Source organism: Triticum aestivum, chromosome 7B (assembly GCF_018294505.1).
Source record: "Triticum aestivum cultivar Chinese Spring chromosome 7B, IWGSC CS RefSeq v2.1, whole genome shotgun sequence".
Lineage (NCBI taxonomy): Eukaryota > Viridiplantae > Streptophyta > Magnoliopsida > Poales > Poaceae > Triticum > Triticum aestivum.
This window is the reverse complement of record NC_057813.1, coordinates 244,696,340-244,768,428: the sequence shown is the minus strand read 5'-3', so window position 1 is coordinate 244,768,428 and position 72,089 is coordinate 244,696,340.

Sequence of the window (72,089 nt, the reverse complement as noted above, 5' to 3'; positions counted from 1 at the left end):
CGCGGGGTGCTGCAACTGCCCGTGCACAAGTTCGGGATACTAGGGTACCCCTACTCTAGTACACCGACAGGTAAACTTTCTGTTTCCGAACAGCAACAAGTATACTTGCAAAATAAACATGGCAAAGGCTATCATTGCCACTTTTATTGAAATAAAAGATGCAAAACATTATTCTAAATAACATCAAGAAAATCCTAAAAAAATAAATTTACGCTCCAAGCAAAATACATATCATGTGACGAATGAAAACATAGCTCCGAGTGAGGTTACCGGTAATGTTGGAGACGAAAGAGGGGATGCCTTCCGGGGCATCCCCAAGCTTAGTTGCTTGGATATTCCTTGGATATTTACTTGGGGTGCCTTGGGCATCCCCAAGCTTAGGATCTTGTCACTCATTATTCTCCTCATATTGACATCTCATCCAAAACTTGAAGACTTCAATCACACAAAACTTAACAGAACTTTGTCAGATAGGTTAGTATGATAAAGAGCAAACCATTTCACTTTATTACTGTCAAAGACAAGATTTACAGTTGTTTCCACACAATGCATACTGTAGCATATAATTTCCACAATTTATATTGAGCAGTATAAGCCATAGAAACTAGGAAACAAGCAAAGTATGCATTGAAAACAGAATATGTCAAAAACAGAACAGTCTGTAGTAATCTGTACTCAAAACATACTTCTGCTACTATAAAAGTTATGAAAAAATTATGAAACAATTATGACCACGTGAGAAATTTGTATGTTAATCTTCTGAAAAAAGAATCAACTCAAAATCGCTCTTCTGTTAAAAATGAGAGTTATTTTCGTGAGCCTAAAAGTTTCTGTTTTTCAGCAAGATCAAATCAACTATAACCTAACATGATCCCAAAGGCTTTACTTGGCACTTTATTGAAACAAAAGCAATAAAACACGATTACTAAAGTAGCCTAATCATGTGAACACACAAAAACAGTAGGTAAAAGTGTTGGGTTGTCTCCCAACAAGTGCTTTTGTTTAATGCCTTTTAGCTAGGCATGATGAGTTCAATGATGCTCGCATAAAAGATAAGAATTGAAACATACAAGAGCATCATGAAGCATATGACAAGAACGTTTAAGGCTAACACTCTTCCTATGCATAGGGATTTTGTGAGCAAATAATTCATGGGAATAAGAATCATCTAGCATAGGAAGGCAAAACAAGTGCAACTTCAAAACCTTCAACACAAAGAGAGGGAACTTGATATTATTGCAATATGTAAAAGCATATGTTCCTCTCTCATAGTAATTTTCAGTAGCATCATGAATGAATTCAACAATATAACCATCACATAAAGCATTCTTTTCATGACACATAAGAAAATTTATTCTCATGAATAGTGGTGGGAGCAAACTCAACAAAATAACTATCATGAGATTGAAAATTGAAATCACGATGACAAGTTTCATGTGTATAATTATTCAATATAGCATACATGTCATCACCATAATCATCATAGATAGCGACCTTGTTCTCATAGTCTATTGAAGCCTCATCCAAAATGAAGGATTCATCATTAAATAAAGTCATGACCTCTCTGAATCTACTCTCATCATTATAATCATCATAAATAGGAGGCATGCAATCATCATAACAAATTTGCACATCAAATCTTGGGGGACTAAAAACATGATCTTCATCAAACATCCCAAGCTTGTGGCTTTGAATATCATTAGCATCATGGATATTCAAAGATTACATTGCAATCATGCTCACCATTCAAATAATTTGTGCCAAACATTTTATTCACTTCTTCTAGGACAGTAGCAGTTTTCCCTCAAGTCGATGACCTATGGTTTACCAATCCGTGGGAGGTGTAGGATGAAGATAGTCTCTCTCAAGCAACCCTGCAATCAAATACAAGAAATCTCTTGTGTCCCCAACACACCCAATACAATAGCAAATTGTATAGGTGCACTAGTTCGGTGAAGAGATGGTGATAGAAGTGTAGTATGGATAGTAGATATGAGTTTTTGTAGTGTGAACAATAAAAAACAGCAAGGTAGTAAATGATAAAACGGAGCACAAATGGTGTTGAAATAATGGAAAATGATACCTAGGGTGCATATTTTCACTAGTGCAATCTATCAACAATGCTAACATAGTTGGATCATATGATTATCCCTCAAAGTGCAATAAAGAATCACTCCCGAGTTCCTATTAGCGGAGAACAAAATATAGAAATTGTTTGTAGGGTACGAAACCACCTCAAAGCTATTCTTTCCGATCAATCTATCCTAGAGTTCATACTAAAATAACAACAAGGTATTCTTTCCGATCTATCTAATCAAGGGTTTGTACTAAAACAACACCATATGATACATATCAACCAACTCTAATGTCACCTAGATACGCCAATGTCACCGCGAGTACCCATGAGTTAATTATACGATATGTATCAAACAATTTCAGATTCATAATACTCAATCTATACAAAGAACTACAAGGGGACCCCAAAGTTTCTAACGGAGAAAAGATAATAGAAACATGCATCAACCCCTATGCATAGATTACCCCAAAGTCACCGCGGGAATCCGCAAGTTGAGTGCCATAACATATATTAAGTGAATCAAAATAATACCCCATTGTCACCACGAGTATTCATATGCAAGACATATATCATGTGTTCTCTTATCTGAACATTCAATCCAACAAGACAAAACTTCAAAGGGTAAAGACTCAATTCAACACAACAAGAGTATAGAGGGGAGAAACATCATATGATCCATCTAAGTTAAGAAAGCTCATGATACATCAAGATTGTGACATATCAAGATCGTGCGCGAGAGAGTTAAACACATAGCTACTGGTACGAACCCTCAACCCCAAGGGTGGACTACTCCCTCCTCATCGTGGTGTCCGCCGTGATGATGAATATGGCTACTGGAGATGATTTCCCCCTCCGGCAAGGTGCCGGAACGGGGTCCCGATTGGTTTTCGATGGCTACAAAGGCTTGCGGCGGCAGAAATTCTGATCTAGGGTCTCCCCGAGGGTTTTTGGAATATTTGCCCTTGGGAATTTATAGGGCGAAGAAGGGGTATGGTAGGCCACTAAGGTGGGCACAACCCATCAGGGCGCGCCTGGGGCCCCAGGCACGCCCTGGTGGGTTGTGCCCCCCTCGGGGCACCCCCCAGGTGCTGCTCTGGTCCATTGGTGGTCTTTTGGTCCATAAAAAATCCACCAAAAGTTTCACGATGTTTGGAGAACTTTGATTTCTACACAAAAAACAACACCACGGTAGTTCTGCTAAAACAGCGTCAGTCTGGGTTAGTTCCATGCAAATCATACCAAAACCATATAAAATTATTGTAAACATGGCATGAATACTTCATAAATTATAGATACATTAGAGACGTATCATGGTGCCTAGTGGGCACCTGGGTTGCCTTCCCGGTTGTTTCTTACTTTTTTTCTAATATTCCAAAACTGACAGAAAATATTTTTTCGGAATTTTTGGAGTCCGTTTACTTACCGTATCATGACCTCTTCCTTTTCAGGGTTCTAAAGTGTTCTGGAAGGTTTCTTTATGTGTTACTTCAGTGTATGGTTTGGATAATGTTAGTTTCAACATTAATAGGTGTACCTGAAATATAGTGCTTAATTCTTTGTCCATTGACCACCTTCGGATTAGTGCCTTCGGCATTATTGATCTTGATACCTCTAGAGCGGTAAACTTCTTCGATGATATATGGTCCTTCCCACTTAGAGAGAAGTTTTCTTGCAAAAAAACTAAAACGAGAATTGTATAATAGAACATGCTCACCTACTTTGGATTCTCTTATCATGCCATCTTTTAAATTTCTCGTTAAACAATTTGGCATTTTCATAGGCTTGGGTTATCCATTCATCTAAAGAGATAATATCAAACAACCTCTTTTCACTAGCAAGTTTAAAATCATGGTATAATTGGTTTTATGCCCCTAGTTGTGTCCCACTCGACAGGATTGCCCCTAATTTCCAAAAGCCAACGGTTCTGTCCAACCCACTTTGGTCGTCTTGTGCTTTTGCCCTTTGACCATTTGACCGTCACTTTTGTCATGAACGCAAGTGACATTGACATACATGTGATGTTTTGCTGAACATTTTGGTATCTTATTTGCATTTTTCTGATTTAGTATGAATTAGTTATGACGTTTTCAAAATGATGGTCAAATGGTCAAAGGGCAAAAGCACAAGACGACCAAAGTGGGTTGGACAGAACCGCTGGCTTTTGGAAATTAGGGGCAATCCTGTCGAGTGGGACACAACTAGGGGCATAAAACCAATTATCCCTAAAATCATAAATGAGTCCTTTAATTGCTCAATATGTTTCATGTTCTAACTCAATAGGCAAATGACAAGCTTTTCCATAAACCATTTTGTATGGAGACATACCCATAGGATTCTTATAAGCTGTTCTATATGCCCATGGTGCATCATCAAGTTATTAGACCAATTCTTTCGGGGCCTATTGACAGTTTTTTGTAATATCAACTTTATTTCTCTATTACTAAGTTCAATTAGACCACTAGATTGAGGATCATAAGGAGATGCAATTCTATGGTTGACATCATATTTAGCAAGCAATTCACGGAAAGCACCATGAATAAAATGTGAACCACTATCAGTCATTAAATATCTAGGGACTCCAAACCTCGGGAAGATAATCTCTTTAAGCAAGTTAATGGAGGTGTTATGACCATCCCTACTAGTTGGAATAGCTTCTACCCACTTAGCAACATAATCAACAACAACCAAAATGTGTGTATACCCATTAGAGAAAGGAAAAGGTCCCATATAATCAAAGCCCCGAACATCAAATGGTTCAATAACAAGTGAGTAATTCATAGGCATTTCCAGATGTTTACCAATTTACCAATTCTTTGACATTCGTGACAAGTTGAGGCAAACTTACGAGCATATTTGAAAAGAGTATGCCAATAAATACCAGATTGTAATGCCTTGTGCGCGGTTCTATCTCCCGCATGATGCCCTCCATAGGCTTCAGAGTGACATTTCTGTAGGATTTGTTCATGTTCATGCTCAGGTATACAACATCTGATAATACCCTCTACTCCTTTATAAAGATGCGGGTCATCGCAAAAGTAATGTCTTAAGTCATAGAAGATTTTTTTCTTTTGTTGGTAAGTGAAACTAGGTGGTATAAATTTAGCAACAATATAATTAGCATAGTCAGCATACCAAGGAGTATTATGAGAAGCGTTTATGTTAGCTAGTTGTTCATCAGGGAAGCTATCATCAATAGGTAGTGGGTCATCAAGAATATTTTCTAACCTAGACAAGTTATCAGCTAAAGGGTTCTCAGCTCCCTTCCTATCAGTAATATGCAAATCAAACTCTTGTAACTAAAGAACCCACATAATGAGTATAGGTTTAGCATCTTTCTTTTCCATAAAATATTTAATAGCAGCATGATCGATGTGAACAATTACTTTAGAATCAACAATGTAAGATCTGAATTTATCACAAGCGAACACAACTGCTAGAAATTATTTTTTAGTAGTAGCATAATTTCTTTGGGCACTATCTACAGTTTTACTATCATAATGGATAACATCTAGTTTCTTATCAACTCTTTGTCCTAGAACAGTACCAACAACATAATCACTAGCATCACACATAATTTCAAAAGGTAAGTTCCGATCAGGTGGTTCAATAATAGGTGCAGAAGTTAAGGCTTTCTTAAGTGTTTCAAAGGCTTCTACACAATCATCATCAAAAACAAATGGAACATCCTTTTGCAATAGATTAGTAAGAGGCCTAGAAATTTTAGAGAAGTCTTTAATAAACCTCCTACAGAAACCACCATGACCAAGGAAACTACGAATACCTTTAATGTCTTTAGGACATGGCATTTTCTCAATTACATCAACTTTAGCATCATCCACCTCAATACCTCGTTCAGAAATTTTGTTCCCCAAGACAATACCTTCATTTAGCATAAAGTGGCACTTCTCCCAATTCAAGACAAGATTAGTTTGCTGATTGATATGTCCATTTTGCATCATGATTTCCTACTATTATTTATAATATTTTTATGCATAATAATGCTTTATGGAGTAATTCTAATGCCTTTTCTCTCATAATATGCAAGGTCTGCACAAAGAGGGAGAATGTCGGCAGCTAGAATTCTGGACCTGAAAAGTGACATCGGAGTTACCTATTCTGCACATCTCCAAATGAGCTGAAAATTTATAGAGAATTATTTTATATAAAAAATACTAAAGCAAATAACTACCGGAGGGGGGCGACCTGGTGAGCACAAGACACGAGGGCGTGCCAGGCTCCCCAGGCGTGCCCTGGTGGGTTGTGCTCAGCCCAACCCACCTCCGGTGCCCATCTTCTGGTATAAAGGTCATTTTCACCTAGAAAAAATAAGGAGAGGACTTTCTGGATGGAGCGCCGCCGTCTCGAGGCGGAACTTGGGCAGGAGCACTTTTGCCCTCTGGTGGAGCGATTCCGCCAAGGGAACTTCCCTCATGTAGGGGGAAATCAAAGCCATCATCATCACCAACAACCCTCTCATCTTTGGGAGGGAAATCTCCATCAACATCTTCAACAACACCATCTCCTCTCAAACCCTAATTCATCTCTTGTGTTCAATCTTTGTACCAGAACCTCAGATTGGTACCTGTGGGTGACTAGTAGTGTTGATTACATCTTGTAGTTGATTACTATATGGTTTATTTGGTGGAAGATTATATGTTCAGATCCATTATGCTATTTAATACCCCTCTGATCTTGAGCATGATTATCATTTGTGAGTAGTTACTTTTGTTCTTGAGGTCACGGGAGAAGTCATGTTGCAAGTAATCATGTGAACTTGATATGTGTTCGATATTTTGATGATATGTATGTTGTGATTCCCTATGTGGTGTCATGGGGACGTTGACTACATGGCACTTCACCATATTTGGGCCTAAGGGAATGCATTGTGGAGTAGTTACTAGATGATGGGGTTGCTAGAATGATAGAAGCTTAAACCCTAGTTTATGCGCTACTTCGTAAGGGGCCGATTTGGATCCAAATGTTTAATGCTATGGTTAGATTTTAACTTAATACTTTTCTTGTAGTTGCGGATGCTTGCGAGGGGTTTAATCATAAGTGGGAGGTTTGTTCAAGTAAGAACAACACCCAAGCACCAGTCCACCCACATATCAAATTATCAAAGTAGCGAGCGCAAATCAAACCAACATGATGAAAGTGACTAGATGAAATTCCCGTGTACCTTCAAGAACGTTGTGCTTAATATAAGACCATTTTGGCATGTCCTTTGCCACAAAAGTATTGGGCTACCTTAATGCACTTTATGTACCATTACTGATACTTTTCCGTTACAAATTATCTTAATATCAAACTACCTGTTACCGACTATTTCAGTGCTTGCAAAAAACACCTTGCTGAAAACCACTTGTCATTTCCCTCTGCTCCTCGTTGGGTTCGACACTCTTACTTATCGAAAGGACTACGATTGATCCCCTATACTTGTGGGTCATCAAGACTCTTTTCTGGCACCATTGTCGGGGAGTGAAGCGCTCTTGGTAAGTGGAAATCTTCAAGCAAAACTACTACGTGCTAAAATTTATTGTCACTTGTTACTATAGAAAACCATCCTTTGAGGGGTTTGTTTGGGGTATATTCACCTCGACCGGAAGCACAATTAGTTGCCCCTCAACCTACTGCACGTACTTCAATATTGGTTATGAAATTCCTTCGGGTATGATAGAACAACTACTAGCTAATCCTTATGTAGGAGATGGAACCGAACATCCTGATATGCACTTGATCTATGTGGATGAAATTTATGGATTATTTAAGCTTGCAGGTTTTCCCGGAGATGAAGCTAAGAATAAGGTTTTCCCTTTATCTTTGAAGGGAAAAGAATTGACGTGGTATAGGCTATGCAATGATATTGGATCTTGGAACTAGAATCGATTTAAATTGGAATTTCACCAAAAAATTATCCTATGCATCTAGTTCATCGTGATCGGAATTACATATATAATTTTTGGCCTCGTCAAGGAGAAAGTATTGCTCGATCTTGGGGAGGCTTATGTCAATGTTATATTCATACCCCAATCATGAGCTCTCGAGAGAAATTATTATTCAGAACTTTTATGCATGGCTTTCTCGTGATGATCAATCCATGCTCGATACATCTTGTACCATGTTCTTTTATGAAGCAGACTATTGAATTCAGGTGGGATCTTTTAGAAAGAATTAAACGCAACTATGAATATTGGGAACTCGATGAAGGTAAAGAGTCAGGTATTAAGCTTGAATTTGATCGTGTTAAATCTTTTATGAATACCAATGCTTTTCACAAATTTAGCACTAAATATGGACTTAACTCTGAGATAGTAGCATCTTTTTGTGAATCTTTTGCTACTCATGTTGATCTCCCTAAGGAGAAGTGGTTTAAATATCATCCACCTATTAAATAAGAAATTAAACAACCGGTCATAGTTAAAGATGAAACTGTTATTTACAATGTTGATGCAACTGTGCCTACTGCTTATATTTAAAACCCAACTTTCCCTGTTACGATATAGGAACATGCTAATGTTTCAACTATGGTTTGCAAGAGTAATATTGAAGCAGCTAAACCTTCTGAGCAAATTAAAGTAGAACCTAGTGTTGCTATGGTTAAAGATCTCCTGGTGGAAAATATTGATGGGCATGTTATTTATTTCTGTGATGAAGCTATTAGAATTGCTAAGCCCAATGAAAAAGATAAACATAGGCATGTTGTTTGCATGCTTGTTGTCTTAGTTAAAATAGGAGATCATTGTTATGATGGTTTATGTGTCTTAGGTGCTAGCGTGAGTGCTATTCCTTTTACCTTGTACCAAGAAATTATGGATGACATAGCACCCGCTGAAATAGAAGACATATGTGTTACTATTAAACTTTCTAATAGAGATACCACCGCACCACTTGGGATTGTTATAGATGTTGATGTCTTGTGTGGGAAAATAAAATATCCTACTAATTTTCTAGTTCTTGGTTCCCCCCAATATGAATTTTGTCCCATTATCTTTGCTAGACCTTTCTTGAACACCGTTAATGCTAAAATAGATTGTGAGAAACAAATTGTCGGTGTTAGCTTTGGTGATGACTCTCATGAGTTTAATTTCTCCAAGTCTAGTAGACAACCTCATAAGAAAGAATTACTTAGTAAGAATGAAATGATTAGTCTTGCTTCTATTGTTGTGCCTCCTACTGATCCACTAGAAAAATATTTGCTAGACCATTAAAATGATGTGCATATGCATGAAAGAAATGAAATGGATAAAATTTTCTTTGAACAACGACCTCTGCTCAAACACAATTTGCCTATTGAAACTCTAGGAGGTCCTCCTCTACCTAAAGGTGATCCCGTGTTTGAATTAATATAGTTGCCTGCCACTTTGAAATATGCTTATCTCGGTGAGAAAAAGATATATCATGTTATTATTAGTGCTAACCTTTAAGAACATGAAGAAGAAAGATAACTGAAAATTATGAAGAAGCACCGTGCTACTATTGGATATAATCTTGATGAACTTAAGGGCATTAGTCCCACTCTCTGCCAGCACAATATTAATATGGAACCTGATGCTAAACCCGTTGTTGATCATCAACGACGTTTGAATCCTAAGATGAAAGAAGTGGTCAGAACTGAAATATTAAAGCATCTGGAAGCAGGTATAATCTATCCCATAACTGATAGTAGATGGGTAAGTCCCGTTCATTGTGTCCCTAAGAAGGGAGGTATTACTGTTGTTCCTAATGATAAAAAGGAACTTATTCCACAAAGAATTGTTACTGGTTATAGAATGGTAATTGATTTTAGAAAATTAAATAAAGCTACTAGAAAAGATCATTACCCTCTGCCTTTTATTGATCAAATTCTAGAAAGATTATCTAACCACACACACTTTTGTTTTCTTGATGGATATTTTGGGTTTTCTCAAATACATGTTTCACAATCTGATCAAGAGAAAACCACCTTTACTTGCCCTTTTGGAACTTATGCTTATAGACGTATGCCTTTTGGTTTATGCAACGCACCTACTACCTTTCAAATATGTATGACTACTATATTCTCTTTCGATGATTATGGAACCTCTTTTGATGATTGCTTAAGCAACCTTGATCGAGTTTTGCAGATATGTGAGCAAACTATCTTGTCTTGAATTGGGAGAAGTGCCACTTTATGGTTAATGAAGGTATTCTCTTGGGTCATAAGATTTCTGAACGAGGTATTGAGGTGGATAAAGTTAAAGTTGATGCAATTGAGAAAATGCCATGTCCTAAAGATATTAAAGGTATTCATAGTTTCCTTGGTCATGCTGGTTTCTATAGTAGATTTATTAAAGACTTCTCTAAAATTTCTAGGCCTGTTACAAATATTTTACAAAAGGATATTCCATTTGTTTTTTATGATGATTGTGTAGAGGCCTTTGAAACACTTAAGAAAGCATTAACTTCTGCACCTATTGTTCAACCACCCGGTTGGAATTTGCCTTTTGAAATTATGTGTGATGCTAGTGATTATGCTGTTGGTGTTGTTCTAGGACAAAGAGTTGATAAGAAATTAAATGTTATTCATTATGCTAGCAAAACTCTAGAGAGTGCCCAAAGAAATTATGCTACTCACTACAAAAAAATACACTTCTGTGATGATACGTGTTTGTCACAATCATGCATGTACATCCATGAAGATTTTATGACAGAATCAAGATAGTCATACTTGTGTCGTCGTAGAAGTGTTCCATGACAACACCAATATTATCATCACGGAAGTGTCCACTTTCACGACGATAAATGGCGTGTCATGGAAGTGTTTTCGTCAAGGGTAACCGACACGTGGCATCCACCATAACAGGTCGCCGTTAAGCTATCGGGTTCTGGTTTGGATCCGATAACCTGTTAACAGTGATGACCAATGGGAATTTTCCATGTGTAAAATTCTCATTCGCCGCAGGATCCATGTGTCGGCTCAGTGTTGGAACAGATGTCATCCACTCATTATACGAGAGGCGCCTATCATACGTCGGCACGTGGCAAGGCCCAACAGTGGCCCATTTAGGTTAAAGAGGCCGACCCAGTCAAAATTAGCAGGCTGGCCCCATATAGGGCCTACTTGTGTCTGATCCATTTAAGCCCATGGCTCATATGAGATGTGCCAATTCGGCCCGTCAACGGCCCGTTAACTATTTAACCTATTGGAGCCCATCGTCAGTTCGAGCCCATTCACAGCCCGCCATATATTTGGGCTCAATATTGGTCTGATGTGGTTTCGGCCTGTTAACGGCCCATTCAAGGGTTGGGCCAATTTTCAGGATGTACGTCTTTCGGCCTTTTAGTGAGCCATTTAAGTATTGGGCCAATTTCCAACCTGGTGAGTCTTTTAGCCTGTTAATGGCCCATAAATGAGTTGGGCTATTTGAAGTCGGACCTGAGTTTTGGCCTCTTAACGACCCATGATCTTAGTAGTCCAATACCAGCTCGGTTTCTCTTTCGGTCTGCTAAAGGCCCACACACAGTTGGGACATATACAGTGCAATCTAACTTTCGGCCACTTAGTGGCCCATGATCGTCATGATCTGGTACGAGCCCGCTGTCTCTTTTGGCCTGCTAAAGGCCCATAGTACAGTTGGGCCTGATATAGCCCAACCTTAGTATCGACCTGTTAACAGCCCGTGAAATCGAATGGGCCCACTTATTGCCCGCTTCAATGTTGGCCTATTAACAACCCGAGAGGTAACAGGGCCAAACATTAATTGTTTGCTCGTTTCAATTATAGTGGCCCATCAATTTAATGGGCCCTCTAAAATTCAAACAATTTGTAGGCCCAATTAGATAACGTCGACTCCGGCCCAGCTATAAATTGAGCCCATTACGGCGAGCAATTATGGACAGGACCAAAATCTATTAATCAAAAGCCAATGAGAATTTTGGCCCCTGCAAGCCCATTAGGAAAGCCCATTAAGGGTAGTGGGCCGCTAACCTTCATAGTGTTCACGACAGTTCGTGCTAACTAATAATTTCAGTGCTTTTTTGGCTTCCTAGCGACCAGTTAGCTAGAATGCGAGGTGCGATAAGCAAACGTATGGCATACAAGGAAAAATGTAACACATCCAGCATACATTACAGGAAATTACAACCACTAGGCATTCAAAGATTGATGCCATGGCAAATAAATGAATAGAACTTAACAATCTACAACCTCACAATCTGCAACCTCAACGCGGATGACGCCTGTCGGATTTCGGGTTTTGCAAACCCTTGAGAGGTTCGAACTCTGGGGTGCATGTGGAGATCTCAACCTGCCAGCCTACCAACTCGCAAACCTCACAGCCTAGCGCGACGAGCTCGAAGGGAAAGAGAGACACAACAGTTTACCCAGGTTCGGGCCACCTTGCGGTGTAAAACCCTACTCCTGCTTTGTGGTGGATTTGCCTCGAGGGGATGAGGAAGAACTAGTACAGTGGGGGAACAACCTCAGGAGGTGTGTTCTTGAGCTAGTGGGAGAGAGGAAGATCTCTCTGAGGTTCGGATCCCTCTCCATAGTGATGGCTAGGTCCTATTTATAGTGGCCTTGGTCCTCTTCCCAAATGTAGGCGGGAAGGGATCCCACAACAGCCAAATTTGAAGGGGGACAACAAGTACGTCCTATCCTGACTAAAGTGGACTTCGCCTGCAAAAGCCTCTGGTCATGACATTATGGTGGGCTCGGTGATGACCTCCGTCCTGCTGTCCTGGCGGTCTTGGTCTTGTTGCACCAGAATGGAAACCTTTGGTTGATTCCTCAGGACTCCGCGCCTGCTGCTTGCCTCCTTTGCACCAAATAGGAAACTGGTACTCTGCGACCGCTGGCGCCTGCCTGGCCTTGGTCGTCATGGCTCACGTCAGCCGAGCCTCGTGAGGTGCAGCTTGCATAGAAATCTTTGCTCCTCGGAAGCCACCCTGGGGGCCTGATCCCCTCAGAGGTCTTGGTGTCGTCCACCTCGCAAGGCTTGGCCCTCGTGAGGGTCTTGAGTTGTTGATGCCGAAGCTGGCTCGTACCAGGCCATCGATTGAGCCACGCCGTGGGCCACAGGTAGGGAATTCTGGGTACCCCCATATCCATAACGCCGAAAGTAGCCCCCGGGCCCAAGGTGCGCTCGGACATGGCTTCTAGGCGAAGCCAAAGGGCAAGTATGGAGCGCCGCGGGCCCTAACCGCCTGCGTCCTTGGACGATGCGTGGAGATTGATGGGACATGGGCATCTCCACTTCCCCACGCTGCCTTGGCAACCATTCCTGGTTGACAAAAAGGCTGACACCTACCGCTGAGCCTTCATTGCCTTCCTTTCGTCTTGCTCCAGATCCCCTTCTCTCCCTATGCCAGAAAAATTCTCTAGATCTATCGACCCTCTCCACCAAGCTCTCGCCCGATGGCCTCCAACAAGGCTAAAGCTCTAGCCTCCGCTTTTGGCTCTGCCTCTTGGTTCGAGCCGGCACTGAGCGCCCCCACCGTCGCCGAGGAGAAGCATCAGACCGCGCTTCTCTTAACAGCAAGCGACGATAGCGAAGGGGGGGAGACAGCGCTTCGGGTTGGCTCCGCCAAGCCGAAATCCATGAACAGCACCTTCTACCCCTTCTTCCTGCACAGCATCTATGTTGGCTGATTCCTCCCTTCTCCCGCTTCTTCTACACTATCCTCCACCATTATGGGATCCACGCGCTTCATGTTCATCCCAATTCCATCCTTCTCCTATCAATCTTTGCCTTCTATTGCGAGGCATTCGTGGGGGTGATGCCCTCCATTGCGTTGCTCCACCACTTCTTCTACCTTCGGGTGAACAGCCACCAGCGCACAGGGTGTGCTTGCTTCATCACAGCCAATGGCAGCAATGCGATCTCCTGCGCCAGGAAGAAGGTGGAGGACTTCCGAAACAAGTGGGTCCTCATGGACGCCAAGCGCTCCCATGTCCTGCTGGAGCTGCCAACTGGGCTTCCAACGTCCGAGAAGGGGTGGTCTCACGAGAAGCTCATCGACCCCATGGCGAGGCCACTGATGATGAAGATGGAGGCTGACTTGAAGCCGGGGAAGCTGATGGGGGCACTTATTGTCAAGGAGTTCCTGACGCAGCGCCTCACGTCACTCTAGGAACACTCCCGCCCCTTGTGGAAGTTCGGGGACATGGAGGACAAGCTTTGTTGTGCTCGGACAGCCTGCCCGACAAGGAGTTGAGCAAGGTTATGCACTCCTTGCTCGGAAAGGACCCGGGCGGCCTTCCGGACGACCACCTCCCGCTGTACTGCTGAGAGGATGGGGAGAAGATAGCCGCCGCCATGCGTGTCTTCAGCGAGCATGGGATCGTGTCGATGGAGCCTCCCTCGTCAGCCGCCTCCCTGGTGGATGTGTCCTCCGGCGACCTCTCCTCCAAAGCCACCATGGAGGGGGAGGGGAATACTTCTCCTCCGAGGGAGAGAGACCTCCTCTGTGACCTCTTTGAAGAAGCAGAGGCAGGAGGTCCTGAAGAGGGGCAGGTCGGCGCTGATTCCCCTGAGCAATGCTCCTGCTTTGCCACCAGCATCCAGCACGGCGCCGACCGCATGCTCGCCCGCTCCCAAGAACGCGGCGCCGCCCACACCCGTGAAGCCCGCGCTCATGGGCCTAAAGAGGAACTACGTCGCCATGGACCAGTAAGTGCTCCTCCTTGGCCTTGCTCTTGGATTTCGTTGTGGTGCTCAATATCTTCATTTGATGCCAGACCGCAGTCGGTGGTAAAGAAGAAGAAGGGGGATGCTGCGGCCGCCGAGGTCAAGCGCGCTGCGGTGGTTGCCGCGGCTCTCGGGTAGAGGGGCGTAGCGGCTCCTCTGGCTCCCGCGTGGCACTGCCCTCCCGATGCTCTGGGGCCCAGCCTCAAGAGGAAATGGCTCCCGCAGCAGGGCTCACCCTAGAGGCGCCTATCCCCGACTCGCTTGTTGAGGACCCAAGGCCTCCGGAGCCCCGGGTCCTTCCTCCTGCTGCAGCTCTGCCAGTCTTTGTGCTGGGAGCGCCTCTTCTTCCATCCACCACGCCGTTAGGCCGTGGTGCTTCTACCGCGTACGGAGCCCTGGAGGAGGCCCGCTCCGCGCTGGACCAGCTCCAGGGTGATCTTGAAGGTCTGGACTGGCGCAGGGTTTCGGGGCACCTAGAGTTGGTCTCGGGGTGGCTCCTGGCCGATGCGTCTATCCGGATGGCCTGGGGTCAAGCCGCGGCATCCACGAAGGAGGGCCAGAGGGTGGACAGCCAAGCTGCGGATGAGCATGATGTGGCGCTGAAGGAGGCCAAGGACGCACAGGAGATGTGTCGTGCGGTGGAGGCTGAACTGAAGACCCTCCAGGATCAGCAGGCCACCTAGTCCAGTCAACTCCAGGTGCAGGAGGAGGGGATGAAGGCCCAGGAGGTCGCATTGCCAACCATGATGCTGATCTGGTGCGGGAAGCCTTGGAGCAGGCCACGGAGCGCAGCCGCCTGGAGAAGCTGGAGGAGGAGGTGGAAATGGCCCAGGCGTCCGATGCCAAGGCCGAGAAGGCAGCCACCATGGGGCGCGACACCTTCGTCTCCCTTGAGGCGAGGTCCCGCAAGGTGTTACAGGAACTCTTCGGGAGCGAGCCCCAGGAGCCAGCGGTGACCCCGAAGCAGAGCCCTGCCGCTCTACTTCCCGAGCTTGTTGAAGCGCTCGTGAGTGTCGTCACCTGGTTCGGCTCCATGGTGGAGGGGGAGGCCCGTTGAAAGTGCTTATCGACTAGAGGGGGGGGGTGAATAGGCGATTTTTATCAAAGTCTTCAAAACATGGAAGTTTCAAAGACAAACAATAGAAATGACCTAATTGATATGCAGCGGAAGATAAACTACAACGAGAAAGCCATAGTCAAGTATGTAATAGTGTTAACGTACGAAGACTAATAGTAGCTAGGTAGTAAGGATCAGGATGGAAGATAGTATGAAGCCAATCAACAATAGTAGTCAAACATTGAAGTCAAACAGATAAGACAGATAAGCAATGACTTCACGAAGACAAACTCAAAGTAAAGGAGGGAAGGGATAGAACCAGTCACTTGTTGAAGACACGGGATTTGTTGGACCAGTTCCAGTTGCTATGACAACTGTACATCTGGTTAGGGAGGCTGAGATTCAACTCAGAAGACCATGTCTTCACCTTATTCCCCTTGAGCTAAGGACACCTAGTCCTCGGCCAATCACTCTAGTAAGTCTTCAAGGTAGACTTCCGAACCTTCACAGACTTCGTTCACCCGGCAATCCACAATGACTCTTGGATGCTCAGAACGCGACGCCTAACCGGCTGGAGGATACACAGTCCTCAAGTGTAATAAGTCTTCAGGTCACACAGACAGAAAAACTTCAGTGATGCCTAACACTCTTTGGCTCTGGGTGTTTGGGCTTTGTCCTCGCAAGGATTTCTCTCTCGAAGGCTTCAAGGTGGGTTGCTCTCAAAATGACAAAAGCCATAAACTAACTCTGAGCAGCCACCAATTTATGGTGTACGGGGTGGGCGATTTATAGCCACAAGGCAACCCGACCTGATATGTCCGAAATGACCCTGGGTCACTAAGGAACTGACACATGTTCCAACGGTTAGATTTCAAACACACACGGCAACTTTACTTGGGCTACAAGCAAAGCTGACTCATCCAGCTCTGGATAAGATTTGCTCTCATTGTCTTCGCTCGAAGACATAGGATTTGGGTTGAGCATCACTTCAGTCACTCTGACTTAGTTCACTTGGACCCCACTTAACAGTACGGTGGTTCCTATGACTCAACACAGAAGAAAAGGAAACAACAAAACAACTCAGTCTTCGCGCTCCATAGTCTTCACTCAATGTCTTCTCATGTCATAGTCTTCAATGTGAACCTCTTCACACACCACCATTGTCTTCAATGTCTTCATACATTTTTAGGGGTCATCTCCGGTAGGTAAACCGAATCAATGAGGGACACTACCTGCGTTATCCTGCAATTCTCACAAACGCATTAGTCCCTCAACCAACTTTGTCGTCAATACTCCAAAACCAACTAGGGGTGGCACTAGATGCACTTACAATCTCCCCCTTTTTGGTGATTGATGACAAACTGGTTGAAGTTTTCAACGGGAAAGAAGTATGTGAAATTGTAAAGGATAGTGCATTGTCTTCATAAGTGGAAAGGGCTCCCCCTGAAGATGTGCATATAAATAATTTGCTTTTGGAATGCAAATGCACATGGCAGGTTGTACTTGTGGAGATCCACTTCAACTTATGTGGATAATTCATCATGCATGAAATGATATAGCTAAGAGAATGACATGCATAATGAAAAATGGACGTCTGCAGAATGATCTAAGTGCAGAAGTTATCATCGCACGTGGAAACGCAAATAAGTGGCAGACGACCATCAAGTTTAAGTGTTCCAACTCAAAGGACGAAATGTATCAAAGCAAGAGTTGTAAACACTAGGCAAAATATAAAGCAACCGCCCTTATGAACCCGCTTGAAGACTATCAAACTCATAGGCTTCTCCCCCTTTTGTCAGTAATGACCAAAAAGGTTTGAAGACATAGAGCATCTACTCGTCCTCATGAGGAGTAGTTGAAGCAGCAGGGTTGTCATTGTCGTTTGGCGGTGCAGACGAACTCGGTGCAGTGTCGATGCGTGCAGAAGTAGGGGGTGGTGAAGTAGCATCGTATTCATCATCGATCACATTGGCGTTGACAGTTGCCGCGGAGGAAGAATAGTCAGAGTCTTCAAGAGATGGAGTTCTTCGTAGGATAGCATTCCGTGGAGGAGTGGAGTCAAACTTGAATCTTTCAGTGAAGCCATCGTCTTGAAGATCAGCTTCAGCACTGAGTAGGGTCAAACTCTTCCATGAACGCCGACAAGTTTCGTGAGTGACAAATGCATTCTTGGTGGCAAGGTTTCGAATGCGATTTACATCCACCAAGAGGCTTTGCATCTGACGCTTCAGCCAAAAATGATGCTTATCTTAGTTCTGATGTAGGGCCACAAGAAGTTCTCGGTCATTGAGGACCCGAGAGCGCTTCTGAGGCCTTTGAGCAATTGTGCTCTCAGTAGCTTCAGTTGGTGCACGATGAGGCAGACGAGTATTCCCAGCCATCGGATAGACACGCGTGACAACTTGGACTCCTTCCATAGGCTGAGTGAAGCTTTGATGTTCAGCATTCTGAAGACAAAGAGGCTTCTTGGCAGGTTCTGGGTATATGGCTTCAACTGACATATCAACCTCTGGTAGGAAGATCACATGATTGCGAGCAGACGGTTGATAGTTGACAGCAGAGTTTTGCTTGATGAGGCGCATGACCCATGGAGCATAGAACTTCAGTCCAAAAAGGTCAGATCCAGATGCAGCCAGTTTCCTGATGAAGAAATCATGTGCATTGAAGCTGATGCCATTGAGGATGTAAAATACCAATGTCTTCATGGCTCCTTCAAGTTTTGCAGCTGATGAATGTCCTTTGATCGGCCATAGAGTTCGCCTGATGATATGATATATAGTGCGCGGCAGATACTCAAGGTCATCAGCAACGAACTCCTTTGGATATTCAGCATCACGTGGCAAAGGCTTCATCATGCTCAACATCTGGCTCATATTGGGTTCAGGCTTATGGAAGATGCTTTCCAATGCATTGTGGTGTTTTTGACAACCAGGTTCATATAGATCTCCGGGAGTGGATAGGCCTGTAAGCTCAATGATGTCAAGAGCTTTGGCTTCATGATGAACAATTCCTATCATCCACTCGAGAACCCAGGTCTTGATATCTCTGTTGTAGCCGCGAATGTGGAGGGTAGCATAGAATTGAAGCAATAGCTCTTCATTCCAATGTTCTTTGTCTGTGACAAAGCTGAGCAGACCAGCATCACGAAAACAATCAAGTGCTTCTTCTAAGCACGGCAGTCCAGCAATGGCTTCAGTGTCGAGGCGCATATGAGGGAAAATGCGCCCTTGATCATACAAAACACAGGAGTAATAGCTTCGCTGCTGATGACTCCAGAACCGATCTGATGATATTCTTGGCATTGTGTAGGGGTTCTTTGAGCTGTCAAAGAATGTGTTGTGGCTTTTGAAGCCATTTGCATTGAAAGACCCGACAGATGTGGCAGTACCTGGAAATCTTGGCAGTCTTGGCTTTGGCTTTTGGACCTGAGGCCTATGCTCAATGTGATAGTTAAACTGAGGACCAGAGACAGTAGGCGGAGGGACCAGAATGGGCCATCTTACTGTGATTAGCTCGCCATGGTTGTATGCTTGCTCGATTGTTTAGGGCCTTGGTGGCGGAACAGGAGCAGTGGCAGCAGTTGAGGCTTCAGGCTGCACAACAGGTGCTTCAGGAGCAGTTGCCTCATTGGTTTCAGGCACACTGTTTGGTTCAAGCTCCACATTAGCTTCAGTCATGACAACGTCATGAGCTTCACTTGCGTTGGTAGTGGCAGCTTTAGGATTTTCAACCTCCACTTGCTGAGCTGGAGGGTCAGGCACAGACACGTTCACTTCATGAACAGTTTCTTCAGGAATGGAGGGAGTATGGACACGTTCTTCTTGATGTTCTTCATCGGCTGATGCAGCTGTATTGTCTTCAGCAGCTGGGGCTTCAGACTTAGAGACATTCACAGCAGGAGTGGCTTCTGAAAACACTTGACGTGCAATAGGTTGATGATGCACTTCTCCTTCTGGAACGCTCGGAAGATAGACTTGAGTCCTTGGTCCTTTGTGAAGCCTTTGTAGTACAGGCGACGCCTTTGGAGATGGAGTGGGCAGGTCCTCATCCTCTTCAACTTGCACGGATGGTGTGGCTTGTTGTTGTTGGGGAGTACTGGGGGAGTCTTGGTGTTGCGGGCGATCAGCCCATGAAGCATCCTGAGCAATTGGCGTCAGAGGACGACCAATGCTGATGAGTTCGCTGTTCGTGAGAACAGGCGATGATACCACATTGTATTCAATTTGAGGAAGAACTTCATCATCTTCAACATTGTCATCTTGACCAATGTCTTCAGCAGCGATGGGTTCAGCTGCTGGAACATCTTCAGCTTCCGAAGCCTCTGTGGAAGCAGGCTCATGAACAGTCATGCGAAGTTCTTGGGATGCAGATGCAGGACGAACCACTGAGATGGGTTCAACAACAAGGGGCTCTATGGGAGCAGCCCGACTCTTCTTGATCTTGCGCTTCTTCTTGGAGGGAGCAGCTTCAGAGGCTTCAGTATTCTTTCTCTTTCTAGCTTCAGCCTCGGCAGCCCTCGTTTTCTTCTGTTCTGAAGCGGTAGTAGTGACCTTTGGCTTCGAGCCAGTCATGCTGCTTGGGAAGATAATGCGAGGTGCTTCTTGACTTGAAGGTGCAGGTTGGGTAGTGGAGAGCTTCTTCTTCTTTGCTGCCATCCTGGGGTCAATGCCAGGATGACCAAGAGACTTGCACTTCTCAGCCTCATTGTAGGCAAGCACACACTTGTCAGCCAGACTCTTCATACGCTCTCTGGATCCTCGAGCTTCTTCATGCTTCTTGTGAAAGGCTTCTTTGAGCTCGTGCAGCATGATCTTGAAGTTCTTGACATCTTGCACGCTGAGCTTTGCCACATGCTTCTTGAACTGAGCCTTTTCATAGTCAATTTTGTTTTTCAGCTCAACGATGCGCTGAGCAATAGCTAGCTTAGAAGCAATGGCGCCATTGAAGGCGACGCTGAGGCCAATTGGAAGTTGCAGATCATCAAAGCTAAGATTTGGTGTGTCAAACCACTCATCAATGAAGTTATGAATGACTACCACGTCAAAGAGAGGCAAGTTGTTGAAGATCTCTGCTTCTTCCTTGCTCTTGATCAAATGCTCAAGAGCATCATCTGCAAGATCGTCATCGCTGGACAGATCAATGTGCTCTTCACGCAGAATAGCAGCTGGAGTCAAAGCCTAATCAGTACTCTTGACGATTTTCTTTTTCTTCTCCGTCTTCTTGGAGATGCATGAAAGATCTTCAGATTGCACACTGGCTTCAGGAGGTGCAGTGGCCAGTGGCTTCACACGAGAAGCTTTTGGAGGTGCAGCTGATGTTGAAGCCTTAGTTTTCTTTCGCTTCTATGGCCTTGGAGGAGGAGCTAGGGCTTCATCAGAATCTACATCATCATTAGAATGATCTACTTTGGCACCATGGACCATGATGTAAGTGATGAGGCCATCAAGGTTGGAGAAGGGGCCGATGACATTGGGTTCTGCTTCACGTGAGCCGTCAGCACGGAGAGCAGAGGGACCAGGATTGAAATCCAATCCCAATGACTTCTTGTTTTCTTTGGCCAATGCCTTTGCGTGCTGGAACTTGCGCTTGAAGAGATTGTCGTCACGACAGCAGAGCAATGATGTTGGGTCGGCATTTGCAGGCTGAGGTCCACGGACCATGCAGGGATAGAAACCCCGAGCAATAGCTTCATCTCTGTTCTTGGGTTGAAGGCCTCGATAGATAATATCACCCCAAGGACTTTTGATGGCATTCTTCTCAGCATATTCCTGGGTCACTAACTTGTACTTGAACCATTGTTCAGCCCAATAGCGTCGAATCCATTGGATTCGGGTCTTGCGCTGATTATAATCTTCTTCAGGATCTATTTTGTAGATTTCTGCAAGATCATCAGGCAAATCCCTTGATGTTCCTCCTCGACGCTGTCTTCCACCCTTCCTTACTGATTTTTCTGTAACCATGAAGTTCAAACTGAATGGCTTCAATATGTTCGAAGTCTTCAAAGGCTTTCGCTTGCTGGTCAAACAAGAACTGGCTTCGGGAGATTCAATGTGTTGCTGTAAGAACTCTACAAACGAATGCAGACTATGAGAACCTAGGGATTCTCCCACGGACATGTACCTGTGACATCATTAGAGATGCGAGGGAAGGGGAAGAGGTCATATGCATTCTCAGAAGATTTTGAAGATAAATCAGTTTGAAGACATTGACCTCATGTTGCAAAGACATTCACTTATATGTCGAGAGTCGGTTCCAGATTTGTACGAATCCGTGAATAAGTACAAGTGAGGAATCTAACTAGATGTGAAGCTTAAGTGAATATACTAGGCAGTATGAGATGCAGACAGAATAGATCTAACTTTGTATAGACAGAAACCAATTTTGGTAAATTGGATCAATCATTGAGGATCAAAAAGCTGGTAAAAATAGAGTTATATTTACCACACGAAGAACTGCTAGATGGGAAGAATTTGGAGACCGAGCAGTTCAGTCCACCGTGCCCTAACTTGGCGACGAAGGACACCTACGGCGGCGGCAGGGAGGACGATGCCCGCGGCCGGCGTGAAGACGGCGTCGGAGAAGTCGCGGCAGCTAAGCGCTTCGTCGCCGGCGTCGTCGAGAGCTAGCGGTGGCGCTAGGGTTTTGACGAGGTGGAGAGGTGGAAGAAGGTTTTCTTGACCGCAAGGGGCACGTATTTATAAATAGGTGTGCGGCACAGCGCAATTACGCAGGTGCCCCTGTCTATTCACATCCATGGAACACGTGGCAAACATGCAACATATTTAGAGTTGTCCCACGTTCCCACGCCCGCCAAGTTTGTCGGATGGTTGTTCCAGCTTCTCCGGATATCGACAATAAAGATGAATCATTTAAAAAGGACTTGATGGTTGCCTCTGTGTCTTCTGCTGACAAGGATGCAGAGAAGACATTTGACAGTTTCAACAGAATGCATACGATTTGGACAGATAGAGTTTGAGATAGTAAGCATAGAGAGGTTAGGGTCCAATCACATTCACTTAGTTCAAAAGATTCAACAATGAAGACATAGCTATAAGTGAATGCTGTAGAGGACAAAATACTAGTATATATATATATATATATATATATATATATATATATATGAGAAGGCAATCAACTCAACATAGTGAAGTAAATCATGAAGATAAGTTGAAAGTTGAAGACAAATCAATATGCGAAGATATTCAACAATAACGCCATGAGTGAAACACTTCAAACCAAGAAATTTTGGTGGTGGCGTTACCCACCGTATAGGAAGTATTAGACCCAGACATGGTGCACAATTATCATGGCGCTCCCAAGTCAAATTCCATGTTAATGTATTCACACTCAGAATGTAAGTCTTCATTGATTGAAGATATACTTTACTTCGTGTGTTGCACATCTAAGTCATCAACATGCATAAGTGTTAGGATGTGTGCCTAATCACAGGACATTTGAGGATTCCAAGATATTTAGCTCACACCGTAACTTGCAAAACCTTTTCTCATCCAAGGGCTTTGTGAAGATATCTGCCAGTTGCTCTTCAGTGTTGACGTGAATAATGTCAATATCTTTCTTCATGACATGATCTCTGAGAAAATGATGACGAATTTCAATGTGCTTTGTCTTCGAGTGCTGGACTGGATTGTTGGCGATCTTGATGGCGCTTTCATTGTCGCAGAAGAGAGGGACTTGCTTCAGATTGATGCCATAGTCCTTGAGAGTTTGCTTCATCCACAGAAGCCGAGCACAACAAGATCCAGCTACAATGTATTCAGATTCAGCAGTTGAGAGTGATACACAGTTTTGCTTCTTTGAAGACCAACAGACAAGTGATCGTCCCAGAAAGTGACATGTTCCTGATGTTGACTTGCGATCCACCTTGTCACCAGCATAATCAGCATCCAAGAATCCAACCAGATCAAACCTTGAGCCCTTTGGATACCATAATCTGAGTGTTGGGGTGTAAGCCAAATATCTAAGAATTCGCTTCACAGCTAAGTGATGCGATTCCTTTGGTGCCGCTTGGAATCGAGCACACATGCAAACACTAAGCATAATATCTGGCCTAGATGCACATAGGTAAAGTAAAGAACCAATCATGGAGCGGTACACCTTTTGATCGAACTCTTTACCATTGTCGCCGGGACCAAGATGATGTTTGGCTGGCATTGGCGTCATGTAACCTTTGCAATCTTGCATGCCGAACTTCTTCAGGCAGTCTTTGAGATATTTTTCTTGAGATATGAAGATGCCATTCCTTTGCTGACGAATTTGATGACCAAGAAAGAACTTCAGCTCACCCATCATGGACATCTGATATTGCTCTTGCATCATGTATCCAAACTCATCACTGTACTTCTAGTTGGTGCAGCCGAAGATTATGTCATCCACATATATTTGGCACACAAACAGTTCACCATCACATGTCTTCATGAAGAGTGTGGGATCTAGGGATCCTGGTTTCAAGCCTTTGCTCTTCAGGAAGTCTTTGATTGTATCATACCAAGCGCGAGGAGCTTGTTTGAGGCCATACAGTGCTTTGTTTAGTTTGTACACCATATCAGGATATTTTGGATCTTCAAAGCCAGGTGGTTGAGCAACATACACTTCTTCTTCAATTTTTCCATTAAGGAAAGCACTTTTCACATCCATTTGATATAGCAAGATGTTGTGGTGATTCGCATAGGCTAGTAGTATGCGAATAGCTTCAAGCCTAGCCACAGGAGCAAATGTTTCATCGAAGTCAATTCTGTCAACTTGAGTATATCCTTGTGCCACTAGACGTGCTTTGTTTCTAATGACTTGACCATGCTCATCTTGCTTGTTCCGATATATCCATTTAGTGCCAATAATGTTATGCTTGCGAGGGTCAGGGCGCTTGACAAGTTCCCAAACATTATTCAGCTTGAACTATTGAAGTTCTTCTTGCATAGCTTGAATCCATTCAGGTTCCATAAAGGCTTCAGCAACTTTCTTGGGTTCAAATATTGATACAAATGAAAAATGCCCACAGAAATTTGCTAACTGTGTTGCTCTTGAGCGAGTAAGCGGACCAGGAGCGTTGATGCTATAAATTATCTTCTCAATTTGTACTTCATTTTCAACACGAGGATGAACTGGACGAAGCCCTTGCTCATGTTGATCATTTTCATCATTGGGAGGATTGTCTTCAGTCTGAGCATTGTCTTCAGGTTGTTTGGTGCAGAAATGATAAGTTCCTCTTCAGGCTGTGCTTCAGAGGGCATGATTTCACCAATTCCCATCAGCTTGATAGATTCACTTGAAGGAGCTTCATCTAGTGTGCTTGGCAGGAGCTCTCGTTGTGAACCATTGGTTTCATCAAATTGCACATCCACTGTTTCAACGATTTTGTAGTGGAAGAGGTTGAAGACTCTGTAAGAGTGCGAATCCTTTCCATAGCCGAGCATGAAGCCTTCGTGAGCTTTGGGTTCAAATTTTGACTTGTGATGGGGATCCTTGATCCAGCACCTAGCACCAAAGACTCTGAAGTAGCTGACATATGGCTTCTTGCCAGTAAGGAGCTCATAGGATGTTTTGCCCAGAAGCTTATGGATGTAGACACGGTTGATGATGTGACAAGCTGTATCAATAGCTTCAGGCCAGTATTTTCTTGGTGTCTTGTACTCGTCGAGCATTGTTCGAGCCATCTCAATGAGGGTTCTATTCTTGCACTCAACAATGCCATTTTGCTGAGGTGTGTATGGAGCAGAAAATTCATGAGTGATTCCCATTGTATCCAGATAAAGATCAAGCCCGGTGTTCTTGAATTTAGTGTCGTTATCACTTCTGATATGCTTGATCTTGACGCCATAATTGTTCATTGCTCGATTGGCGAATCATCTGAAGACATCTTGTACTTCAGTCTTGTAGAGAATTATATGCACCCATGTGTATCTTGAGTAGTCATCAGCAATAATGAAGCCATAGAGACACGCCGTTGTTGTGATGGTGGAGTAGTGAGTAGGACCAAATAAGTCCATGTGCAACAGCTCGAAGGGTTGAGATGTTGTCATGATAGTCTTCGAGGGGTGCTTGGCCCTCGTCATCTTTCCAGCTTCGCAGGCACCACACAAATGATCTTTCTTGAACTTGACACCTTTGATGCCTATGACATGCTTCTTCTTGACGAGAGTGTGTAAGTTCCTCATGCCAGCATGCCCCAGCCTTCGATGCCAGAGCCAGCATTCTAAAGCTTTTGCAAGAAGACATACGGCAAGCTGTGGACCTGCTGAGAAATCTACCATGTATAGATCACCTTTCCTATACCCTTCAAAGACTAAAGACTTGTCAGATTCCATTAGTACAAGGCAACAATATTTTCCAAATATCACAATCATGTTTAAGTCACAAAGCATTGAGGCAGACATTAAGTTGAATCCAAGGGATTCAACAAGCATCACTTTATCCATGTGTTGATCCTTTGAGATTGCAACTCTACCTAGACCCAATACCTTGCCTTTACCAGTGTCAGCAAATGTGATTTGACTCTTGTCGAATGGACGTAAGGTTGAGTCCATGAGAAGACTTCGATCACCAGTCATATGATTAGTGCATCTGCTGTCCATAATCCATTCTGAAGCACGAGGTGTCATACCCTACAGTGCAGTTAGGAGGATAGGCTTCACAAGGTATGTTGTGAAGCATAAGCATTTGATGCACACTTGGATTATCACAGCATAGATGAAAGTTAGCACACAGTATGACAGGTAAGCGATTCATATGTGGAATACATAGTAAGTCATTTTATCATGCGTCCCTTTGTGTTTTAGGTCCCCAGCAATTATATCGGATGCCTTTGATTGCTGGCTGGAGACCATGTTCTGCAAAAGAGAGTTAGTTCTTCTTCACCACCCACATCTTTAGGGGTGGCTTAGAAGCAATGAGTCTAAGTGCAGCATCTGAGAATTTTGGCTTTGAAGCCCTAGCAAATAGCCTTGCAGGAGATGAATGATACTCATATGAATAAGCAGAAAAGTTCTTAGTCCTGTGAACATGGCGGTTTGAGGACACACATTCATATTCATAAGTTTGAGCACGATTTCCCTGCAAAACATTGGCGTTAGGGTGACTCAAGTGAGTCATGTATTCGTATGAAGCCGTTGGACCATATGATGCCTTTGGTCTAGGGTTTGTCTTCTTCCCTGGTGGTGTCATGATGACATTCACAGGAAGATTTTCAAGACAGCTTTTGGGAACCCAGATCTTCTTCATTGGGGGTCCATTCCTGCAGTTAGTACCAATATACCTGGCAAACAATTCACCGTTCTGATTTTTGAACAGTTTATAGTTTGCATCAAAGGATTCATCAATGATAATAGGATTAGCACAGGTAAAACCAGATAAAGTGGATGGATCCACTAAAGGTTCCTTTGCAGCAACCCATGTGGTTTTGGGATACTGCTCAGGCTTCCAGTAGGAACCATCGGCATTCATTTTCCTCTCGAACCCAACACCCTCTTTCCTAGGGTTTCGGTTCAGAATCTGCGTTTTGAGGACATCGCAAAGTGTCTGATGCCCTTTCAGACGTTTGTACATCCCTGTTTCAAGAATTGTCTTCAACCTAGCATTTTCATCAGCAATAGTAGTGGTATCCTCAGCAGAGGGGTTAGTTACCACATCAGTAGTTGAAGACAGAGCAACAGTAGTAGCAGTGCAACATTCAGCAACAGAGGCAGCGTTATCACGCTCAATGCATTTTAAACATGGTGGTTCAAATCCATCCTGAGCGGAACTGATCTGTTGAGCGCGAAATGACTCATTCTCTTTTTGAAGATCTTCATGAGTCGCTTTCAATTTCTCAAGCTCTTGCTTCCTTTGAAGATAATCATAGGAGAGCTTTTCATAAGTGTTTGAGAACGTCTCATGAAGACTTTCAAGTTCTTGATACTTAGCATGAAGATTTTTTATGTCTTCAACTAAGGACTGCGAACTTGTCATTTCCGCGTCCAACAGGTCATCGCTTTTGTCTAACAGTTTTTGAGTATGTTCCATAGCCCTTTGTTGTTCAGTAGCAATTTTAGCAAGTGTTTTGTAGCTAGGTTTAGATTCACAATCAGAGTCATCTTCACTTGATGTTTGAAAGTAAGCATCGCATGATTTTACCTTGGCACCGCGTGCCATGAAGCAGTAGGTGGGAGCAGGATCGTCCATGTCATCAGCTTCTGCGTTGGTGTGGAAGTCGGTGTCTTCAGTGTTGAAGATAGACTTAGCAACATAGGCCGTGGCTAGAGCCAGACTTGCAACGCCAGGGTCGGACTCTTCTCCAGACTCCACCTCCACCTCCTCAGAAGCAGACTCCTCCTCTGAATCCATTTCCTTGCCAACAAAAGCGCGTGCCTTGCCAGATGAGCTCTTCTTATGTGATGAAGACTTGGAAGAAGACTTCGAGGAAGATTTTGAGGATTTCTTCTTCTTCTTGTCATCAGAATCATATTCCTTGCTCTTCTTCTTCTTCTTCTCATTCTCCCACTGTGGACACTCAGATATGTAGTGACCAGGTTTCTTGCACTTGTGGCAGGTTCTCTTCTTATTGTCATGAGTGGAAGCTTCATCATTTCTTGAGCTGGATCGTGAAGACTTTCTGAAGCTCTTCTTCTTGGTGAACCTCTGGAACTTCTTCACAAGCATGTCAAGTTCTTTTCCAATGTCTTCAGGATCATCAGAACCGCAGTCAGATTCTTCTTCAGATGAGGAAACCACTTTTGCCTTCAAAGCGCGAGTTCGGCCATAGTTGGGACCATATATATCTCTTTTCTCAGAAAGCTGGAACTCATGTGTGTTGAGCCTCTCAAGTATATCAGACAGATCGAGTGTCTTGAAGTGAGGACGTTCTTGTATCATGAGGGCAAGGGTGTCAAAGGAGCTGTCAAGTGATCTCAGTAGTGTCTTGACGACTTCATGCTTGGTGATCTCAGTGGCGCCAAGAGCCTGAAGCTCATTTGTGATGTTAGTGAGGCGATCAAATGTGAGCTGGACATTTTCATTGTCGTTTCTCTTGACGCGGTTGAAGAGATTGCGAAGAACACTGATTCTCTGGTCTCTTTGGGTTGAGACGCATTCGTTGACCTTGGATAGCCAGTCCTGGACCAGCTTTGACATTTCCAGAGCACTCACACGACCATACTATCCTTTGGTCAAATGACCACAGATGATGTTCTTTGCAGTGGAGTCCAGTTGAATGAACTTCTTGACATCAGTAGGGGTGGTACCTTCACCAGTTTTGGGAACGCCGTTCTTGACGACATACCACAGGTCGACATCAATGGCTTCAAGATGCATGCGCATCTTATTCTTCCAGTAGGGATATTCAGTTCCATCGAACACGGGGCAAGCAACGGAGACTTTGATTATCCCTGCAGTCGACATAGCTAAACTCCAGGTGGTTAAACCGAATCACACAGAACAAGGGAGTACCTTGCTCTGATACCAATTGAAAGTGCTAGTTATCGACTAGAGGGGGGTGAATAGGCGATTTTTAACAAAGTCTTCAAAACGTGGAAGTTTCGAAGACAAACAATAGAAATGACCTAATTGATATGCAGCGGAAGATAAACTACAACGAGAAAGCCATAGTCAAGTATGCAATAGTGTTAACGTACGAAGACTAATAGCAGCTAGGTAGTAAGGATCAGGATGGAAGATAGTATGAAGCCAATCAACAATAGTAGGCAAACATTGAAGTCAAACAGATAAGACAGATAAGCAATGACTTCACGAAGACAAACTCAAAGTAAAGGAGGGAAGGGATAGAACCAGTCACTTGTTGAAGACACAGGATTTGTTGGACCAGTTCTAGTTGTTGTGACAACTGTACATCTGGTTAGGGAGCTGAGATTCAACTCAGAAGACCATGTCTTCACCTTATTCCCCTTGAGCTAAGGACACCTAGTCCTCGCCCAATCACTCTGGTAAGTCTTCAAGGTAGACTTCCGAACCTTCACAGACTTTGTTCACCCGGCAATCCACAATGACTCTTGGATGCTCAGAACGCGACGCCTAACCGGCTGGAGGATACACAATCCTCAAGTGTAATAAGTCTTTAGGTCACACAGACAGAAAGACTTCAGTGATGCCTAACACTCTTTGGCTTTGGGTGTTTGGGCTTTGTCCTCGCAAGGATTTCTCTCTCAAAGGCTTCGAGGTGGGTTGCTCTCAAAAAGACAAAAGCCGTAAACTAACTCTGAGCAGCCACCAATTTATGGTGTAGGGGGTGTGCTATTTATAGACACAAGGCAACCCGACCTAATATGTCCGAAATGACCCTGGGTCACAAAGGAACTGGCACGTGTTCCAACGGTCAGATTTCAAACACACACGGCAACTTTACTTGGGCTACAAGCAAAGCTGACTGATCCAGCTCTGGATAAGATTTGCTCTCATTGTCTTCGCTCGAAGACATAGGATTTGGGTTGAGCATCACTTCAGTCACTTTGACTTAGTTCACTTGGACCGCACTTAACAGTACGGTGGTTCCTATGACTCAACACAGAAGAAAAGGAAACAACTCAGTCTTCGCGCTCCATAGTCTTCACTCAATGTCTTCTCATGTCATAGTCTTCAATGTGAACCTCTTCACACACCACCATTGTCTTCAATGTCTTCATACATTTTTAGGGGTCATCTCCGGTAGGTAAACCGAATCAATGAGGGACACTACCTGCGTTATCCTGCAATTCTCACAAACGCATTAGTCCCTCAACCAACTTTGTCGTCAATACTCCAAAACCAACTAGGGGTCGCACTAGATGCACTTACACCAGTGTACTCTTTTCCTCAGCCCTAACGCGCACCTTCAGCCATCTCTATCTTCGGGACGCCAGCTTTGACTTCGCCGCCTTGCTCGAGCCCGTGAACCCCGAATCCTGCGCCACTACTGCTGAAGCCGTGAAGGGTCCGATGGAGGCCATGCTGAAGAAGTTCCTCGCCGTCGGTCCCGTGGTTGGGGCTGAGGGCAAGGATGACAGCGACATCATCAACAATGGGACTCCGCGACCGGGCGACGGCGGCATCCAAGGCTGAAGAGGAAGCTCAGCGGTGGTGCTTCTCCCTGGTTTTATTCTGCAATATGTACCATGCCTCATGGAGGCGTAAGAACTTATGCTTGGAACAAATAATTTGCTTAAGGTTTCACGATCTCTTTTCGTTTGCTTTAGTGTTCTACGTCAGCAGGGCCCGACCCCGCGCGTACCTCAGCTGCCGTTGGGTCATCTAGATTGCCAGGACGAGGCCAAGGGGTGAGGGGCTACAGGGTCAATTAGGCTCATGAGACGCGAGGCTCAGGAGTCCCCCTTGACATACGAACAACTTGGGAAAGGAGGTGCGAGAGCAGGCCTTGGTGCTTTGTGGCAGAAGGGCCCAGCCCTGCACATACCTCAGCCGTCGTTGGATCGTCCGGATCGCCAGGACAAGGCCAAGGGGTGAGGGGATATAGGGTCAGTTAGGCTCCTGAGACACGATGCTCAGAAGTTCCCCTTGACGTATGAACAGCTTGGGAAAGGAGGTGCCAGAGCAGGCCTTGGTGTTCTATGCCGGCAGGGCCTGGCCCTGCGCATACCTCAGCCGCCGTTGGGTCGTCCGGATCGCTAGGACGAGACCAAGGGGTGAGGGGCCACATGGACAGTTAGGCTCCTGAGACATGATGCTCAGGAGTCCCCTTGACGTACGAACATACCATGATACCTTTCCTCACTGAGCTCTCGCTCAGGAGGGGCGTGTGAAGTCCAGGTCCGTGGGACCTAGTAGGGTGGCGTACACCAGGTGTGACCTAAGCATAGCCCCCATGCCCAGCCCCCTCACGCTACCCTCCCGAGGGAGAGTAGTGCGGTGAGGCTAAGCACTGAGCCGAGAGGCTACCTGAGGTTGCTACAGCCATGAGGCCACCCTCAGTTGTTTATCACGAGCGCAGAGCATGGCGCTTCCGCTCTTGCACGGGCATAGCCACTCCTCGGCAGTGTCGACTGCCAGCACGGAGCATGGTGCTTCCACTAGTGCGTGGGAGGGGGCTCCCTCTGAGGAGGGCCCTCGGGACACGTACAACCCTGCCTTGACACGTGGCTTGCATGGTAGGGCTAGAGGATGTGTGTATGGGCACTTGTGAGCCAGCGGGGGACTCACGAGGCCCTACCTCAAGGTGGGTTGCGCTTGAATTTGATTAGGAACACTTGTGTCAGCCCTGCAAGATGGTTAGGCAACCTGCGCCGAGTGAGTCTCTTGAGGTTATTGCATGAGAAGGCCAGACACGAACGACCCCATGAGGTGACGTGAACGGGGCCGCCCTGCCAGACAGAGCTTGGCTGTTGGGTTTCTTGATGCTGCAGGGACGGTCCCGAGCACAGACGCCGTGCCCAGCCTTCTCATGCAAAGGTCCTAAAGAAAAACAATGACGCGCGGCTCCCGTGGTGACGAGGCACCAGGTCGCGCTCCCTCACTCGCCTGCTCACGATTAGCTCATGCGAGAACAAGGCACCAAGGGCCATGGGAGGTGACGTACATGGGAGCTGGCCCGCGAGCCAGAGCTCAGCCTCTTGGGTTTAGCGACGCTGCAGGAACGGACCCGAGCACAGACGCCGTGCCAGTCCTTAATCGTGAGGCAGTCGTGGGTGGGCTTGCAAGGTGATGTCTACTACACAACCTTCTTCTTGTAGACGTTGTTGGGCCTCCAAGTGCAGAGGTTTGTAGGACAGTAGCAAATTTCCCTCAAGTGGATGACCTAAGGTTTATCAATCCGTGGGAGGTGTAGGATGAAGATGGTCTCTCTCAAACTACCCTGCAACCAAATAACAAAAAGTCTCTTGTGTCCCCAACACACCCAATACAATGGTAAATTGGTTCGGCGAAGAGATGGTGATACAAGTGCAATATGGATGGTAGATATGAGTATTTGTAATCTAAAAATATAAAAACAGCAAGGTAACTAATGATAAAAGTGAGCACAAACAGTATTGCAAGGCTAGGAAACAAATCCCAAGGTTCATACTTTCACTAGTGCAAGTTCTCTCAACAATAATAACATAACTGGGTCATATAACTATCCCTCAACATGCAACAAGGAGTCACTCCAAAGTCACTAATAGCGGAGAACAAACAAAGATATTATGGTAGGGTACGAAACCACCTCAAAGTTATCCTTTCTGTTCGATCTATTCAAGAGTCTGTAGTAAAATAACATGAAGCTATTCTTTCCGTTTGATCTATCATAGAGTTCATACTAGAATAACACCTTAAGACACAAATCAACCAAAACCCTAATGTCACCTAGATACTCCATTGTCACCTCAAGTATCCGTGGGCATGATTATACGATATGCATCACACAATCTCAGATTCATCTATTCGACCAACACAAAGTACTTCAAAGAGTGCCCCAAAGTTTCTACCGGACAGTCAAGACGAAAACGTGTGCCAACCCCTATGCATAGGTTCATTGAACCTGCAAGTTGATCACCAAAACATACATCAAGTAGATCACGTGAATATCCCATTGTCACCACAGATAAGCACGGCACGACATACATCAAGTGTTCTCAAATCCTTAAAGACTCAATCCGATAAGATAACTTCAAGGGGGAAACTCAATTCATCACAAGGGAGTAGAGGGGGAGAAACATCATAAGATCCAACTACAATAGCAAAGCTCGCGATACATCAAGATTGTATCACCTCAAGAACATGAGAGAGAGAGAGAGACCAAACACATAGCTACTGGTACATACCCTCAGCCCCGAGGGTGAACTACTCCCTCCTCATCATGGAGAGCGCCGGGATGATGAAGATGGCCACCAGTGATGGATTCTCCCTCCGGCAGGGTGCCGGAACGGGCTCCCGAGAGGTTTTTGGTGGCTACAGAGGCTTGCGGCGGCAGAACTCCCGATCTATCTTATTTTCTGGAGGTTACAGTATTTATAGGATTTTTTGGCGTAGGTCTCATGTCAGGGGGCTTCCGGGCTGTCCACGAGGCAGGGGGCACGCCCAGGTGGAGTGGGCATGTGCCCCACCCTCGTGGGCAGCTCGGGACTCTCCTGGCCCAACTCTTTCACTCCAGGGGCTTCTTTAGGTCCACAAAAAATCATCAAAAATTGGCACGTCAATTGGACTCCGTTTGGTATTCCTTTTCTGTAAAACTCAAAAACAAGGAAAAAACAGAAACTGGCACTGGGCTCTAGGTTAATAGGTTAGTCCCAAGTATGATATAAATGTGTATAGTAAAGCCCATAAACATCCAAAACAGGTAATATAATAGCATGGAACAATCAAAAATTATAGATACGTTGGAGACATATCAAGCATCCCCAAGCTTAATTCCTGCTCGTCCTCGAGTAGGTAAATGATAAAAACAGAATTTTTTATGTGGAATGCTACCTAGCATAATTCTCAATGTAATTTTCTTATTGTGGCATGAATGTTCAGATGCAAATGAATCAAAATAAAAGTTCATATTGACATAAGAAATAGTAATACTTCAAGCATACTAATCAAAGCAATCATGTCTTCTCAAAATAACATGGCTAAAGAAAGTTTATCCCTACAAAATCATATAGTTTGGTCATGCTCCATTTTCGTCACACAAGAATGCACTCATCTTGCACATCCCCGATGACAAGCCAAGCAATTGTTTCATACTTTAGTAATCTCAAACTTTTTTCAACTTTCACGCAATACATGAGCGTGAGCCATGGATATAGCACTATGGGTGGAATAGAATATGATGATGGAGGTTGTGTGGAGAAGACAAAAAGGAAAAATTCTCATGTTAACGAGGCTAATCAATGGGCTATGGAGATGCCCATCAATTGATGTCAACATGAGGAGTAGGGATTGCCCGGCAACGGATGCACTAGAGCTATGAATGTATGAAAGCTCAACAAAAGAAACTAAGTGGGTGTGCATCCAACTTGCTTGCTCACGAAGACCTAGGGTATTTGTAGGAAGCCCATCGTAGGAATATACAAGCCAAGTTCTATAATGAAAAGTTCCCAGTAGTATATAAAAGTGGCAACAAATGAGACTCTCTATATGAAGAACATGGTGCTACTTTGAAGCACAAGTGTGGAAAAGGATAGTAACATTGCACCCTGTTTTATTTTATTTTCTTTTTTGGGCCTTTTTTTTCTTTGGCCTTTCCTTTTTTTTCTTTGGCCTTTTTTCCTTTTTGGCCTTTCTTTTTTTCTTTTTTTAAATTTAGGGACAATGTTCTAATAATGATGATCATCACACTTCTATTTATTTACAACTCATGAATTACAACTCAAAACTAGAACAAGATATGACTCTATATGAATGCCTCCGGTGGTGTACCGGAATGGGCAATGAATCAAGAGTGACATGTATGAAAAATTATGCATGGTGGCTTTTCCACAAATACGATGTCAACTACATGATCATGCAAGGCAATATGACAATGATGATGCGTGTCATGATGAACGGAACGGTGGAAAGTTGCATGGCAATATATCTCGGAATGGCTATGGAAATGCCATAATATGTAGGTATGGTGGATATTTTGAGGAAGATATAAGGAGGTTTATGTGTGATAGAGCGTATTGTATCACGGGGTTTGGATGCACCGGCGAAGTTTGCACCAACTCTCATGGTGAGAAAGGGCAATGCACGGTACCGAAGAGGCTAGCAATGATGGAAGGGTGAGAGTGTGTATAATCCATGGACTCAACATTAGTCATAAAGAACTCATATACTAATTGCAAAAATCTACAAGTCATAAAAAACCAAGCACTACGCGCATGCTCCTTGGGGGATAGATTGGTAGGAAAAGACCATCGCTCGTCCCCCGACCGCCACTCATAAGGATGACAATCTAAGAACACCTCATATTTCAAATTTGTTACACAACGGTTACCATACATGCATGCTACGGGACTTGCCAACTTCAACACGAGCATTCTTTAAATTCACAATTACCCAACTAGCATGACTCTAATATCACTACCTCCATATCTCAAAACAATTATCAAGCATCAAATTGATCATAGCATCCAATTCACTTCCTATGACAGTTTTCATTATACCCAACTTGGATGCTCATCATTCTAGGACCAATTTTATAACCATAGCAAATACCATGATGTTCTAAGAGACTCTCAAAATGATATAAGTGAAGCATGAGAGATCAACAAATTCTACAAAATTAAGCCACCGCCGTGCTCTAAAAGATATAAGTGAAGCACTAGAGCAAACGACAAACTACTCCGAAAGATATAAGTGAAGATCAATGAGTAGTCAAATAATTGTGCAACTATGTAAAGACTCTCTAACATTTAAGAATTTCAGATCTTGGTATTTTATTCAAACAGCAAGAAAAACAAAAGAAAATAAAATGAAGCTCCAAGCAAAATACATATCATGTGGTGAATAAAAATATAGCTCCAAGTAAAGTTACCGATGAACGAAGACGAAAGAGGGGATGCCATCCGGGGCATCCCCAAGCTTAGGCTCTTGGTTGTCCTTGAATATTACCTTGGGGTGCCTTGGGCATCCCCAAGCTTAGGCTCTTGCCACTCCTTATTCCATAGTCCATCGAATCTTTACCCAAAACTTGAAAACTTCACAACACAAAACTCAACAGAAAACTCGTAAGCTCCGTTAATATAAGAAAATAAAACACCACTTAGGTACTATTGTGAACTCATTCTAAATTCATATTGGTGTTAAACCTACTGTATTCCAACTTCTCTATGGTTCATACCCTCCGATACTACTCATAGATTCATCAAAATAAGCAAACAACACATGGAGAACAGAATCAGTCAAAAACAGAATAGTCTGTAGTCATCTATATCAAACGTATACTTCTGGAACTCCAAAAATCCTACAAAATTAGGAAGTCCTAAGAAATTTGTGTAGAAATCCAGATAAAAAATAATCAGAACGAACTCACGTTTCTGTGAATTACCAAAACTAATTTATTGAGTGCAAAAGTTTCTGATTTTCAGCAGGATCAGCACAACTATCACCGTAAGCTATCCTAAAGGTCTTACTTGGCACTTTATTGAGAGAAAAGTTATAAAACATGATTGCTACAGTATCATAATCATGTGAACACATAAAAACAGTAAAGGTAAATATTGGGTTGTCTCCCAACAAGCGCTTTTCTTTAATGCCTTTCTAGCTAGGCATGATGATGACAATGATGCTCACATAAAAGATAAGAATTGAAACATAACGGGAGCATCATGAAGCATATGACTAGCACATTTAAGTCTAACCGACTTCCTATGCATAGGGATTTTGTGAGAAAACAACTTATGGGAACAATAATCCACTAGCATAGGAAGGCAAAACAAGCATAACTACAAGATTTTAAGCACATAGAGAGGAGACTTGACATTATTGCATTTACTACAAGCATATGTTCCTCCCTCATAATAATGTTCAGTAGCATCATGAATGAATTCAACAATATAACCAGCACCTAAAGCATTCTTTCCATGATCTACTTGCATAGAAAATTTACTACTCTCCACATAAGCAAATTTCTTCTCATGAATAGTAGTGGGAGCAAACTGAACAAAATAATTATCATGTGAGGCATAATCCAATTGAAAACTAAAATCATGATGACAAGTTTCATGGTTATCATTATTCTTAATAGCATACAAGTCATCACAATAATCATCATAGATAGAAACTTTGTTCTCATAATCAATTGGGACCTCTTCCGAAATAGTGGATTCATCACTAAATAAAGTCATGACCTCTCCAAATCCACTTTCATAATTATCACAATAATATTCAACATCCTCCAAAATAGTTGGGTCATTACTTCCTAAAGTTAACACTCTTCCAAACCCACTTTCATCAATATAATCATCATAAATAGGAGACATGCTTTCATCGTAATAAATTTGCTCATCAAAACTTGGGGGACAAAAAATATCATCTTCATCAAACATAGCTTCCCCAAGCTTGTGGCTTTGCATATCATTAGCATCATGGATATTCAAGGAATTCATACTAACCATATTGCAATAATGCTCATCATACAAAGATCTAGTACCAAACATTTTAATGCATTCTTCTTCTAGCAATTGAGCACAATTTTCCTTACCATCATTTTCACGAAAGATACTAAAAAGATGAAGTGTATGAGGCAAACTCAATTCCATTTTTTTGTAGTTTTCTTTTATAAACTAAACTAGTGATAAAACAAGAAACAAAAAGATTCGATTGCAAGATCTAAAGATATACCTTCAAGCACTCACCTCCCCGGCAACGGCGCCAGAAAAGAGCTTGATGTCTACTACACAACCTTCTTCTTATAGACGTTGTTGGACCTCCAAGTGCAAAGGTTTGTAGGACAGTAGAAAATTTCCCTCAAGTGGATGACCTAAGGTTTATCAATCCGTGGGACGTGTAGGATGAAGATGGTCTCTCTCAAACAACCCTGCAACCAAATAACAAAAAGTCTCTTGTGTCCCCAACACACCCAATACAATGGTAAATTGTATAGGTGCACTAGTTAGGCGAAGAGATGGTGATACAAGTGCAATATGGATGGTAGATATGAGTATTTGTAATCTGAAAATATAAAAACAACAAGGTAACTAATGATAAAAGTGAGCACAAACGGTATTGCAATGCTAGGAAACAGCCTAAGGTTCATACTTTAACTAGTGCAAGTTCTCTCAACAATAATAACATAACTGGATCATATAACTATCCCTCAGCATGCAACAAAGAGTCACTCCAAAGTCACTGATAGCGGAGAACAAACGAAGAGATTATGGTAGGGTACGAAACCACCTCAAAGTTAACCTTTCTGTTCAATCTATTCAAGAGTCCGTAGTAAAATAACACGAAGCTATTCTTTTTGTTCGATCTATCATAGAGTTCACACTAGACTAACGCCTTAAGACACAAATCAACTAAAACCCTAATGTCACCTAGATACTCCATTGTCACCTCAAGTATCTATGGGCATGATTACACGATATGCATCACACAGTCTCAGATTCAACCAACACAAAGTACTTCAAAGAGTGCCCCAAAGTTTCTACCCGAGAGTCAAGACAAAAACGTGTGCCAACACCTATGCATAGGTTCATTGAAGCTGCAAGTTGATCACCAAAACATACATCAAGTAGATCACGTGAATATCCCATTGTCACCACAGATAAGCACGGCAAGACATACATCAAGTGTTCTCAAATCCTTAAAGACTCTATCCGATAACATAACTTCAAGGGGAAAAACCAATTCATCACAAGAGAGTAGAGGGGGAGAAACATCATAAGATCCAACTATAATAGCAAAGCTCGCGATACATCAAGATCGTATTACCTCAAGAACACGAGAGAGAGAGAGAGAGAGATCAAACACATAGCTACTTGTACATACCCTCAGTCCCGAGGGTGAACTACTCCCTCCTCATCATGGAGAGCGCCGGGATGATGAAGATGGCCATCGGTGATGGATTCCCCCTCCGACAGGGTGCCGGAACGGGCTCCCGAGAGGTTTTTGGTGGCTATGGAGGCTTGCGGCGGCGGAACTCCCGATCTATCTTATTTTCTGGAGGTTTCAGTATTTATAGGATTTTTTTGGCGTAGGTCTCACGTCAGGGGGGTTTCTGGGCTGTCCACGAGGGAGGGGGCGCACCCAGGTGGAGTGGGCGTGTGCCCCACCCTCGTGGGCAGCCTAGGACTCTCCTGGCTCAACTTTTTCACTCCAGGGGCTTCTTTTGGTCAACAAAAAATCGTCAAAAATTGGCATGTCAATTGGACTCCGTTTGGTATTCCTTTTCTGTAAAACTCAAAAACAAGGGAAAAAACAGAAACTGGCACTGGGATCTAGGTTAATAGGTTAGTCCCAAAAATGATATAAAAGTGTATAGTAAAGCCCATAAAAACCAAAACAGGTAATATAATAGCATGGAACAATCAAAAATTATACATACGTTGGAGACGTATCACAGGGGCGTGAGACGTTCTTGGCGACGAAGCATCAGACAAGCAATTGATAATTTTAAGGCAACTCATAAAGGAAGGTAAACCAGTTTTGATGGATGCAAGAAGGATACATGTCATGGGAACGGACCCGCGTGACTTGGGGATAGTGCAGCCCGAGGGGCGCCCCCAAATTGAACAAACTAAAGATGTCACCTGGCACCATTGCTGAAGAAATGTCGGGGTAGAAGAAGATGCGCGTTGCTGAAGTCACTCCTCATGAGCCACCCTGGCCCTGAACCTCAGGAGGCTCTAGGGGCCTGGCGGGCTCGTGAGGATCCATCTCCATCTCCACCAAGATCGCCTGGTGCCTAGTCCCCCGAGCCGCCAGGATGTCCTGCATGTGGCGCTGAAATGTAACAGCCGTGCTCGGCAAGCCGAAGGGCATGCGAACGTAGGTTTGAAGGGGACCCTCACATCGGCCGACATGGGATGGCCAAAAGAGCTCCTAAGACATGGCCCTGTTGAGCCCTAGTATGTTGACGCAGACGCGCAGCTCCTTGTCCTCACCATGGCAAGGAGCCGCGCCTGATTGTGGGCGGCGATCGCCCCGCACAACCCTCGCCTCCTGAATTTCCTTGACTGCCTTGCTGATGAATTCCTGAGTGCCTCGTGCCTCGCACCCCGTGCTCTCTCCTTGGAAGCGTGCATTGAAGCATGCCTCCATATGGTGCCCAGCGCCTCCCTCATGACGCTGGCCAGGTCGGAGGCCCTCCAGAGGAGAGTCCCGAGCCCAACCTGAGGGGGGGCACCGAGCGCGCCTTCCTATGCGATGGGTGAAGGCGTCCCGTCTACAGGCGCGAGGCTCAATGCGGTACCGCCAGGCACTGCCTCGTCCTGACATCCATGGCCCAACAATTACTTCTTTGTCTTGGGGACGACCTCGGGAGGGAGGATATCGCCCTCGTCTTCAGGGTTCTCGACCGCTACAACTTGGTAGGCGCCCTCGAGAGAGCACACCATGTCATTTTCCTCGCAGGCAACTGTGATGATGCCACCCCTCCCTGGCATCTTGAAGACGCCGTAGCCGTGGTGCGTTGCTGCCATGAACTTGGCCAGGGTTGGGTACCCGAGGATGACGTTGTATGGCAGGAGAATGTCAGCGACATCGAAGTCTATGAGCTTGGTGTGGTAGTTGTCACGCTTGCCGAAGGTGACAGGGAGGCATACTTGTCCGATTGGATGCGTGGAGCCGTTGGTCACTCCTGAGAAGGCCTTGGTGGGATGGAGCTGGTGGTATGGCACTTGGAGCCTGTTGAACATCTGGAAAGAGAAAACATTGAGACCTGCTCCACCATCGATGAGTGTCTTGGTGACAAGTACATTGCTGATGATGGGTGAACAGAGCATTGGGAGCGCGCCGGCTCTGGCCGTGCACTTCAGCTGGTCATAGGAGTTGAAGGTGACGACGTACTTGGACCACCTGAGCGGGCATGTCGCCTCGAGCTTAGGAAGGACTGCGTTCATCTCACGTGCAAACAGCTTGAAGGCCCGATGAGAGGCTGGGGCCTGGGAGCCGCCAAAGATGCAGGCGATGGTGCGAGGCTCCTGGAAGCCCCCAGCCCCCTCGTCCTTGTGGTGGTCTTCTTTCCTTCTTGGCGGTGGAGGCAGCGGAGGAAGACCAGCGTTGCCCTGAGGCCGATCCTCATGAGGTTCATCCCTCCAGGCGCCCTCGTGAGGTTGGCCCTACCAGCGGTCCTCTCGAGGCTGGTCGCGCCACTCCTTACAATGGTCGCGGCCATCCCAGCATCCTCCACCTCAGCCACCTCCGCGACCGTAGCCTCGATCGTTGCACTTGGGGTGACGACCGAAGCGCCCATCACGGAGGGCCCTGAGCTCCTGACAGTCGTTGGTGTTGTGGCTATCACTACAAAAAAAGACACATCCGTGACATTTTGGGCCGAACAAATTTTTTTCTGTCATACTTATGACACTTCTATGACGATAATTGTGACAAAACCCGGTATCATCATAGATGTGGTGGGCTCCTACTTCTATGACAAAAAATCATGACAGAAAATGGGCTTTTCGTCCTGGGTGGGCCGGAGAAGCAGCTGCATGACATTCTTTGGGCCGTCCATGATTGAAAAAATCATGGTAGAAGCGAGGGCGAGGAAAATATCGGGGTGTTCCCTATTACGGTGGGTGGTCGGGGCCGAGCGATGCATGGAGGTTTGTGCGTTTCTCTCGTACACGCACACGCGTGGGTGCGAGGCGTTGGGCTCTAAATGAACCTGAGCGAGGCGTTCGCCTACTGAACCCGTGCGATTTCACTACAGGCTACGCGTTACTGAACCCGAGCGATTGATCGATGACTGTTAACTGAACCTGATCGAGCGATTCCTTCGCTACTGCTGCTAACTGAAGTCGATCGATGCTACTTATGGATGAACTGTGAGTGTTGCTGGGGGGGGGTCGGATGAACAGTTCTCGGTGGGGGTGGATGAACAGGACCCCGTGGTGTTGCCTCTGGATGAACAGGACCCTGATCGATCGAGCCAGTTGGGGCTGGATGAACAGGACCCCGTGGAGGGCTGGATGAACAGGACGACCCCGTGGAGGGATGGTTGAACAGTAGCCGGTGGAGGGCTGGATGAACAATAGCCCGTGGAGGGGTGGTTGAACAGGAGCCCGTGGAGAGGGCTGGTTGAACAGTAGCCGGTGGAGTAGTGCACGGTGGAGGCTGGATAAATAGGAGCCCGTGGATGAACAGTCGCAGGTGGAGGCTGGAGGAGGTCGATGGTGGATGAACAGTAGCCCGTGGAGGCTGGAGGAGGTCGACGGTGGAGATGAACAATATCCCGTGGAGTCCCATTTTGCGGTACGCCACACCCCTCCCAACGAACATGACCCCTGTTTCAACCGTAGCGCTCCAACACAAGTCTGTTTCCTCCGTTCTGCGGTACGCCACACCCCTCCCGATCAACAGGACCCCGTTTCAACCGTAGGAGGTCCAACAGAAGTCTGTTTCCTCCGTTTTGCGGTACGCCAGACCCCTCCCGATGAACATGATCCTGTTTCGAACTTGGCCGGTCGAACACAAGGCTGATTCCTCCGTTCTGTGGTACGCCAGGCCTCGTTTCTATCGGCTGTTCTGTCCAAGCCGGTTGGCTCCCACGCGTTCTGTTGCCTCCCGATGAACACGACGCATTTCGTTGCCTCCCCATGAACACGACAATGATGCAGTTTCTCTGTTCCGACCCAGCCATGTACACGAGCCCTGGCCGTACGTATGCACGAGTAGGCGTTCGAGACCCCTCCTGTATGTACGTAGGTGGCCGTATTTTCTTTCTTGCACACTGGCCGCTGTACGCATGTGTGCATGCTACGTGTGCGCTTCTACTACGACACGTGCACGCCTCTACATCGACCAGTATGTACATACACGTTCACGACCAGAATGACAATGCTATGTACGCTTCGACCAGCTGGGTCCTGACTGTCAAGCACTTCCTTGCGTTGGAAGATGTAGCTGGTGGGTCCCAGCAGTCAGGGGGGCAAATCGTTTTTTTTTGCCCGGACGCACTTCCTTGCATGCGAAGATGTAGCTGGTGGGTCCCAGCAGTCAGGAGGGAAACGTTTTTTCATGAAATACGGTTGCAAGCCAGGTGGGTCCCTGCTGTCAAGTAGAGGAATAATTATTTTGCGCGTAATAAGGAGCCAATTCCTTGCGGCTGTCGTGGACCCAGTTATCAGCCTATCAGCGTACAGTACTCTTCTGATGGAAGTCATTCCTTGACCACGTTGACCACGGCGCGTCAAGAGCACCAGGGCGGTGTACGACGGTGAGGCCTAGGAAGGGGACAATGTGGAGACGGGGAAGACGCGGCAGTGGATGCCCACGCGTAGAGGAGTATGAGAGTTCACTAGCTTGGGTGCGGTGTGAGGCTGCCATCGCCGCAGAATAATAGGGGGTGTGGGTGAGTAGAGGCATGGCCTGGCCAGCGGTGGGAGTAGTAGGGGGCGGTGAGGCCTCCGTGGCATCACAGTCGACCATGGGAGGCAGGAGCACGCGGCACGGCCGGTATTGGTTTGGGCGGCTGGAGCAAGAAGGCCAGAGGTTGAAGAAGCACTACGGCCGTTGGATGGATACCGTACGGTCACTGGAGCTAGAATCGTTCATATTGACTAAGTTGACAAAGCCCTCCGTCCCCGTCAACTTAGTAGGCCCACAAGTCAGCCTCCCACCAAGGTGGGTCCCAGCTAGCAGGGGGAGTATTAATTTTTTTCTGCGTAATAAGGAGGCACTTCCGGTGGGTCCGAGCTGACAGTGGGGGGAACATTTTTTTCGCGAAATATGGTGGCCCGTCCGGTGGGGCCCAACAGTCAGGGGGGAAATGTTTTTTTCGCAAAATACGATGGCCCGTCCAGTGGGTCCCCGCTGTTAGGTGGAGGAATAATTATTTTGCACATAATAAGGAGGCACTTCCATGCGGCTGCCGTGCAACCAGCTGTGAGCCTCTCCATGTACAGGACTGTTCCGATGGGAGTCGGTCGTTGACCACATTGACCACGCCATGCCGAGAGCACCACGGCGGTGGACGACCATGAGGCCTAGGAAGGGGACGATGCAGAGCCGGGGAAGACGCGGTAGTGGATGCCCACGCGGAGAGGAGTACGAGGGTTCACTGGTTCGGCTGCGGTGTGACGTTGCCGTCGCTGCAGAATAACAGGGAGTGTGGGTGAGTGGAGGGATGGCCTGGCCAGCGGTGGGAGTAGTAGGTGGCGGTGAGGCCTCCGCGGCAGCACAGTCGGCCATGGGAGGCAGGAGCAGGCGGCACGACCAACGCCGCTTTGGGCGGCTGGAGGAAGAAGACCAGAGGTTGAAGAAGCACGACGGCCGTTGGATGGACATCGTACGGTCACTGCAGCTAGAATCGTTTATATTGACTAAGTTGACAAATCCCTTGGTACGTGTCAACTTAGTAGGCCCACAGGTCAGCTTCCGAAATGGTGCACCCCAGATGTCAGGGGGAGGAATCATTTTTTTGGCCGGTGAAGCTAGAATATCCGAGATTGAAGAAGAAGCACGACATCCGTTGGGTGGACATCCAACGACCACTGCTGATAGAACCGTGTGTTGACTATAAGTTGACAAAGCCTTGCATACGCGTCAACTCTCTTTTTTTAGGGGACGCGTCAACTTAGTAAGGCCACAAGTGTGTGGTAGAGAACTTATAGGCCATTTGAGATTTATAAGAATGTGCAGCCATTTTTGAATTCTAACGGAATTTACTACAGCGCACTTACAATTTGTTAAAAGTGCAGCCCATTTCAACCAACCGTTCAAAACAGAATTCAATAAAATTTCCCACATTTTGATGGGATCCAATATATTTTTATCCCAAAATTTCTAGTCAGATTAAATACAATTTCAGTATAAATTTATATTACGTAAAAATCCGACGAAACATTGCATGCGCAACAATTAATGAAATTAAAATTTTCAATATCCAAAAATAATATTTTATAAAGTAATTACGTGTTTGGTGCATTTTTTTATAGTTACTGCCCAGTTTTTATAATTACATCTCACTTATTATTTCTTAAAGCCCATTTTCTTGTTAAGCCTAATGCATCCCTCCCCGAAAAGATTTGCAGCCCAGCGGGGCAGAGAATAACAACTTTACCTTGCCTGGGTATTCCGAAAAAAGTATAGCTGGGCTAGCCATTTTTAGCTTGAAAAAAATTAATATCTAGGCTGGATATCTAGCCTAGGCTAGACGGGCCATAGCCCCCCTAGTTAATACCCTCCTCTCTTCGCTGAACAACAACGAAAACATCCCTCAAGAAAAACTCTGCAGTGCTCACACCTCAAAAACACAAATACTCCTCGAACTGCTTGGTCCCAGCTGTCGGCCGCTCCTAGTGCAATTCTCTCATTTATTGACTACATAGGTTGACAATGGTGTGGGACCGTGATGTTAGGAAACCAGGAGGAAGCAAAAAAATTATAGTTCCATAAAATAAGGAGGCACTTGCGTACGTGCGGCTATGGCTCTGGTGGGTCCCCACTGTCATCCTCTCCTAGTAAAGTCATCTCCTTATCCTCATGTCCGTTGACCATGCTGACAACACGAGACGGCGGTGCCACAGCAAGCACAACAACTCGAAGGACGACGGAGAGGGCCTCGCGGGCCCTACGGATGGTCTGATACAGCGCCCGCTGCTCATTCGGGAAGCCAGGATCATAGGGCCACATGTCCGCGACGGCATTGTCGTTCGCTTGTTCACCGGTGCTTGTTGAGGAGACGGAGGTTGCAGCACAGGTCCTCCTGTGCCGGTAGCTCTTCCGCCATTAGGGCGTCGAAGTGCGGCCGCACTTGTTCTATGGTGAACACGGCATGAACTGGCTTGGACAATGGTGCCGTCTCCTTAGAGGCTATGCCCATCGTCTGATTGTCGTCGCTCAACTCGGCGAGCTCGCTGGCGAGCCAGCATGTCCAGCTGCTGGACCGACCCACTGCCAAGCACGAGTCTGACTGCCCTGGCCCACCCAGACAGCCTCCCTCGCCCACGCGCGCTTTCCACTCGAAACGGTCAGCGCCGCCCGCCCCGTTTCTTGGTGCAGGCGATTGCTCCACCTTCAAACGACACAAGTGACGTCCGTCCGTCCGTCCGTCTGCCGCCCACATTAATGATACGCTCTTGCCGAGGTAGCTATTCCGGCGCCACATGTCCGTCCTATGCCGCCCACCATTGCTATATAAGTTGTTGCGTCGGCCATCGCCGCAGTCATCCGCATATGTTCCCTTTCTCCTGTCCACACCACTACTTCCCACCATGGCTTCCTCGCGCTCCAGTGCTCTTCGGGACGGGCGGACAATGGACCACAAGGAGATGGCAGCCATTGCTGCCGACTGGCTGGCCGGCAGGCAGCCGGAGGACGACGACGTCCCAATGGAGAACATGGTAGTTGATGATCCGGCGCCAACCCCCCTCCTCCGCGCCATCCTCAACGGTGCATTGCACCATGACTATCGGCGAGGCCCGTGCCTAATACATGGACACGGTGAGGCAGAAGCACGAGGATCAGTTCCGGGAGGCACATGCCAACGCCGCCTACAACCACCATCTCCTCCAAGAGCACCTGCAGGCGGAGGAGCAGATCGTCGCGGAGCGGGCAGAGCAGGAGGCGCTGCTTGACTCGTACGGCTTCGCCCGCGAGTGCCATCTCGAGCACTGGCGGTACTGCATGTGGGTGGTGGAGGCTGTGGCCGCCTACAAAGAGGGCGATGAAGCGGGCGAGGCGCTGTTTGGCGAGACCGAGGACGAGGCAGAGGACAATGCCGGCTCCGACGAGTCCCCGCTCCACTGGCATCGACGGGGACCTGCTTCGCCGAGGCCCCACGACACCAACAACGAGGCAGAGGACACCACCGGCTCCACTGAGGCCCCACCCCGCCAATAACGAGGCAGAGGACATCGCCGGCTCAGCCGAGGCCCCAACCTGCCAGCAATGAGGGGGAGGATTTCCCTTGCTCCACCGAGGCGCCGCCCGCCAGCAACGAGACAGAGGACATCGCCGGCTCTGCCGAGACCCCACCCCGCCGGCACTGAGGCGGAGGCTCTACTCCATCGAGGCCCCGCCCAACTGCCAACGAGGCCGCGCCACACAGAAAATGAGAAGGACACTGCTTCTACTTAACTGCTGGTGCAGTTGGCTGACTGACACGTGGGCCCAACTAGCATCTGGGTCACATGTCAGTTATGCAACTGCACCTGCAGTAAGTCACTAAAGCTTCTATTCAGCTCAGCCGGACACAGGTGGGTAGCTTAGGTTAATTAATTATACCTCCAGTGCACCCCTTTTTAGTTGAAGAATGTATGAAATGTAATGAAATCCGGCATGCTTATATGAAATCCGACCGTGTATGAATGAATTTATTCCGATTAGTTCGAATTCTTGTATCACTGGCATTGGATGAACTTGCAAAACAATATGTACTAGCATTATTCCCAGGGTGATCACGTCGTTGGCAGCAGTTTCACATGTACTCCCTCCGGTCCTTTCTAGTCTGCATACAAGTTTTTTCTGCAGTCAAAGTATCTCTACTTTGACCAATCTTATAGAAAAAAGTATGCACTTTCACAATGTGTGAAGTAAAAAGGAACAGAAGGAGTACAAAGAGTTTGAGCAGCTTTTTAGCGTTCCTGTACATTGCAATCAAACACACAGGCCTGTCAATTCATAGAGAACATTCAAAACAATCGATGATTATGTCAGAGCCAATATTTACTTCATAACTAAAGAATAAAGAAAAAAATGATCGACGCTGCTAACAGCAAAGGGCGTCCCATTCAAAAATATCAAACGCATGTCTTCTTGCTAACATCAATGAGCAAAATTTGACAAGGTTGTCCCATTCCAAAATATCAAATGTCTACGGTTGTGGAATGGGCAGGGTTTGCCATCAGTTCGGACATTGACATGGCACCTCGTGAACCAGCTGTTCTTTTTGTGCAGTTCCACTAAAATCAACCAAATTCGCGAGTAGCTTGTATGATTTCACCCTTATATGTTGCAACGCCTTGAACTTATCGGCACCTCCTTTCTTGTGGTGGAAATGAATGATTCGATGTATTCATGAACATTTTGTGCAGTTCCCATTGAAATCAAGCTGAGCACCCCTGTTTTCACAAATACAGAAAAAGTGATTAGTATAAAGCAAATTGTACTATGAATTGACAGTTTAAACAGACACCTACATGGTCCATGTAGAGCACACTTTTAGAAAAATGGAACTCACCAGAAAGAATCCTAGAACAACATTGTACTCGCGCATCATAGCAAGAGAATGGATATTTGTTAGTCCTTCTGAGCTGAAGTTAGTTTGGTCTTGTGCGGAGTAATGTAACCATCCTTCAACTGCTACTTCTGATGAGAAGATAGACATGGCTTCTTCATCCTGGCATAATCGGAACTAGTCACTTCACGTATTCCATATTCTTCTTCAGAGGAGGACGATCGTGTTGTGCAAAGACAAGAGGACAACTAAATGCTAGCATCCCTATTTGCTCGAAAAAAAGGAAAGGAAATATTTAAAATAGCACAGATGAAGCACTTCTCAAGGACAATAGCACTTTTTCATGACAGTATCTAAACAGTAGCACAGCACCAATAGAGATGACAAACCTCAATCATATGGATGAAATCAGTGGCCGAGTACCAACCTTTGTCAAGAGGCTTTTTGTGTAGAGCATACAGATGAAGCACTTCTCCGGAACCATCTGTTGCAATCTACTGTGGTGGCCATGCTTACTATATACTCCTCGATTAGTTTAATGTTTCATATTGTGCAGTTCCACTAAAATATATGGTATCTTCAAAGAAGATCCCTGTTTGCACAAGTAGAGATAATTATGTATTACATTAAGAGTGGCATCAAATCAGTGGCAAAACAATTGCTCGTTCTAGCCATAGCAATAAATTAACATGCAAAACTATATCATTACTTGTGTCATCACAGTTCCAGTGCTTCATTACAGCACCAGGAGTTGATTTTTGTTTTTCTTCCACTTGTTCTTCCCCTTCACCACTTGGTTCAATAACAAACAAGCTTCGCCTTCAATGTAAGATTTGGCATGTCAATTAGGGAGCACAAGTATAACACTAAACAATGACATTAATTTTCTGATGAAAGTGGCAAAATATAGGCGAACAGTTGTGAAATATCCTTATCTTACCCCAATGAGATATTACGGTGCACATACAGATTGGAAGTATTGTCTCCATTTGTGCAGTTCACTAAAATCAAGCAACATTATCGTACAAGTAGCACAACATATGAAAGCACACTGCAGAGTCATGTGAATGAAGGCTAGTACTAACCTCGCATGACACGGAATTCAAACAACTCACAAGAAGAAGATCTGAACCAAATTTGCCAACACGGATAGGAAGTAAGATCTCCTCTTGTGCAGTTCCACTAATCTCAAGCAATCAAGCAACGTTGTCGGTGTGACATTTTGGTTGAACTGTGCAAAACACTCTTAAAACAAATGTGTTTTGTGCAGTGCAACAAAAGGTCACAATGGCAACGAGGTGAAGTAGATAACCCTGTTTACACAAAGGTGCAAAGGAAACAACTAGTGGTCAATAACGGTGGATGACACAGAAGCCAACAAAAGAAGCATCTACCTTATCTAAATGGGAAAGAAAGCAAGATAGTAGCATTTCTTAAACAATGGCATTGATTAATATTAACAGAGAGATTATCTTAACAATAAAATTTGTTAAACATGTAATTTGCTTTTAACTGTGGCATTGCATCAATTTTCCAGCGGCATTATTAGAGGGTGTTTGTTTATAGGGACATTTTGGTGTAGGGACTAAAAAACTCCGTGTCAGTCCCATCTAAACCAAACAGGAGGGACTTTTAGGGACTAAAAGTGGGCATTTGGGACTAAAGAAAGAATACCCCGAGGGAGAGTCTTTTTGGGACTTTTTCCAACAGTTGCCCCTGCCACGCATCGCACCTTGTCTCTGTTAGTTCATTACTAGGGGTAACATGGTCTTTTAGCATGTCATTTAATAACCTCTAGTCCATGTTTAGTCCCTGGAACCAAGCAGGTAGGGACTAGGGAGTTTTTAACCAAACAGGGCCTTAGATTAACAACAGCTAAAGAGTTGCACGGGACAGTGGACGCACCAGCACCATGTGCATCTACCGATGTACAGGGGTGATGCATAGTCTGTTGCAACAAAGAACAAACAACCAAGGAGCTTATTTGTGTTGGTCCCAGTTTTGTTATCTTTGGACACCTTTCCCTATGTGAGCGTAGCAAATCTAGTCCTGCTCAAACTCTACAACCTTGTCCCCCAAAACAAAAGATCAGTTCATTACAGATGTGCGTACTGCGTTTGTCATTGTTTTCCCTTTTCGACCAACGTAGGTGCTGGATAGCCAGTCTGTACTAGTACTTTCCCCCCTTCATTTCCTCTTTGAACCACGTCCTAGATTTATGCTATACAACTTTCCCCACTACTTTTGCCATTCCTTTCCTCTTTGAACCACGTCTTAGATTCATGCGGTACAACTTTCCCCCCTTCATTTCCTTTTTGAACCACGTCCTAGATTCATGCTATACAACTTTTCCCACTACTTTCCCCCATTCCTTTCCTCTTTGAACCACGTCCTAGATTCATGGTATACAACTTTCCCCACTACTTTCCTGTTTGATCCAACAGCTAGATTCGAGTGCAGAGGCGGAAAAAGCCCACATGCAGCTAGAGCAATGCATGTGGAATAAGTAAATTGTACCTTAAGGTTCTTGGGGTGTGGTTCAGTGGGCGACCGGAATCCGTTCGGCCCACACTATGTACGGCGGTGAAGAAGAAGGGGTCGGAGGCCCTCCCACGCCGCCGCTGGGTGAAAGTGAACAGCTGCGCCGGTAGTGGATTCACTCCCTCGCCGACGGTGATAGCGTTAAGCCTTCTTCCCTTCCCGACGGACGGATCCTGCCGGCTCTTTGACCAACAGTGAGGGGAGGAGAGGGAGGCCAACGAAGTTTTGTTTAGATATGGAGAGGGTGAGAGAGTGTGAAGAGAGCAACTACAAGCAATGAGGCTCCAGCGTGTATATATATACTAGAGAGAGTGTGTGAAGAGTGCAAACCCTAGAAAACAAGTGTTGAGGCTGCAGCTTATACGTGATGAGGTGATTATACGGTCACTACGAGATCGTATAGCTCCGTATCCATCCATTTGACCAGTCAAAGAATCCTCCTGGCACGAATTATGCTCAAGTGTAGTTATCGAACCCGAGACCTCAAGTTTGATGAGCGAACAAGCTAACCAGCTACACAACCCTCCTGTTATGTTCAACAAGAGGAAATTAACATTTTGTACATTCTTGCATTCGTGTGACAAGCATGTCGTGTTCTTTTTGTGTGGGTGTCATTGGGATTTAAATCATAATCGTGTCATGTGGCTTTGGTGGTAAGACTATCCATAGTGGTGGAGAAATAATGCAGCCTTAGTCACCTTACCTCTCTACACGTAGTACATTGGGTCCCACCAGTCAATGGGTGAAACACACAAATTAATAAGAAAAATTAAAAGCTCCAGCGGTGTATCTTACCTCACACATCTCGCTACTGCTCGGGAACACTGTCCAATTGATCCCTCTGTTCGCTCACATACTATTTTAAGTGAATCCTTATTATAACATGCACACAATTTTGGGCACTTTTATTCGACCTAAATCAGTGTGCCACCGTATCTCGCACTACTCCCTCGGTCTAGGTGTAATAAGTCACGTTAGAAGGTGCAGCGGGACCAATGTGCAAGAAGATTGGAGGAGAAGGAGAAACTTGACCGTTCATTCCTCCAATCAAAGCCCTGATTTCTGTCTCTAAACGCAACAATTAATCCAAACAACTAAGAGATTCCATTTTAGCTACCATGCAGGGCCACGTATTAACTCACATGCAAGTCGACTTTGATTTCTTGACTGATCAACGTGTAGTTGCGCTCCATGCATTGGGTTTCCGGGGAGATAACAAGGCAGAGTAAGGAGCGTTTGGTTACATTGCTTAGGGTGGTCATAGTGGTGAGTAACTTGGACTAGTAACATGCATATGTTACTAGTCTATGTTACTACTACGTGAAGTTTGCCATCGGAAGCAAGCCGATCTGGCTCTCCTGAGCTAGCATGGTTTTTCTAGCCCACCCAAGCTAGATGGCCCACAAAAGCTAACATATTTTAACAGTTCCAAACGCCTAACCTTGCCTGGCTATGCTATAAGTTGTTCTTGCTAAGGATCCAAATGCTCCCTAAGTAACAACGCTCGCTAGCAACGAGGCCATGAGGGGATTGAGATGCGAAGTTAATGGACGACGCCTAAACATTTTGGGAATATCTGATTTCCGTAAGATGACTTAACACCTAGATGGAGGGAGTACTACTCCTCAGTCCAGGTTTGATGGAATATTCGTCACCTCTTCTCTTCTGGTGCGTACTCCATTTGTATCTCACTTCCTGTGGCTTCGCACTCGCACGATGTTCCTATTCTTTGAACATGTGTGCTTGTGCATGTGTGTGTGTTTAACAACATGTGTGTGTTAGAGAGAGCGATAGATCGACCTACTCCTATAGAGAGATGGTGTGTAGTGTATGTTTTAGCCGCAAGAGTCGGTGCATCCTCTCATTTCCGGGCGTCCAATAGGGACAGGCGGACAGCTGCCACACCCGCTCCTGCCCAGCCTCGCCCACCCAAAGCCCCTCCATCACCCGCGCGCGCTTCCTGCCTGAAACGGTCAGTGCTACTCCAAAGAATCGGTGCCGCATTCATGCCCGGGTAGAGCGGACGCGACCTCTCACTGGCACCTGCGTTGAAGGGAGAAGCGGATTCAAGAGTGATGGTTGGTTTGTCCATCCAACTTACTGCTGGGTCTATGTGATTTGACGGCTCATTGGTCATTATTACTGAGGTGGTAGGACTGCTGGATGTCCCACACTTTCGGTGAAAGCAGGTACTACTAGATTACAATTTTCTCCATTCTTACAGCGAAGCAGTGCAAGAGCAGTGAAAACACGCAGGCTCAGTGATTACATGGCCCACCTCACACTATCACCATATTTTCTGGACACCGTGCGACACCTATCTTTACATAGTACTCCCTCCGTTCCTAAATATAAGTCTCTGTAGAGATTCCACTAGGTGGACTACATATGGAACAAAATGAATGAATCTTCACTTAAAATGCATCTATATACATCTGTATGTGGTTCATGGTGAAATCTCTACAAAGACTTATATTTAGGAACGGAGGAAGTACTAGTATAGTACATACTATAATTTATCAGCAAGATAAATTTGTACAATGCTATGAAGATTCCAGCTTCTGTTACATGTATCTTGCGTCCAAGGTTGCCCATTGCAACATTTCATCAAATACAAAGGAGACTAACATGCATGCTATTGCATCTGAATGATTGACAGATCATAGCAAATATGTACTCCCTCCGTTCCAAAATAAGTGTCTCAACTTTATGCAAACTTTAGTACAAATTTGTACTACTACTAAAGTTGACACTTATTCTGGAACAGAGACAGCTAAAGAAAAAATGACCCATGCAATCCCTAGACCTTGAACCGTAAACCCTAACCAGGCTTTAATTTGCTGGCAACGTTCGAGCTTCCTAAGAAATGAAGTTTGCAACCCTTTGACCATCGGATCATTTTGTGCAGTTTCACCAAAATCGAGATGAGCATCCCTGTGGCAAAGAAATTGAAGAAGTGTGATTAGAATAAGATTACTGGGACTAGTTGATGAGACATAAATTCATCACAAATACAATATGTTGAAGCCAGTAGAGGTATGTGTGGGGCAAAGAAGTAGAGAAATATCCACATGGAGTGATGTGGGCAGCTCGAGCAGAGGTGCAAGCCGGCTGTAAAGGGAGTTGTACCTAAGGGATGTTGGGACATAACTCAACCTTGAGGAGGGCGGCGGGAGGCGGCAACTGCCCACGTCACGGCAGTGATCAAGGGACGAAGGCAACCTCACCGACTTTGTGAGAGAGAACGGCGGGGACCCCTGATCGGGACGTACCGACAGTGGGTTTTCACCATCGGCGATGGTGACCGCATCTACACTAAACATCCACCCCTTCCCCGGCGGACGTGATCCACTGGGATGTTAGAGATGTGGCCACAGTCGTTTTGTGCGAGAGAGTGTGAAGAGAGCAACCCCAGCAAGCAACCATGTAGGCTGGCCCGTCCTGACTATGTATATAGTGGAGCGGTTTTCCTTTTCTCTCCATATGAACCTATTATATTGCGTACGTGCCACTAAAGAAAAAAACTTTATTTATAAATGACGCGGCACCTACTACTTGTTCTCCTATAAACCTTGCGCTTGGCATCTCCAAAATATTAACCTTGCGATTGGCTCTTCGCCTCTTCGGGAAGTTGAGCAATAATGGTACTGCAGTGTATATCGTTCTGGCTATATGAGACCGAATGAATTGCTACACGTCCACCACGTGGGCAAGGGTCGAGGGGCGAGGGGGAGCGCGTACTACTACGTCTGTTTAAGGGGGTGTTTGTTTCCAGCAACTTTTTAGTGTAGGGACTAGAAAAAGTCCCTCTTGGAGACTTTTTAACCAAACAGGAGGGACTACTAGGGACTAAAAGTTGCTTTTTGGGACTAAATGAAGAAGACTCTCAAGGAGAGTCTTTTTGGGGACTTTTTTGGACTTTTCCAACAATGCGCCTCCCTGCACCCATTGCCCCGCCGCCCCATGGTGTTGTTTGGTTGTTATTTTTCTGTATACAAGGTGTAACATGGTCATCCAATAACCTCTAGGGAGGGACTAGGGACTTTTTAGTCCCTGAAAACAAACAGAGAGGGACTTTTTAAGGAGTAGGGACTTTTTAGTTGGGACTAGAAAAAGTCCTAGGACTTATGAACCAACAGGGCCTCAATATGGACTACATGCGGAGCAAAATGAGTGAATATACACTCTAAAATAAGTCTATATACAACAGTGTTTGGAGTAGTACTAGTAGTTCATATTGAAATCTACTAAAGGACATATATATTCCAAACAATATGATAATCTCTCTAACCAAGGTAGTAGGGACGAGGAGTAAACGAAGGGAGTAGTAAATTTTCTCCTCGTCCCGCGAGCCATCGCGCGCGTGGGCGAGGGAGCCGGCGTAAGGCGTACAGTACTACGACTAGTAAGCAAGCTTCACCTCATCCTGCGAGCCACCGCGCCCTTGGGCGGGGGAGACGGCGTACTAATCAGGCTTCTCCTCATTCTGTGAGTTGACGGGACACATCAAAAGTACTCTAGTGTATAGAGCCTTGCCTCTAAGGTAGGCCCCACATGGTTTGCCTCTTTTTTAACATAACACATCAAGTCACAATTTGTTTATTCACCCGTGGTAGATGATCCTCCCTACATCAAGTGGACAACCAGTACACGTGTCAAATTACCACGTGGGCTGCCTTTTCGTACAGAAATGAGCTCCACCATGTACCCACTCAGGTGTGGTTGGGAAAGAGATGGGAGTACATGCGCCGTGCGTGCACCTCTTCTCTTCGTGCACGTCCCCCACCTACGTGGGTGTGTGTGAGAGAGATACAAACCTAGACAGATGGCGTGTGCGTTCATGAGTGTTTTTTGTTTTGGGGGGGGGGTAATTTCGTGAATGTATTTGTGGGAATATGTGTCGATGACATCTCAAACAAAATTTTGCATGCAATGTGTGTGAAATGGAGGCCTATCCATATCATATATGGAGGGTTGGGCGATCCATGAGAAGAGAGGGAGGGGTCATAGATATCGATAGAGTCGAAGAGAGGATCAAGTGGGTGGGTGCCAGATCAATGAAGAGAGCCATCGAAATTGTGTGTGTGTGCATGTCAAAGATATAGGGCGACTGATCTACCGGAACATCAGAGGGCACAAGTCAAGTTTGTTTGTGGCAGGGAGACATGACTAGAGCGCTCGATGTATCGGTGTGTGGGGGGGGGGGAGGGGGTGGGGGAGGGGTAGGCAGAGGCCTAAATATAGAGGTAGAACGACTCGTATATGTGTTGAGAAGGAGAGACCCAGCTATGTCTTGAGGGAGATCGGTCGACATCCATGCATAACTGAAGGACGGGAAATAGGATGGGACAGAGAGAGCGAGCGAGAGAGAGAGAGAGAGAGGAGAGGGAGGGAGGGAGAGGGGTAACGTGCGGGATGGATAATGGAGTTGCTTCTCGAAGATGGTGGGAGAGTCCTACTAGACAAACTGGGAGTAGAACCGCAATATTATCAATAAGAGTGGGGATGTGTTTCTGTGTGTGCCTGTGCATGATAGATCTGTCGGGATGCATCCATGGATGATGAAGGGGAACCATGTGTTTGGTAAGCAAACCTAACTAGATTGGTAGATCAATTGTTGTTTATCGGAGGAAGGGAGAGGCATAACTAATGAGGTAGATAGATCGACACGTGGGAAAAAACAAGTTATAAGGACCTAGCTAGCTATATGTATAGTGGGAGATCGGTTGGTGTACGTCCATTTGTTAGAGGCAAATAAGGCCCAGCGAGACGGATAGACAGAGAGAATGGAGCTAGGAAGTGGTGCAAGAGGCCCAGCTACTAGCTAGATAGGGGGAGGATTGTGCGGTTGTGAGATCGATGAAAAGAGGGGCGAGAGTTTACGCGTGTGTGGGACCGTATGAGAGATATGAGGCAAGGACACATAAAGGAGGAGATTGAAGGTGCATGTGTATGTTGTAGGCAGACATCGCTGGAGAGGTTTATCGATCGGTGTGTGTCGGAAAGGAGTTGTGGAGACTGTGGGAGAATGACCTAAAGAAAAAAATGAATGTGCGCGATGGATATAATGCTGAGGGAGGGGGAGGGCGAGGAGGGCGTGTGCATGCACGAGAGAAAGTTAGTGGTAGCTACAAAGGTTAGAGGATTGTGTGGGTGTAAGAGACTAACAAAGATCATAATTTGATATGAAAGTGGATTCATATATTTGAATAGGAGATCATAGTGTTATAAACATATGCATGCATGAATATAGCGGTGATACGCGTGTTGTGGTTTTGCACATGTTATACCATAATGTGATAATGCATGGCGTTTGCAACTCACAGCTAAATGTCGAACAATCTAAACCATACTATACATCGAACAATCTCACATTTTATTTGAATTTGTGATAATGTGTGGCGTTTGCAGCTTACAACTAAATATCGAACAATCTAAAGAATACTATATATATCGGACATTCTCACATTTTATTTGAATTTGTGGTAATGTGTGGTGTTTGCAACTCACATCTAAATACTTGTAGGCGTAGGGGGCGGGGCACCATACATAATGTGATAAACACATTATACATATGAGACATGGTTTAGATTATGAAGATCTATCTAGAGCTTGAAATGTACTGTGATTTGAAATCAACATAAAGTGGATCCAAAAAATCGAGTTCGAGTTCATATAGTACACATGGTTCATATGTAACTCGAGACTAATCATGTGGTGTGCTGTGAAGATAATACACAAATGATGGTTTAACTTGACAATAATGATGATTGTAGATCTTATTAAAATAGAGAAACGAACAAATGCTTTGACTTCACAACAACCATTATTGTAGATCTTATTCAAATAGAGAAACGAATTCAAATTTAGTTCATATTGAAGCGGTAGTATATACGTTTGGAATGCACTAAAGCGTTCATTTGAGTAGTAGGTTGCATGCATTATACATGTAGCGAAATATTTTAATTGAACATAACATGAATTCAAAGTTTTGAATGGCATTTGTAGTGCAAATTGATTTGGTACAATACACATTAGGCTTGTCCGGAAATTTCAACCCGCGCCTTGTTAGCCCTAAATATTTAAGATATATCTTTGTCTTGCTCTGCTCCGACAACACCCTCCATCTCAACCAACGCATTGCTATTCCAAAATTACAACACGCGCGAAAACTCCCACCTCCTGTGAAATCCCAACACGCAAAATGCCCGTGATACCCCTGAACCAAAAGAACCGCCTCAAATAGGTGGGGGTACTTTCCTAACTTACCCCACATTTCTAACAAGTGCGTCCCTAAGCCATGGTTCCCCACTCCCATCCCATCCGCCCACCCATTCGTACACTGAGGCCGCGAAAACCTGCGAACCCCCACACCCTCCTCCACCGGCCACCCAGCCGGAGCCTCTTCCTCGACGACATCGTCCACAGCAACACCTCGACGTCCCTCATACACCGTATCGGATGAGGATCCATCGCCGATCTGGTCGACCCGCGGGTTCAGCCACCCCGTCCTCCACCTCCAAGGAGCTGCCCCGACGTATCCCTCGTCTTTCGCGCCACCTCCATTCCCACACCAACGTCTTCACCTGCACCACCCGAAGAGCATCATCATCACCATTTCCTCGGATGAAGTTGCGGCTTGATCGGCGCCACCAAAGAGGTTGTACACTAATCGCCGCATTTTCTTCTTGATTCGATCTCATAGTGCTGCCCGCGCTCGGTCCCGAGCCGACACGGCGCAGATCCATCCACGGTGGCTTCGCCGACCACTTCCTCCACGGCATCGCTCCCTCGGTGGCGATGTCCACATCAGTAGGAGCTGCTGCCGCTTTAGCTCTCGCTCGCGCTGCTGCTCTGCTCTTGCTCTCGGTCCCCTGCCTGGTCTGCTCTTGCTATTGCTCTTGCTCGCGCTACTGCTCTTGCTCTTGCTCTTGCTTGCGATGCTACTCCGATTTAGCTACACTTCAGTTGACTGAATCAACTTTTGGGTCAGTCAATTTCAGGGGGTGGGGGGCTCGCTGGAGTTAAGGAAGAACCAGCCGCAGCGGGGAGGGGGCTCCCCGGAGAGGTGCCCCACTATCTATCTTAGGGTTCAGGGTGGGGGCAATGGTCGCCGGTGGTGCTGGGGCGGTGGCGTGGGGATCGCCAGAGAAAAAGCTCGACCCGGGGGGGCCCAGAGGGATGGCCGGGGCGGTGGCAGACCAGCGGTGGGGAGTGTTTTCAGGGCGGGCGGGGTGGCGCACCGCCGGCCGCAGGCGGCAGGGGCGGCTGTTTGGCCGGTGGGGACTGGCAGCTCAGGGGGGTGGAGGTTGAAGATGAACTGCAGGCCCTTGATTTCGTATCCAACGGCGGCAAAATGGACTGACCAGAGATGAAAAAGTCGGTCGACTGGCATGTAGCCTCACCTCTAGTGCATTCTGTTTCGACAGTAAAATTCAGTTTCGACAGTTAAGTTCAGTTTTGACAGTTAAATTCAGTTTCGACAATTAAGTTCAGAGATGAGCGGCTGATGTATTTTACATCTAGCACTTTGTTGTTATGTATTTTACGTCATCTATTGGAGATGCTATTAGAATACCACTTAGGTTAATGTTGTCTTTCTTGTCCTGCTTTAGCCTCGGTGTCGTACAACTCACCGGAGCTGCTCCAACGACGAAACCCTCCATCACAGCGGAGCAGTACCTCGGGCTCCATCTCAAGACGCCTAAGATCTTCTTCCCCTCGTCCGATAGCCAAGTCAGCCGGAGCATCCTCACCGGCCAACCCAATCACGCTGAGATCGACATGGCTTCGCCAAAGAGGTTGTACACTTGTTGCATCTTTTTTTACTACATGTTATATATATTGTCCACTGAGCACACGTAGTGACGTGAAATACGATTATTTTATCCTACTATATATATGACAAGCAGTGAGGTACCAGGAAACTTAGCTATCCGTGCTGGACTCTCTTGAACGACATCATTATTTATCTCTGCGCGTTTGAGCTGTGCATTTGTCGATGGGCCTGGGAGTTGAGCTAGTAGGGCAGTGGCCTGGGTCCAAAGTAATAGAAGTAGCACAAAAACATTTTTTTAGTGTAGGTTTTTCCTTGCCCAAGCCTGCCTACTAGAATCGCCAGTGCTTGAAAGGAAAAGTGAATGAAAAACATAGGAATTCGGAAGTTTCCTATGGTACTACAATTAATGAATCTTGTTCAAAGCAATGGAGCAAAGGAAAACTGTAGGATTTGTTCCTTTAGTGTCTCCTTGAAAGAAAAACCGTAGGAATTTTAATTTCCACTTGTCCTCCTTTTCAAATTCCTATTCATGAAGCACAAGACTAAGAGATAGTAGCATAATAGCATTATAACCGTACATTTTCTTGTGGTTTGACTTAATCTCACCATGCTTCTTTGCATCCTGTGATCTTCCAATTCTTGTGAATCAAACACCCAGATTGGCAGAAATCCTGTGTTTTTAAATTCTCTGTTTTGCACGTGCATTCCTATCCTATTCCTGTCTATTTCCTATCCCTGCATTGTTGGAATCCTCCAATTCAAACAAGCCCTTACAGAATTACTTCTCTTACAGATAGTGTCAAAGAAAACCTTGCGTGGTTTGTCCCGCTCCTGCTGCACCGTCGTCCACCCCAGCTCAGCTGCTCCAACGACAGAAGGGTCCAGCACAGCAGGGATCCGGCCTCCAGACTGTCTTTCGCCGCCTCAGATCTTCTTCCCCGCCGCGGCAGCCATGAAAACTGCATTACCATCATCAACCGAGCAGATGACCTCGAGGACTACACGGGTCCGCAAGAGAGGTCGCACTCTTTCGTGTCTGCTTACGTTATGCATCGCTTAATATTACATGCTACTTTATCGTCCTGTTCACCGATTAGACTCTGAGTCAGCTCCAAACTAATGGTCAAACTTGAGTTTTTAAATGGTTGTGGGGTACATATCGGGGCCGCAATCAATAGTATCTATCTACTATCTGGTTAATCTCCGGTGTCTACTATGAGTTTCATGTTGGGTGGGAAACAAACAGTAAAGAAGCCATTATCTGTATTTTTTAACTGAAGCCATTATCTGCCTGCTATTATTGGTTTTGGGTCTATCCACAGGTTGCTACCATCACTCTGGATTTCTGCATGCACTCCTTACATAATCTCACTATGTTTTATTCCTATGCATGACAGTTATTGTAAACAATGGAACTGAACATGTAGAGCAAAAGAGACGAGCCTTGCGTGGCAATAAAATTTCATGCAGACGTCGCTCCATGGTAGGCGCAAAGGCAGCCCCCCTCCACCCATTTCGGATTGTAATCGAGAGGAAGATATCTGTTCTGAGGGGGATTCAGAAGGAGAAGACCACTCCTATTTACCCCCTGAGGTCTTCGCTCTAACTTGGCATGCTGATGTTGGTTATATCATGCATATGGTGCCTTGCATTGCTTACTTTATACATCAAATATGTCATCTGCTTAGTTTAGACATCCTTTGTGCGAATGCCATCTGTTTAGTTTATTCATCGTTTATGTGAATTATGCAACGCCATCTTGTTTAGCCAGGCATCATATATGTGAATTTTGCAATGCCATCCTGCTTAGCCAGTCATCTTATATGTAAATTATATCAGGCCATCCTTTTTTTCGTTACGTATTACATTTGTCAACAATGTTAGTACATTCAACTGCTCTTCGTGTGCATCAGCCATTTGACACGGTGATGGAAAATTCTGGAGTGAAAACAAGGTCTTCAGAGCAGACTATGCTATCTGACGAAGCGCATATCTCGCTGGTTACGGATAGCTCCTCAGAGGAGGATTCAGAGACAGATGACCAGTCCTATCCCCCCCCCCCGCGGTGTATGCTCTAGCTTGGCAGGGTTATGTTGCTCATATCGTGCGTATGGTGTCTTGCATTGCTATGTCATTTGATTAGTTTAGACATGCTTTGTGTGAATGCCACCTGTTCAGTGTCTAATTACCATATATGTGAATTATGCATTGCCATCTTGTTGCAAGACATTATATATGTGAATTATGCAATGCTATCTTGTTGCAAAGGCATTATATATGTGAATTATGCAATGCCATGTTGTTTAGCCAATCATCATGTATGTGAATTATATCATGCTATCATTTTTTTTGTATTACGTGTTCCATTTGTCGACAACGTTTGTATATTCAACTACTCTTCCTGTGCATCAGCCATTTGAAGCGGTGATGGAAGTATCTGGAGTGAAAACAAGGTATTCAGAGCAGACAATGCTACCTGCTGAAGCAGACATCTTGCTGGTTACAGAGAGCTCCTCAGAGGAGGATTCAGAGACTGATGACCAGTCCTATTTCCCCCCTGAGGTCTATGCTCAAACTTGGCAGGGTTATATTACCCATGTCATGCATGTTGTCTTGCATTGCTTAGTTTTTACATCATATATGGATTGCCATCTGCTTACTTGCTTACTATATAAATCATATATTTGAATTATATCATGCCATCATGTTTACATAGTACATACACATCATCTATCTGAATTATGGCATGGCAACCCATTTAATAAAGACATCATATAGTTATATCATCTCATCCTGTTTAGTGTTTACAGTCATCATATTTTGAATTATGGCATTCTATCCGTGAATGTATGTGAATTATGGCATGACAACCTATTTAATAAACACATTATATAGTTATATCATGTCATCCTGTTTACATAGTCATCATATTTTGAACTATGTCTTTCCATCTTTTTTAGTTAGCCATCATAATGTGAAATTGTGTCATGCTATCCTGTTTAGTTAGCCATCATATATGTGAAATTGTGTCATGCTATCCTGTTTGGTTAGACAACATAAATGTGAATTATTTCATGCCCTCTTTTATTCCCCACTATCCATTGCACCTGTCTATCATAGAATGGTTGTACTTTCAATTACTTTTCTTGTTTATCAGTCCTTTGAATTGGAGAGGGTGATGGCAGTATCTAAGGGAGTAACAACACGGTCTTCAAAAAAGATAGTGCTACCAGTTGATGCAGATAGAACCACGGTTGTACTTGCCCAAGAACCAGCTCCACCACACATAACCCAGACTCTCACAGATTACCCCTACCTAGTTGGACAGAGAACCAGCTACACCCCTTCTAACCCCAACCTCGGCAGATAGTAACCCAGTTCCGATTGACACAACACCGTCTCCACCATAGAGCACCCACACACGAGCAGTTAGTAAGGGAACTGCAGTGCCCAAAGCACGAGGACCACCACTCCGAATCCCAACTCAATGCTTAAAGGAGAAGAAGATTTGTTCTCAGTTCAGGTTCTGTAGCTATGGTTCATACTCCTTTGCTCTTGCATTACTGTATTTACTCATACCAACTATATCCAAATTTGAAGGATTGAATTGAAACTCCAATGGTGCAACAGGTATGTTTTAAACCTGTTTCTTTAACTGGTTTGCTGTTGTAACCTACTCTATGTTGATTTCAGTTTCAATGGAATAGACAGTTATGTTCTCATGTCATGCGCATTACAAGTGTTGTTATTGCTCTATAGTTTCTCACACTTATATTCTGTCTATTCTGCTTTGTCTTGAACAAATATTATTTGAACTGTGTCTCTATCTTGATTTGGCAACAAAAACTAGAATGATATAGACCGTAAAGTGACCATGGTACATAGATATATGTTTGTTTCATGCTGTTATCCTGTCCACTTTACTACTGAACTCATTTACCAAAATGAGTTTCATATACAACATGGTAAACCTGTGATGTCCCTGCCTGTTTCTCTTTTAGAATGCGGACAAAATATTGGAGAACAATACCCCGTTATGCAATGGTAAAGGAAGTAATACAGATAAGGTTCAAGATAGTGAGACATCCCTGTTGGTCTCCAAGAAAGCTGATAAAAACAATCTTGACGACGGTGAGAGAACCCAAAAGTCTTGTCTTGATGTAGTGTTCGAGTTACTGGCCACTACTGCTGGCACAAGCTCTTCGAACTCACTGCCTGAATCAGTTTGTCTTCTTGAGTCTCAACTTCAAGTTGAAAGATATCGATCAGATGTGTTGCGACAGGAAGCTAAAGGACTAAGGAAGTCCCTGCACAATTCAGATGCATACTTTCTGGTGCAACAGCAAGCGCTGGAGGATTTAAGCGCCAAACAAGAGAAAGTTAATAAGCTTGCTAAGCATATTGCCAGCATTATGGGTACCCAGGATATTGTTTCTTGGGATCTTCTGAAGTGGTTTCAGTTCTGGACTTGTTTTGCTGTGGCGTTTATTTGTGCTGATCGCCAACTTTGACAACCAGTGTATATGCTATGCTGCATTGTTCCCTATATTTGCATTGGTGGCGAACTTTGATGCCCAGTGGATGTAATATGTGTAATAGCCGTGATAGCATAGTGTAAGTTGCTTGCTTATTTATTTTCTTGTTGTCTTGTTTATTTGTTGAGTGCAGTTCTTTTTCCGCAGTTTGCTAGTGGCCGCTGTCGGTGTCAAAACTAGCGGATCTCGCCTAGGGGGTCCTGAACTGTGCGTCTAAGGGTAATGGTAACAGGAGGCGGGGGACACAATGTTTACCCAGGTTCGGGCCCTCTCTATGGAGGTAATACCTACTTCCTGCTTGATTGATCTTGATGATATAAGTATTACAAGAGTTGATCTACCACGATATCCTAGAGGTTAAACCCTAGAAGCTAGCCTATGATTATGATTGTTCTTGTCCTATGGACTAAACCCTCCGGTTTATATAGACACCGGAGGGGGCTAGGGTTACACAGAGTCGGTTACAGAGAAGGAAATCTACATATCCGAACTGCCAAGCTTGCCTTCCACACAAAGGAGAGTCGCACCCGTACACGGGACAAAGTCTTCAGTCTTGTATCTTCATAGTTCAATAGTCCGGCTGTCCGAGGACCCCCTAATCCAGGACTCCCTCAGTAGCCGCTGAACCAGGCTTCAATGGCGACGAGTCCGGCATGCAGATTGTCTTCGGCATTGCAAGGCCGGTTACCTCTCCGAATACTCCAAAGAAGATTTGGAACACAAGAATTGTGTCCGGCTCTGCAAAACAAATTCCACATACCACCGTAGAGAGCACAGTATTCCACCAATCTGATCTGCTGACAACTTTCACCTGGCGTGAAATCACGCCGCGGCCCGAACATTATTCGAACCATTTTTCTCATCCTGCTACTGCATACCTTGCGAGGCGGTTTCATAGGCACGTCTTGTCGAAGCAGAGATCATGTCCCCTTATCACGGGATACTCCTCAATACGGGTGTGGGTAACCCAACCACGCCATCAACACGGCGCTTGGGGAATAAGCGAGTTTCCAGGGCAAGTGGGGAGGCGCATGGTTTCTACCGCCTTTATAAAGAGGTAAGGATTCCCCTTTTTCACCCACGCCTTCTTCTTCCTCCGCTCATCCATTCTCGAGCTCCAACGCCAAAGTTTTCACCTTCTCTGCAAAGCCATTCCAAGCATGTTCGGAGCGGGAGGCAAGTGGATAGCCTCCTCCGTTACGGAGGGAGACATCCCGAAGCTTTGGGAGGCCGGATATCTGCCTGCGAACATCGCGCATCAGCTTCCGGCCGAATGGCAGATCGTCCCTACCCCAAAACCCCAGGAAAGGGTTGTATTCCTTTCTCACTTTGTTCGCGGACTGGGATTCCCCCTCCACCTGTTCGTACGCGGACTTATGTTCTACTATGGGCTGGAGTTCCATGACCTGGCCCCCAACTTCATCCTCAACATCTTGGCGTTCATCGTCGTGTGCGAGGCCTTCCTCCGCATCACGCCCCACTTTGGCCTATGGCTGAAGACCTTCAACGTGAAGCCAAAGGTGGTGAGCGGCCAGCAAGCGGAGTGCCGGGGCGGCATGGTGGGCAAGATGCCCAATGTCACATGGCCTGAAGGCTCCTATGTGGAGACCGTGAAGGGGTGGCAATCGGCGTGGTTCTACATCACCGAGCCACGCGACACCAACTGGGTGGTGACCCCCGAATTTCTATCCGACATCCCTATGCGGCTCACCTCCTGGAAAGAGAAGGGCTTATCCTGGGTGGAGCTAACCAGACTCCAGACCTGCGTCCAAAACATGATAGGCAAGAAAATCAAGCTTGTCCATGTGGTCCAGGTCATGCTCATCCGCCGGACCCTTCCGTGTCGAAGACGGGCCTACAATCTATGGGAGTTCGACCCGGCCTAACACCAGATGCTGCATGAGCTCTTAGGCATGATGCACGAAGACGTCTGGAAGGTGCTCTTCAAGGCCAACAATGTCCTTCCTCCCATATCCGAAGATCGCGGACTCAGCGCAAAACGCCAAGCCCATCCGGTGAGTTTTTATATTTTGCAAGATGTGCCTTTTACCAGCACATCCGCGGGAGGAAACTAAGTCTACATGCTGATTTTATCAGGACTAGATATCGATAGCGGAGCGGATTGACTATTCGTCTCCGCTACCTGAAGATCAAGCATCGCCTCTCCTAACGAAGATGCTATTTCTGACGCCCTATGAGGTACCGAAGAAGAAGGCCAAGAAGAAGGCCGTGGGGACTAGGAAAGGTCTCCGGTGCAAGGTGGCATCGGACGTGACATCCGAAGACACCAAGACATACTCCTCCAATGAACACGAGGAGGAGGAAGAGGAAATCCCCCCCCCCAATCGGGGGGGGGGGGTGGGGGGAGAAGAAGAGGAAGGCCGCCCTGTCTGGGGAGGCCGAGGTGTCCAAGAAGTGTAAAACCTTCCTTTCGGACCATTCAACCACAGCCACCTACAGCGGCGAGGAGTGGGAGCCCAGGGACAAGCCCCTGGCTAAGTCGTAAGTATCCGGACACTATAATACCTTCGGTTTGTTTGGCTTTATTGCTTCTTCTCATGCTGAACATGTGTATGCAGTCCGGCCAAATCCCACATTGATGTATCCTCTTCAGAGGGGTCTCTGGGCCCGTCGGCGATCAACATCGATTCACTCCCGACGGCCTCCTCCCCCAGGCCTGCGGACGCTACCGAGGTGTTGTCTTAGAGGATATCGGACCAAGGGGAGACAGTTCTGGAGACACCCCCTGGCGAAATCCCAGTTGCCGGGCACATGGGGGGGAAGACCCCCATGGACTCCGATAACAGGGGCCGCAACAAGTTTGGCCCCCAGCCGTATACAGCTCCAGAACCCTCAGTGGTTCCGAATTCAGGCAGGCAGCCTCTCTCTAAGGGCGGCGAGCTGCCTGTACCGATGACCTCTGTCCATCCAGAGGCATTGGACAACTTCCTGGAAGCGCTTCGCGGCGCTTCCATTGATGAAGAACACCGTACCATTATGAGTACGGTGATTGAGAAGGTCCGGTCCACCAAAAGCGGATTGACCGAAGCTTGCGCCAGCCTCCTAACAGGCTTTGTGGTAAGTAATAAAATTGTAAGAAAATATCACAGTATAGACAGTATCCCCTGATGCTCTGTTTGGTGTTCGGAAAGAAAGGCCGAACAGAGGATCAAATAACATCCGCAGGAGTCTAACAGAAGATGTCTATGTGAATAAGTAGGCGTCGCTGCTAGCCACTGTCGCTCGTACTACGGAGGTCTCCAGACTGAAGCAGGACCTAGAGTGGACCGAGGGAGACCTCGTCCTCGTGAAGAGGCAGCTCGAGGAAAAAAAGGTACACAATACCCCGTCTGTATATTTATAAAGGAAAAATGGTTTCTGCTAATAGAAGCGTCATGAACTTTAATAGGGGTCACGACCAAAGTGGTGGCCCTTAAGAAGGCGGTGACCAAGGCCGAAGACAAAGCGGCCAAGGAACGCGCCGAGCGCGAGAAGCAAGAGGCTCGTGTCAACGAGGTCCAGCAAGAGCTCCAGGATTTTGTCCAGAAATACGAGTCCTTGGAGCGTGACTCTAAGACTCAAGAGTCCGAGCTTGCTAAGGCCCTCCAGAGCACGCAAGATGCCAAAGCCAAAGCCCAAAAGTCCCTCCAGGAGATTCAGGCGGTCAAGAAGACTGCGGCGGGTAAGGCATTCATTATGCAAAGCAAGCATGTGAAGGAGACTTTCCTTTTACTTACCCGAATTTGGAGCTCTCCAGGAGCATTCGCAGATCTACCGCATAGAATATCAGATGCCATAGAGTTCTACCTAGCCGAAGAAGGGAGCTCGTCGGAGAAGTTGTTCTGGTCTCAGTATCTTGGGATAGAACATCCGATGCCCTTGAGCGACCAGCTTAAGCAACTGGCCATGAAGGACCTTATAGTCCGGCTGTGGCCTGCCGAGCCTTTGCCCAGCAGCTACTTCGGCCTTGTGAAGTGGCTTGTGAATGCCCGCCCGCAGATTGAAGTCATAAAGTGGTCAGTTTGCATTGAAGTTGCGCGCATGGCCTTCGCCCGCGCGGAAGTGCACTGGGCGAAGATGGATGCCGAGAAGCTGATGACGGGGGGGGGGGGCACCGAAGGGCAAGGAGGACCGCCATCCGAAAAAGTATTATGACAGTGTCCTGAAGGGCTCCCGCCTTGTGGCGGAGCAATGTGCTAAGGATGTAATCTTTGAGTGAATGTACTCATTTTATCCTTTATATGAAAACAAGTTCATTTGCGTAATATAACGCTTGTTGACTTAAAATTGTACCTTCTCTGCGGCCGCTTACAAAATCTGAGAGTTGGCCTGTCGTCGGCTTCTGCCCCCATGTAACTAGTACAGGGGTGCTCGGGATATATCTAAAAACACTTTATCCAAATATGTGGTCCTTTAAGGAGGTGTTAGTGCAATGAACAAGGCAATCGGACTATACAGCTTTATCACCCTCACTTACCCATAGAAGTTCTATAATTTTAAATTTTGGCGTAGCCCCTGGTATTTGGAAGGCCGAACTTGGGGCGCTATACACGCCTAAATTGGACAAAGACTAATTCCTCGCCCAAAGCGGAAAAAATCTTTAAGGATTTGAAACCTCTCGAACAGTGACCAGCTCTCACCGCATCATGACAGTCAGTTTTCGGCTTTCTCTACTGAGGTGCTCGTCCGGAAGAACCGGGACACAATCGTAGTAGTTCTCCCTGTGCCACCTTAGCCGATATAGCGGAACGTAAGGCAGCAAAACATGGGAGACGGGCAACCCAATTATTGACCCAAGACATGATTCGGAGCTGATGCATATAATGTTGTAAGTTCGGGGTGCCACATTGTTGAAAGTGTTCGGACTTTTCTTGCCGTGTTATCGGGTACACTGAAGCCCCTGGCGAACTGAACGTACCAAAATGTACGGGTGCGATTTGTAGTAAATAAACAGTCAACGAAAAAGAAAAAGAAATGTAATAATAAGCTGATGCTATACATTGTTTTCCATTGTTTACTTGAATGATACGTCAAGGCGCATGTATACAAGTGGTGCAATAAGCAAAATAGGACTATTTGACATGTCCTAACCAAGAGTGAGCTGCGTGTGGGAATGTAAAACATGTATAGCGATCATTATTAGAGACCACTTGGGGATTCCCTCGTGCATCAAAGCTCCTTGCCTCCTTGGTGTTTCCGTCCCGTGATGGATCCGTTAATCAGGTTATCAGAAGAGTCTCAAGAAGATAGGGACCTGAAAGAAAGAAAAGGGGGAGGGTATATGGGTCCTGGGGCGGTTGAGCCGCGTTATGGACCGCATTGTAGTTGTGCCTCCACCAATGCCCATGGTATTTTAAGTGCATAATTATGTACGCGTGGCGCAAATTTCACCGCTTGACTGGGACTAGGATGGAGGCCGAATTGCTAGGCGAGCTCTGGACGTGTCGGATGATCCTGTTGCAGAGTACCTCAGACTCGCTTGACGATGTCCGGGAGCTTTATTGCCGAATTGGAGGTCTGCCTAAGGAGGCTGCTCTGTACTTCTGCTGCGAGGGCCGCAGTGTGCTCCTCTGTACGGAGGGAGTGCTCTGTGTTTCCATTGACTGTTATAACCCAGCGAGGTCCTGGCATCTTGACCTTGAGGTAGGCATAATTTGGCACCACATTGAATCTGGCAAATGCGGTTCGTCCGAGCAGTGCATGATAGCCACTATGGAAGGGAACGTATCAAAGATTAACTCCTCGCTTCGAAAGTTGTCTGGAGATCCGAAGAGTACTTCTAGTGTGATTAAGCCCGTGCAACAGGCCTCTACACCTGGTATTACACCTTTAAAGGTGGTTTTGGTGGGTTTGATCCTTGAGAGATCGATGCCCATTTTGCACATTGTATCCTGATAGAGCAGGTTCAGTCTGCTGCCACCGTCCATGAGGACTCGTGTGAGGTGGAATCCGTCAATGATAGGGTCAAGGACCAATGCGACCGAACCGCCATGACGGATACTGGTCGGATGGTCCCTGCGATCAAAGATGATCGGACAAGAAGACCATGGGTTGAACTTTTGGGCAACTGGCTCCATCGCGTAGACGTCCCTTAGTGCGCGCTTCCGCTCACGCTTGGGAATATGGGTGGCATATATCATATTTACCGTTTTTACTTGGGGAGGAAATTTCTTCTGTCCTCCTGTGTTCGGCGGCCGGGCCACCTCGTCGTCATCACTGTGCGGCCCCTTTTCCTTGTTTTCGGCATTTAACTTGCCGACTTGTCTAAATGCCCAACATTCTCTGTTGGTGTGGTTGTCTGGTTTATCGGGGGTGCCGTGGATTTGACATGAGCGATCGAGTATGCGGTCCAGACTAGACGAGCCCAGATTGTTTCTTTTAAATGGCTTCTTCCGCTGACCGGACTTGGAGCCACTGAATCCGGCATCGACGGTCGTGTCTTCAGCGTTATCGCCATTATTGCGACGCTTGTGTTTGTTCCGCCGAGGCTTTCCATTGCTATCTCTGGCGTCCGAAGAGCCAGGATTTCCTGATGTGCTATTGCTACGAGCCAACCAGTTGTTCTCGCCCGCACAAAAGCGGGTCATGAGTGTCGAGAGGGCTGCCATGGATTTCAGCTTCTCTTGGCCGAGGTGTCGGGCATGCCACTCGTCACAGATGTTGTGCTTAAAGGCCGCTAGGGCTTCCGCATTTGGACAGTCGACAATTTGGTTCTATTTAGTTAGGAACCGAGTCCAGAATTTTCTGGCTGACTCTCTGGGCTGTTGGGTTATGTGTCTTAAGTCATCAGTGTCCGGCGGTCGCACATATGTGCCCTGGAAGTTGTCAAGGAACGCGTCTTCCAGGTTCTCCCAACTGTCAACGGAGTTTGCCGGCAGACTATTCAGCCAATGCCGAGCCGGTCCCTTGAGCTTTAGTGGGAGATATTTGATGGCATGTAGATCATCGCCGCGGGCCATGTGAATGTGGAGAAGGAAATCTTCAATCCATACCGCAGGTTCTGTTGTCCCATCATATGGTTCGATGTTCACGGGTTTAAACCCTTCTGGGAACTCATGCTCCATTACTTCGTCAGTGAAGCATAGGGGGTGTGGCGCGCCTCTATGCCAGGCTACGTCGCGACGCAACTCAAATGAGTCAGGTCTGTTGTATTCGGCCTAGCTGGATTTGTATTTAGTATATCCGGCGTGGCGGTCATCGTCGCGCGTTGGGGCGCGCCCCCGTGATCCGTAGATCGATCTTGACTGTCCTGCTTTGTTTTCCAATTCGTCTCACAGGTCTTGCTTGTAGCCCCGGGCCTTCTTGTTTTTGTTTGTTTGGCAAAAGGGCGCGGGCTGGTATTCGGGATGATGTGCCACTTTGTCTCGGCCACGGGGTGGCCGGTCACCCGCATCTTGCGCTGGTAGTATAGGCTCTAGTGCCTCATCCTCGAATTGAGGTAACAACCTACGCCTCGGGTAACTTTTAGTTGGGCGCTCGAGTCCGTATTCCTCGGCTGCCAGGACCTCAGTCCATCTATCAGTTAGCAGATCTTGATCAGCTTGAAGCTGCTGCTATTTTTTCTTTAGGCTTTTTGCAGTGGCTATAAGCCGGTGCTTGAAGCGCTCTTGCTCGACGGGGTCCTTAGGCATGATAAATTCTTCGTCGCCGAGGCTCACCTCGTCTTCGGAGAGGGGCATGTAATTGTCATCCTCCGAGTCTCCGTCCATTGCCTGTTCATCGGGGCTA